Here is a 72,089-nt window from a genome sequence, read left to right as displayed (position 1 = left end):
TTTCCATCGCCAGTCTACATTTTATATCCTCTCTACTTCTACCATCATCATTTATTTTGCTGCCCAAATAGCAGCACTCGTCTACTACGCTAAGTGTCTCATTTCCTAATCTAATTCCCTCAGCATCTCCTTTTGTTTATGTTCGTCTTATATCCTCCTTTCAAGACACTGTGCATTCCATTCAACTCATCTACCAAGTCCTTTGCTGTCTCTGATAGAATTACAATGTCATCGGCAAACCTCAAAGTTTTTATTTCTTCTGCCTGATCTTTAATTCCGACTCCTAATTTTTCTTTTGTTTGCTCTACTGCTTGCTCAATATACATACAGAATAACATCACGGATAGGCTACAGCCTGCCCCACTCCCTTCTCAACCACTGCTTCTCTACAAATTCTCTACAAATTGTAAACTACAAACTTCTCTACAAACTGTTAATAGCCATTCGCTTCCTGTATTTTACCCCTACCACCTTCAGAATTTGAAAGAGAATATTCCAATCAACATTGTCAAAAGCTTTCTCTAAGTCTACAAATGCTAAAAACGTAGGTTTGCCTTTAATTAACCTATCTTCTAAGATAAGTCATAGGGTCAGTATTGCCTTGCATGTTTCTAAATCTCTACAGAATCCAAATTGATCTTTCCCGAGGTCAGTTTCTACGATTTTTTCATTCGTCTGTAAAGAATTCGCAATAGTATTTTCAGCCGTGACTTATTAAATTGATAGTTCGGTAATTTTCACAACTGTCAACACCTGCTTTCTTTGGAATTGGAATTATTTTATTCTACTTGAAGTCTGAGGGTATTTCACCTGTCTCGTGCATCTTGCTCACGAGATGGAAGAGTTTAGTCATGGCTGGGTCTCCGAAGCCTATCAGTAGTTCTAATGGAATGTTGTCGAGTGCCAGGGCCTTGTTTTTACTTAGGTCTTTCAGTGCTCTGTCAAATTCATCATGCAGTATCATGTCTCCAACTCATCTTCATCTACATCCTCTTCCATTTCTATACTATTGCCCTCAAGCCCATCGCCCTTGAAATGAAATGGCTCTGAGCACTATGGGACTTAACATCTGAGGTCATCATTCCCCTAGAACTTAGAATTACTTAAACCTAACTACCCTAAGGACATAACACACGTCCATGCCCGAGGCAGGATTCGAACCTGCGACCGTAGGGGTCGCGCGGTTCCAGACTAAAGCGCTTAGAGCCGCTCGGCCATACCGGCCGGCCCATCGTCCTTGAACTCCTTCCACCTTTCTGCTTTCCCTTCTTTGCGCGCCATGTATCTCTTTTGAAATTTCTGGGCTATGAGCGCTGACACAGTCGAGTGGGACGAAAACGTGCCGACGGCGACCTGGGTTGCACGGCGCTTGCAGACGCAAACCTTTTTCTCGTATACGGTCCTTTAGTGTCAGGCCCGGATGGGGGGGGGGGGGGGGGGAAGGAGGGGGAGGGGGGGCAACTGGGATATCTGAGGGTAGAAATCTCTGAAGGCATACATGGTGTACGTGATGTCTCTGCCAGGGGAATCCCCGTCGCATCTACAAATAAAAATCTTTCCCGCAGACAAAAGTGGATGGGGCTATATGAGCTGAGCCGAATACACCCGAACGGGTGAATGCTGTTTGTATATATGGTTGACTGGGTGTGCAAATGATCAGCGTTGTTATAATTATTAGAGGAATCCACAGATTCTGAATACCAGAGTGAAAATAAACGACTAACAGGAGTAATAAGTAAGAAAGATTACATATTATCTTCTTGTTCTATCCAAGAAAATGAAATTTTGTCAGAAAATTTTTACCAGATCGCTACACTATTAAGGGCCTGTTGCACACTTCCCAGTTAGCAGCCATTGAAGTTCTGTTCTCAGAATAGCACAGAAAACTTGTACGAAAACCAGAGAAATGGTTCAAATGGCTCTGAGCACTATGGGACTTAACTCCTGAGGTCATCAGTCCCCTAGAACTTAGGACTACTTAAACCTAACTAACCTAAGGACATCACACACATCCATGCCCGAGGCAGGATTCGAACGTGCGACCGTAGCGGTCGCGCGGTTCCAGACTGTAGCGTCTAGAACCGCTCGGCCACCTAGGTCGGCAAAACCAGCGAATAAACGCGGGATAACTAAACTGGTGATTCTAGCAAGGTTAGCGAAGTTAACTGCAGAATAAGTTTTGACAATGGTACGAATAGTTACAGAATTAGTAATGACAAGATTGTTTGTTAGACTGAGGAAGGAGAAGAAATTGGGACATCACGCAAATTATATGGAAGAATATGACGATGGCAACTTTATACAAAGATTTCATACTACTGCTTTTCGATCTCATGCTTGAGAAGCTGGAGCATATGAATGAAATGTGAAACTATTTCCTAACATAAAACTTTTTGCTTGCAGTAGGCGTAATAGGCATTTGATATTGATACTTCGTGAACCATATTCAGTCGCGTTATTTATGTAAATGATGTAGATAAAAATGACCATTTGTACCAAAACAGTGTCGCTTACTTGGCGTGTGCTACAACAGCTGAAATATTAGAAACGCGTACTTCGTTTTATCTAGCGACTAAACGAGTAGTTCGCGCCTGCAGTCTGCGACTCTATGGCGACTGCACTTTGCAGTCAGGTAGCATCCAAAGGTGTCAACACTAGCAGCTCTGATGAGGCTTTTGGCGGTTTCCATTGATAGTAAGGCGCTCTTTCCGAAGATATCCGGAACTATCAGATCTCCGAATTAAGCGGGATTTTCGCGTCTCCTGGCCATTTCCCGTGTAGCTGTGAGCATCTGTTTCCTTTGCTTTCTGCCCGTTACTTTACCATGTGCTACAGACAATTTTGAGGCAATAAGGGAACACGTGAAATAATGAATCAGGTAATGTCCTTGCTATATGAACCCATCAACATAATGCAAGTTTGAAGAACAACTATAAATCGGAAGGCTACGTACGCCGACTCCTGTTTTAACAATTCTGCAGACATTTGTAAAGAAAAGTTGTCAGTTCAATAGAATATTTAACTCCATACTGTACAGCAAACATGTGCGGCTGTGTGGTTGTGATTTGGAAAACGCCATATTTTGTTCTCCTTGTTTATTGCTTGGAAGACGGCTTACATGAACTAAACAAGGAGTCTGTGACATTCCACACCTCCATGACAAAATTAGGAAACACAAACTTTCTAGGTCCATGTGAATAATGCTTTGACTCTGGCAAGTCTAGGCGATGTAAATATAGCTACCCACTGAACTGTGTGTAGAGAGGACCTGTGTCATTACACAACCAAATCGTTACCGATAATATGTACATACTAAATCTAATATTATTAACTGTGTTCGATTTTGTGGTGCTTTGGAATTTGCCATCAGATGAAATATGAAACAGAATAATTTTACAATCCTGGCATTTTTCGTGCCTTTATAAATTTTGACACAAAATTACATTTAGTATTGGTATTTAAATTGCATTTAGTAAAAGGCTCCTCTAAAGCTATCCATAATGAAGACTTCCAATGCGTGCTTCAATGCTGCCAAGAGGAAATCAGAAAAGAAATTAAGAGTGCGGAGTTTTTGTCTGTAATAGCTGACGAAAACAATGATGTAGCCTTCGTTTTGCAGATGGCTGTAGTATATACGTACATCATTAACGGAAAATCAGTTTACAGATTTTAGGACATCATAGCTCCAGAAATGCATAATGCCCAGACTTTGGAATCGTACTCGTATAACGGATAAATCACCACGTGGAAAATTCACCACACAAATAAATAACAGAAACGTGTTATGCTGCCGCAGTCATGAGTGATTAGTCACACAGGATGCAGGCTCTTCTCAAAGAAAAGTTTTGCAGTCCACCATACATTCATTGTTATGCCCATCAGGTGAATCTGATAACACTCGGAGTGATTGATAAAAATGTGCGAATATTTTTCACCAAAGTTCAGGAACTATCTTGCTCCTTCTCAGCAACTCCACCAAGAGCAATAGTTTTCGAAGAAATAGTATGAAAACACGATCGTTGTTTTCGGATCTTATGTTGGTTTCTACAGAGGAGATTTTCGGTCACCAGAAATGTCATAATACGTGAGTATAAAACACGTTCCCAAATTGTACAACAGACCGTCGACAAAGATACAGGCCTATTGTGTTGTGCGTCTTCTTGAGAATGCTAATGCTCTGATATTTTTTTCCGCTCATTAGGAACTCTACGCTCCTCTAGGGACCTACGGTAGATGAAAGTGTAGCGAGCCCCATTTCTCAACTGTATGAAGACTATATTTCTTCTCGTTCATGATGGTGGGATAACAATTTCTTCAAACCCAATGAACTTTTATGCTATGCGTGCTTGTTAGAATAGCTTCGTTAGTTTGGAGCTCTGATCTTGCACAGTCTATGACTGCCTGTGATGCTTCAAGTCACATTCGAGAATAACATAATGGTGACATTCTGTTAAAACGATGAATTCGAAGGTCTGTGTTCTGTCATTGATAGTTATTCTTGGAATACGTGTCCCTGTTGGACGTATTTCCCATTTGTGACTTTTCATACAGTTGCTTTCGTATTACAGAAAATAGTCTTCTTCTTCAGCTGACGATGATAAGCATATAACATTACAGAAAAGAAAGCCCAATAGTCGATTAGCGACTGGACTGATTGGCCATCGATGATATCAGTAAGATGTGCTGGCATCTTTGTGACCGTTGTCAATGAGTTATTGTAGCTATAGCGGCCTCATCTCCACAGATGGTCGTCTCACTTAGTTTTCTGAAGACGGTGGTTAGGAGAACGTCTGATACCTCTGTACGGGGACGCGGATGGCTTCGGCGTGTTGGGGAGCGCCCTCGTCCGGGGTATGGTGAATGGCTTCGTCCATCAGGTCGACCGTTATTGTCTACAGCTGACTGGTGTGAATAGAACTACTGTGATGGTTAACGTTTGGCGACATAGCAGCAATCGAAACTCATCTTTTCGCCACAGTAGTGTACAACATGTCCATGGCATCCACAGCAGAAACACACTGGCCTATTGCCCTCTGTCCTCAAAATGTCTATTCACCCACAGGGCGTTATATTTGGAGTAGGCCTTGGTTGTGCCATTTTCAGTCGAGAGCTGGGTTGTCGTTTTTATGGCTGTAGCATTAGCTGGTGTCCATTCTTTCTGCAGCGAACGGCTGTTGGCAGAAATTCGTGTTGGGGGTCGATGCGCCTCTTTTTAAGGTTTCTCTATTACCTCTTGATATAATGGATTTATATGCATGACTGCTATATCTTGCTTACTCGTTTTGATATTTCTAGTTGCCGCAAAGTGCTCTTTTCTCTCTATACATGTCGTATGAGAGAGGCGAGGTCATTGTATGTGCGACAACTTTTATACTCACAGGGACTACATTTGAGAGTCAATCATACTTCTTTGGTCCGATTTATTTCTGATACATTTCCTTGTTGTGCTGGCACAAGGAGAAGATAATAGTTTTGCCTTGATAACATCTCTCTCTAGAATGTATTACAAGTATATGTAGTGTCATCCATCCCCTATATCTATCTAGAGGTCACATTAAAAGCCTCAGAGTTCGGTTATTCCCTCTGCATAAGTATAGAATATTCTGTACTCCCATTTCGTATTCACATTCTTCCACATTTTTAGCATTTTCCCATCTTTTCCATATTTTACTCATATTTTCCATATTTTTCTATATTATTACTATATTTCCCATATTTTCCATGTTTTCATGCATGTTCTATGTGGAAATGTACAAGAATATATTATTCTCTTATTGAGTACATTACCAATTTCCTTTAGCATCCAACACACAATGTTAACTACCAAAGCCATCCATTATATGTAAGCTAAAACAAAACTCACTCACACACACACACACACACACACAGAGAGAGAGAGAGAGAGAGAGAGAGAGAGAGAGAGAGAGAGAGATAGAGAGAGAGACACAAATGGACTGCTGACTGATAGTTTCATTGCCACTGATACTTACAAATCTATCACTCCATAACCACCGAACAAAGACAACATCCCTTTGTACTTTCTCATATATCAACAACGTAGAGTATTGTCCAATTATGGCTGGCAGAGTTTTGCATGTATACTCTAAATCCACACGATTTATGAAATGAATGGAAATAATAATGTTCGAAAAATTGACTTTATCCTATTGTAAACAATCATAGCTTAATTATTCTATTCTGTTTGTTGATTGCTCAAGGAGGCCCCACATTTCAGGGTACGTTCAGGATAGGGCTAAGGTTCAGGAGTGGATCCACCACCATTAAGCCCAGGTTGGGAACTGAAGATGAATTCACCCATTTAAAACGTTGTGGTACAATCTGAAGGTAGCTCGACTTGTAAGTAAGAGAAGGAAGAGAGGGAACCCCCCCGACACAAAAAATAATGTAATTCACTTATGTTTCTTTACCATAACATAAAATCTGTTGAATGTCGATATTTCCACCTGTTATCATAAATCATGTAGATTTAATAATATATATGTTCTGCCATAATTGTCGTAAAGTAGTGTGACTGTAATATAAGTTAAATGTTTATTTGGCACTACAACAGTGAAGTCATAGTCACAGTAAATAAAATTTTTCTTTAAAAAGAGGGTTACACTACCGGTTTCAACGAACTGCGTCATCATATTCAAATGTAAAACATCAGTCGGAGAATATATAATGGGAATTGTGACCATACATGTGACAACAGTTACGAAAAATAATGAAACCAGGCAACCGAGACAGGCGTGGAACAATCAAGTCACTACAAGTTATGTCCATGCTTGCCCAACCGTTCATTCCATGTACTAATGTAGAACAGATTAAAACTACACCAGGGTAAAAAAAATGCCAAGCATTCTTGCAATGTGTCCTGCTGAGACACAACGATCGTATGGCTGATAGAAATTAGCAAGTCCTAAGAGTATCAAGCATAGCAAGCTCCCATATGGAATAGAGCACATAATTTTACTGTATTCTGTGTATATAACACACAAGAAAGCGGAAATGGGGGATGCCGTCGTTGTTAGATGGTCGTAGAGTGATATTTTTGTAAGAATCATTAGGCATAAAGCTGTATTTAAAATATCTAAAATCAGCAATCTATGTGTGTGTTTTAGCTTAGGTTGGCATTGATACCTACTAATTTGCCATTTTTACGGTCTGTCCCACCAATTAGCCAATGTTATGTCCTATCATATGAGTTTGGCAATTTTACAGCTACTTGGCAATTTCCAGATTCGGGATCATACTACACTCTTCAAAAAAGCTTTGCATTACCCCGGTTCCCAGAACTCCTGAAGACAGACGTTGACTGTGGGTATTGCATCGCAGACACAGTCCCTTTGACTTCAGAGATGTCACTAAACCCGCCCAAAGATGTAATCAACCATGCATGAGCAGTGCCTATTAGATGGAGGGGTCCGACAGCAGATCAGTTCCAGTCATTCCACAAGGAAGGAGGGACACGGCTCGTGTTGTCTGTAGTTCAACCATGCCTAGACGGTCAATACCGCGATTCGATCGCGTCCACATTGTTACTTAGTGCCAGGAAGGGCTCTCAACAAGGCAAGTGTCTGGACGACTCTGAGTGAACCAAAGCGATGTTGCTAGGACATGGAGGAAAGACAGAGAGACAGGAACTGTCGATGACATGCTTCGCTCAGGCTGCCCAAGGGTTACTGCTGCAGTGGATGACCGCTACCTACGGATTATGGCTAGGAGGAACCCTGACAGCAACGCCACCATGTTGAATAATGCAGCCACAGGACGTCGTATTACGACTCATACTGTGCACAATTGGCTGCATGATGAGCAACTTCACTTCCGACGTCCATGACGAGGTCCATCTTTGCAACCACGACACCATGCAGCGCGGTACAGATGGGCCCAACAACATGCCGAATGGACCGCTCAGGATTGGCAGCACGTTCTTTTCAACGATGAGTGTCGCATATGCCTTTAACCAGACAATCTTCGGAGACATGTTTGGGGGCAACCCTGTCAGGAAGAAAGCCTTAGACACACTGTCCAGCGAGTGTAGCAAGTGAAGGTTCCCTACTGTTTTGGGGTGGCATTATGTGGGGCCGACGTACGTTGCTGGTGGTCACAGAAAGCGCCGTAACGGCTGTACGATACGTGAACGCCATCCTGCGACCGATAGTGCAACCATATCGGCAGCATTTGGCGAGCCATTCGTCTTTATGGACAGGAATTCGCGCCCCCATCGTGCACATCTTGTGAATGACTTCCTTCCGGATAACGACATCGCTCGACTAGAGTGGCCAGCATGTTCTCCAGACATGAACCCTATCAAACATGCCTGGGATAGATTGAAAAGCGCTGTTTATGGACGACTTGATCCACCAACCACTCTGAGGGATCTACGCAGAATCGCCGTTGAGGAGTGGGACAATCTGGACCAACAATGCATTGATGAACTTGTGGATAGTATGCCACGACGAATAGGAGGAGCAATGCAAGAGGACGTGCTACTGGGTAATAGAGGTACCAGTGTGTACAGCAATCTGGATCACCACCGCTAAAGATCTCGTTGCATGGTGGTGCCGGCCGTGGTGGTCTAGCGGTTCTAGGCGCTACAGTCGAATCCTACGGTTCGAATCCTGCCTCGGGAATGGATGTGTGTGATGTCCTTAGGTTAGTCCCATAGTGCTCAGAGCCATTTGAACCTTGTCCGGTTCTCAGCTACGCTACAGATCAGTTTATTTGTGAAAATACAAAGTACAGTCACCAACAAATTTTACATATTCACATAGACCTTTTCCTTTAATCCAAATAAATACAGACTCATTTACAGATATTTTCCTTCTGTTACGGGTATACAATGTTAGTGCAGACGTTGACATATATGCTGATTTTCCAAAGTCTTTATTAGGCAATTCAGCCATATGATAGATACGGTAGGCAATAATGTCTCTGTCTACAAAACTTTCAAGTCCAGGTACATTAGGAACTCCAGTACCACCTCGTACAATAGCTACAGTAAGCCAACCATTACCATGGCTGAATGTATCATTAAGGTTTTTTTTTTGCATGGTGGTACAATATGCAATGCGTGGCTTTCATGAGCAATAAAAAGGGCAGAAATGATGCTTATGTTGATCTCTACTCCAATTTTCTGTACTGGTTCCGGAACTCTCGAAACCGAGGTGATGCAAAACATTTTTGCTGTGTGTAGTTTGCAAATATGTTTGGTTTATCCTACTAAATAGCCAATTTTTATGGGCTAGAATTTGAAAAACAATCAAATATTTGGTAACTAACAATAAGCAAATTATAAGCAGTGTTATTCTTTGTAATGCATATGTTGGCGTCTACCATTTTAGTGGATAGATTTCTCAAAATTTCCGCCGTTTTTCAGAATATGCCATGACTTCATTAATTTATACACACTGTAATGTCAAAGTATCTTACATTAATATTTACCACTAATTTGCCGTTTTTACTGTTAATTTATACACTCTATAATATCCACCCAGGTGGGATTCACAGAGGATGTAACCGTATGAAACTACGGCCGGCCGGTGTGGCCGAGCGGTTCTAGGCGCTACAGTCGAATCCTACGGTTCGAATCCTGCCTCGGGCATGGATGTGTGTGATGTCCTTAGGTTAGTTATGTTTAAGTAGTTGTAAGTTCTAGGGGACTGATGACCTCAGATGATATGTCCGATAGTGCTTAGAGCCATTTGAACCTTTTTTTTATCTTCGATGCATGTGTTGCCAAACAGAGTTGCATATATTATTCATATGTGCTTGCAGATGCTTTGTTTGGTGTTGGTACTGTGATACGTTTTTGAAGTCTGCTGGGAAATCCCCAGTTTCGGATATGACTTGTATAAGATGGGACAGTTCTCCTGTAGCTGTCCTCCAGCAGCCTTGATGAGTTCTGATGGCATATCATCAACACCAGTGGCTTTACCAGGTTTTATCTGCCTGACTGCAAGGTGGATCCATCGTGGATGATAAAGTCTCTCTGTTCTTCCGGATCGACTTCCTTACCGTTCTGCAGTTCCTGATCTTCATTATTTCCTGCATAACGTTTTTAAAGAGATTGTGTTCACCCTTCTACTATGTATTCCTGCTCATATAGTCCTGTTCTTTCATCATTTTGGACTCCAATGCATTTTATTTATCTGTTTCCAAGGACCTGTGTAATTGACTTATAAGCACATTCCAGGTTTCCTACACTGATCATTTCATTTGCCACCTTGCTTTACTCCTCCAAGAATAGCTGTTTAGCCTTTTTTGATACTCGGTTGATTTCATTCCTCAGTGCTCTATATTGCCCTTGTCCTTCCTCAGTGTTGCCTTGTTTCAGCATACGTCTTAAATTTATTTTTGTTGTGCTTTCAGATCTATGTTTGTTTTTTCCCTGCAAGTCGACATAGCAACATCCTCCCTTATTCTATTCAAATGTCTCGTATTTATGTATGCGTTTTGGAACTGTGACGACATCATGAAATTATAATACTTCTGCCGATAAAACAAGTCTACATTGCCCATATTATTTTTGTCAAAATTCCCGTCCCAGTTCTATTTAAAACGAAATTAATGTCATCTACACCTGTGATACCCATGATAGGGTAACTTCCAACGTAGGTGTTTTTACTTCTGCTGTTCTACACTGCTTCCGGGTAGCGATATACTGTTCACTTCGGAATGATATCTCGTCTCATTTGTAGCTCTAGTAAGGGCATATGAGCAAAATTTTCTGTGAAATCCTGAATTAATAGCAATAAAAACTGCCTCATTGGGCGAGATAGAGTCATTGTGCCAAAGTGAAGAATTAAAAAAATCAAACATATGTAGTACTCGTATTATCCACTAAGAACATCTGTCGAGTGAGCTTAGTGTCTGCAGTTGCCGACAACATTGAAATAATACCATCAATTAAGTTTTCTGAAACGCTGTTTGTTGTGTGAAAAGCTGAAGTCTAAAACTACATCAGTAACAGAAATGATGAAAATCGGAAGACGTCGAAGCTGCTCTCCATTCATAATTAACACTAAGATCTAATTATTGAATAACATCACACGTAGGATTTACATACTTCGTCACCTCTTGAAGCCACACTATCAACTGCATGAACGGATTTTAAGACGTGTTGAGAAACTCTTTAGGAAGCAAACAGATCCAGATATATCTTGTTAATGACTACCTACTTGGAATAAGTTTCATCCCAACACTCATACACTGTGTTCAATAGTTAGTATGTTCCATTTACACTCTAATCAAGCAGATTCTATATCGACAATAATTTGTATCTCTGCTCCGCCGTTTAAAATCTAAACTCGCTTGTACATTAACGGCATCGACAGTTTCCCGTCGACAATAAGCAGTTTTTATTAACTGAAATTAGTACAGATGTAAATATTTTAAAAATCATTTTAAACGCTAATATTTATCTACATTCGTAACAAATACACTGAAGCCTCAAAGAAACTGGTGTAGGCATGCATATTCAAATACAGAGAAATGTAAACAGGCAGAATACGGCGTTGTGGTCGGCAACGCCAATATAAGACAACAAGTGTCTGGCGCTGTTGTTAGATCGGTTACTGCTGCTACAATGGCAGGTTATCAAGATTTAAGTGAGTTTGAATGTGGTGTTATAATCCGCGCACGAGCGATGGGACACAGCATCTCAAAGGTAGCGATGAAGTGGGGATTTTCCCATGAGAGCATTACACGAGCGTATCAAAAAAAATCAGGAATCCGGTAAACCATCAAATCTCCGACATCGCTGCGGCCGGAAAAAGACCCTGGGACCAACAACGACTGAAGAGAATCGTTCAACGTGACAGAAGTGCAACACTTCCGCAAATTGCTGCAGATTTCAATGCTAGGCCATCAACAAGTGCCAGCGTGTCAACTATTCAACGAAAATTCATCGATATGGGCTTTCGGAGCCGAAGGCCCACTCGCGTACCCTTGATAACTGCACGACATAAAGCTTTACGCCTCACCTGGGTCCGTCAGCACCGACATTGGGCTGTTCATGACTGGAAACATATTGCCTAATCGGACGAGTCTCGTTTCAAATTGTATCGAGCGGATGGACATTTACGGGTATGGAGACACCCTCATGAATCCATGGGCCTTGCCTGTCAGCAGGGGACTGTTCAAGCTGGTGGAGGCTGTGTAATGGTGTGGGGCGTGTGTAGTTGGAGTGATATGGGACGCCTGATACGTCTAGATACGATTCTGACAGGTGACACGCACGTAAACATCCTGTCTGATCACCTGCATCCATTCCTGTCCGTTGTGCATTCCGACGGACTTGGGCAATTCCAGCAGGACAATGCGACACCCCACACGTCCAGAATTGCTACAGAGTGGCTCCAAGAACACCCTTCTGAGTTTAAACTCTTCCGGTGGCCACCAAACTCCCCAGACATGAACATTATTGGGAGTTCTTGCAAAGTGCTGTTCAGACGTTTTCCGTACCGGTTTACGGACAGCTTTGCAGGATTCATGATGTCAATTCCCTCCAGCACTACTGCAGACATTAGTCGAGTCCTTTCCACGTCGTGCTGTGGCACTTCAGTGTGCTCGCGGGGGGCCTGCACGATATTAGGCAGGTGTACCAGTTTCTTTGGCTTTTCAGTGTAATATCGAGTACAGGCAGTAACTCCTCACTTCAAAATTATCAGCTCAACAAGGCAGTGCCAAGGATTCTCTCTCGTCTCCACAAAGTCTAATCTGCTTATTCGTTCAAAACTTCTATGCCATATGTCTTTGGTATTCAGACGATTGCTCATTTGATCGAGAGTATTCTGAACTGCATCGCAGGACAGATACAGTAGGAGACGCGTTTGACTAGGCTTTACTACTGCTAGTGCAGAGTGTGTATGTGATCACACTGCAAGTTACTTGAGGTATCTGCTGACAGCTGTCTTTTAAAAGCCTAAAGCCAGCACATGGCGTATGTTGAGGCGTGACAGCTTAGAAACACAGCTGTCTGGAGACAGCGCTTCGTGGAAATCATGCAAACTCATTCTACCTACATCCATAAAATGACCACCTATTTGCGCTCATGGTTAACTGACAAGGTGCTACAAAGACCATTCATCTTTCTAAATATCATCGCTGAAATTGAATTCATAACGTCCACCTTCTATAAAGCCCTTTCCAATTTCGCTACTACAAAATCTATTGACATGGAGACCTGAAAACACAATAAAGTCTATTATAACACTGGAAAACTCGCTTTTCTTCTCCGGTAAGATAAAACTGTATAAATATCCTTACGTTCAGTACAGTTCGCCCATCATTACACCTCTTTTCATAGCTCTCATTACTTCGTATGAATGAGAATTCAGAAGAACGATATTTTCTGAATCCGTTCTGACTACGTGTCGTTTTCTTCGAGGTATTTCGTGGTGCTAGAACACAGTATATGTTCCGAAATTTTAGTTTAAATCGCTGTCAGTGATACAGGTACTAGTGTATGGGTGTGACCCAGACGATTCTCTCGCTTTTAGGTACATATTTTATGTTTAGTGAACGGCTGTACATGATTATTAAATATGAACGCATTTCATTACTATACGACGTAAACAAGTACTTCATTCACCATGCTTGTGTCAGCATGTGGAAAAATTATAATAATTACTTCAGTATTTCTTCTTAGATTTCGTTAATAAAAACGTACATATCCCTCTATACATGTTTACTGCATTCAAGCCTCGGTCCCATTCAATTACCAACTGTGCTTTCTAGAGTGTATTTTACACAGTCCAGTCACATTAATGTGACCACCTGTCAAACATCTGAATAACCATATTTTGGAGCGTGAGCCGCTGCGAGACTTGCAGGAAGAGATTCAGTGAGGTTCTGAAAGGTACCGACAGGAGTGTGGAGCCATGACGACTACATTTCCATGGACATGTGCGCTATGTTTCTCCATTGAGGATCCACGACGCGAACACCCCGATCGAGGTGGTCCCACAGGTTTTAGATTGGGTTTAAATCTGGGCAATTTGGTGCCCAGGAAGTATGGTAAATTCATCCTGGTGCTCTTCAAGCCACGCACGTACACATCAAGCTGTGTGACACGTTGCATTTTCCTGCTGGTAGATGTCATGGTGCCAAGATAAAACAAACTGCATGTAGGTGTGGACATCGTCCCCAAGTAGAGATGCATACTTGAGTTTATCCGTTGTACCTTCCAAAATGACGAGATCACCGAGGGAATACCTCTAAAACATCCCATGGACCACAACGTTCCCTCTTGGTTACAGGATGTTTGCTTTCAGATGTTTCACGTCTTGAACGTCAACTGCTATCTGGCCAATGGGCATAAAACGCGATTCATCTGAAAAAACAACCTATCGCCATTTAGTGGAAGTCCAGCTGTAGAACTGGCATGCAAATTCCAGCCTTTGTCGCTTATGAGCAGCAGCCAGCGTGGGTGTATGAAAAAGGCTCCTATACGCAACAACGTCCGCTGAACGTTCGTTTGGGAGACACACTAATGGTAGCCCCTTGGCTCATCTGGGCGATCAGTTGCCTCACAGTTGCTGATATATCCGCCCGTACACATCTCCACAGTTGTCTTTCACCACTATCATCTATGGCTTGCAGTGCACCACTGTCATTTCGGCACACAGTATACTTTAACCTCGGTAACACATAAACTTGTTACAAACGTAGGCATTCTGGAAATGCTTCCAGCCTTGTTTTGAAAGCCATTTATCTAGCCCTTGTGGACGTCAGATAAATCGCTACGTTTACGTGTTATGACAATTACTGCACGGTTTTCTGCATCCTACTGACCCACTTTATATACACTGTTTTGCAAAATTAAAGGAACAAACAGAAATTTTGCAAGTTTGTTTTTATTTTGCCTCGAAACATTATAAACAGATGATAGTAAAGTAGAAAAATGCAAAAAATTCAGAACTTAAACAACTACACCATGCATAACGGTAGATAACACTGTTCTTTGTTGTTTCTAACTGAACAGATTTGCACACGAATTTCGAAAAAATGGTTCAAATGGCTCTGAGCACTATGGGACTTAACTTCTGAGGTCATCAGTCCCCTAGAACTTAGAACTACTTAAACCTAACTAACTTAAGGACATCACACACATCCATGCCCGAGGCAGAATTCGAACCTGCGACCGTAGCGGTCGCTCGGCTCCAGACTGTAGCGCCTAGAACCGCACGGCCACTCCAGCCGGCGCCAGCATATGGCATTAAGATAAAAATTATAAGGAATCTCCATGTTGCGTTCGCCGGAAAGCGGGTGGCTCCGTATCATGGAGCTATTTCTCTAATGATAATAGGACGATATTTCCTTACAATTTTTATCTGAATGCCATATACTGGCGTTAAAGGATGTTGGCGCACCACATGGGGCATGCTGTGAATGATGTCATCAGTCTTATGTTGAGGCAATAATGCCCATTCTTCCTTCAGAGTCCAGTGGACGTTGCGAGCTCACACGCCAGTTACCACGCAGTACTAAGGTGGTACTGTCGTGCCCTTACAGCCAAATGACGGTCTTCTCTTCTGAAGTCACACGTGGTCGGCCCTGCCCTGCTCTTCAGGATACCGTTTTCGACTCTATAAATAGTCACCACATCCGAGAAACAGTAGAACGATTCACAGTAAGCCATGGAGCCACCATGTTTGCGACTGTCCTGCTTCCTTTTTTTCTATGGCCCTCCACCGCAGAGAGCCTGGTAGGCATCTTCTCTGTGCCATACTGCACCGTCTGTGATTGTGTACACAGGGACTGTGGATGTGGGACTACCCAGCAAGCACTACCTCGTTTCATTTGTGTCCTGGCGTCACCGTTTGCACGGTTGTCCGTTGACGGGAATGCCTTCTTCCATGCCGAACAAGATCGTTGACAGTTTGTATGATTATATCGTGAATTAGACACAGGACAGGGAAATAACGGTCTGCTGCTTTAATTTTGAGCACCAGTGTACCTTCTGCTGCTAGTGCTGCCACCTGCCTTCTGTGAGTGCTTATTGAACGTTGACATCGAAAACAGGCGGTGGTCACATCTATGTAACTAGATTGCGTAGTTGCAAAATTGTGGAGGAAAATATCACAGACTGCATTTTTCATGAATGATATCCAACAAATATGTAGATTCAGTCTTCCTAGATTTCTGAGTGTTTACACAGAGGAATTTCATATTTCACCGTCTCGGCATGTCCTGACAAGTTGGAGCTTGCAAAAGTACTTAGTCAGCAAGTACATACTTTTGCGATCGCCCATACATCACCGACTCAGCAGAAATATGTGTATGCTTTTCTCAGGTCAGGCTGAGGTTTGCAAAAATGTTTAGTTCAGGCTTGCTGCTAACGAACAAGTGTGTTGCATTAGGCCAAACGAATACTCTACAGAGTCATAGTATGAACCTTTAACATACGGACAAAAGCGAATGACTCCGTCTGTCGTGGTCGTTAACACATTGTATAGATCATGAATATTCACTGTAACCAAGTGTTTAATGTAAATGAGCACAGAAGGATGAATGGAGGAAGTGCAGGAACTCAGGGGACATGTTTCCTCGTAGCAATGGTTTATTTGTTGCACACTCTTGTACTAAGAGCATGTATTTGTGCAAGACAACAACTGCAGTTGTAGCAAGTCACAGAGAATGCCCAATACTTTGCTACTAAAAGGTAGTCATTAATTGCATTTACATTAACTAGCATTTTTAGACGGGATAGCAACCTGTCACTCACACACTGCTCACCTACAGGAGTGGATGGACCAACATTTTTTTCCATCCTTTTTAAGAATTTACCATGACATCATTAAATTGTACACGCACTGTAATATCAAAGTTTCTTACAATAATATTTATCATTAATACTTATCCACATTTTGCAGAACATGCTGCAATGTAATTAATGCTGTCAAAGCGCCTTACCTCATCAATTATGGTAATACTTTATATAGGATAACCCTGCTTCTGACGGTCTTCGCACTACGGCGTGCAGATTTCGAATAAAATTACGCCTTATCGTTTCACTACAGGACACAGACCTTGAATGGAGAGCAAATTTCCTGAGAGCAGAGGGGTCTGCAGTCATTGGCTGAGAGCAACAGTCCTTTATGACATCGACATTATGCAGTTGGCCTAGAGCAAAACACAGATGTAAAGCAGGAAGGGGATGGGTACTCATTGACCTTGAGTTCAAGTAGAACAACAGTATTCCGATACCAGAAGTGCAATTCCTGACATCTGAAAGTGATGATGTTGCATTTTTTGAGCTCATATGCTCACCACCATCTTACTGATGATGAATAGACATTTATCTTTTCTAAAGCTACTGTAAAATGCGTAACAGTCTTAAACTTACGTATCATCATATGAAAATAAGCCGACAAAAGTAGATATTCTAGGACAGTTCTGACTGAAAGTGTGTCACCACTGACATCTCCACTTACATCCTAATTTAAACAGACACCAGTGAGGGAAAGGGAAGAGCTCTCGTCCCCAACACAAACCTCACACCGCCCCCATGCTACCTGAACCACTGCTGCCTCTGGCAGCACTTCATCTGCAGTGCTCCAACACCCCAACCGTCCGCAAGTAACCGCACCGCTCCACATCACACTTGGCCCGCTTCCCCAAATCCATTTGTGCTATGCTTCAACAGCCTCCACTCCTTTTTCTGGCACCATATTTTAAACAAATCATCCCTCCATATCTTCTACTATAAGTTCAAAATGTTGAAAAATTCCACTTCCCCCAAGTTTAAAACGACAGGAAGTCTACTGACTGTCACAACTGTAGAGAACTAGACCTATCTTTAAAACTAATTAACCAAGTGATGAGGCCAGTGTAGTTACCACTGTCGTATTAGAAGGAGAAATAATGACTTGCATCTTTTTTCAAACAAACACCACACTGTGGATAGTCTCTTCCACTAAGCTCACCACTTGTAAACAGTGCACTACTATCCGAAAACATGCATGGGGACTGCAACACCCACGTGCTGCACTGAGAGCAGGTCATGTGAGGTACACTGCTACACCTGCTGCTGTTACCATCAGGTTCCTCACCACATTATGTGACATTACACAGCTATTGCGAAACTGTTGACAACCTATCGCACCACAATGCTGCAAAGCGCACAATGCAGGGCTGTGGTGTGAGCTGCTTTCACCTACAAGAATGGAGAACCAGGTGCCGCATCATAAAGTGATGAATGCAATAGAGAATCTCTCGCCTTTCGTCCAATACAAAGTGGGTGCCCCGCCACAGTTGGCGCAACAGGTGAACATAGTTTTCAGATGTACTCCTAAAACTACACGATTTTACACCTAAACATATCCTATTTTAGAACACTGTGTTAGAGGAAGGTGATGTAATGGTTCTGACGTTATGAAGCAGGCATAGCCTACATGACCTTGCAGTCTGCTCACTCAGAGCCCACTGCATTCCGCATGATGTCACATGGTTCCACATAAGTAACAAACCACGTTGCTGCGACCATTTCTGGCCATGAGTGTCCGCTTTGTCCTGCACAATGAGGATCCGAACTTCCCAGCCCTATGACATACAGCCGTGTAACCCGCCATCTTCAGTGCACTGTATAGAAGGAGGATATCCATTTCCAGCACCAGACGTACATTCACCTAGCAAGTTTCTTTCTTACAGAGCTCGGAAACACAATGATCACAGACTGTAAGAGAATGAAGCTAATACTTTGTACACAGAATACAACATCGATTCAGTCTGGCACAAACCATATACAGGTTTTGCGTTATGTTCACACCCTTCCTATACCGGGTGAAAATACTTTCTTGTAAACGAAATACAACATTGTTTCTCATTGACCAAACCATTCATAGGTTCCTCAAGGAGTATAGCAGTAACCGTTTGCAAAATTCACGTCTGATTACGGTTCTGACATTATGGTATATTCGCAACATCCCCTATAAAATAGTCAGCGTAAACGTAAGTAATGAAACAGCGATGTCTTACAAGGGTAATAGTCTGTCCCCTTCTTATCCATGACATTTCAACACGAAAAACGGGTACCATTGTCAGATATCATACCACAGCACACCATTTATTTGACATTTACCATACGCAGCGGAATAGCAAAAGAGTTCGGCAAGCAGCGATATAATATGCACTGCCAATCAAAAATATACTGGAGCAAGGCAGCATCAAGTATTTATCACCACACACAACATACACAAAAAACAACAGTACCTTTGTGTTCCAACACACAATTGACAACATAATCGACGAGCAGTTTAAGATACGTCCACCATACATTGGGTCTCTCCATAGCGATCCATATTGAAGAGTACAAGTCACACAGGTTCACCACACTCAAACGCTTAAAGTTATTCGTCAGAGACATGCCAGACACAGTCTCCCACTGGTCCATGTGCAGGTGGAATAGCAAAAGAGATCGACTAGTAGTGATATACGATATTTTCCACAACGTGTGTAGGGTCTCTCCATAGTGGTCCACATCACAGCGTACGAGTCGTGCAAGTTCACACTTACAGTTCCCCCATTGTTCCATATTCAGGTGGAATAGCAAAAGGGGCCTATCAACAGTGATATAAGATTTATAGGGAGGATGGTTAGGTCTTAACGTTTTCTCTACCTTAGTATCAGTTTTCCACCACATCAAAGCATGTCTACAGCGAAACTCGGTGTCAAATAAGAAGTTACAGTGCCAACCAGCATAAGCGACTGGTGGACACTGTGGTAGGCTGAGAATCCTACAGCTAGTTGGGAAACTACAGGAATCTGAATTCGCTCTGGAACCCACTCTTTGAATTTATTGAATCTGCTACTAATACTACTAGTGAAACTCGAGACTTTCGAACAATCCTTTCATTCTTAACTCTGGGAAACTATGATCACAGCCATAGGTGGATGCGTAAGAGGCCGAAGACACTGCTAGCTACGGCTTAACCACCTATGGCGAGCTAACATACACTCACAGGCGACAACTTCGGCAAGCCCCTGCACATCAGCAACACGGACTGGATACGCCAGCTGCTATCACAGCCGACCAACAGACTACAGCAAGAATGCCGACAAACTCGTACACTAGCGCAAAAAAAAAAAAAAAAAAAAAAAAACAACGCGAACACTAACCTACACTGTGAATCTGATATATGACCTATCGGGCACTAACTGATGATGAACCAAACTGTTACAAGTATGCTGATGCTGACCGAGAAGCCAACATGGGTACCCATTTGCAGCCGCCGAGTAACAATGCTCCACAGTGTCAAAGGTATCCGCCTGCGCTATAACCAATACTAACAAAACCTACCGTTGCATGGCCTATTGCAGGCAGGAAAAAAACCGCTACTGTTCTTATCTTACAGCCCGACCCAACTATCGCAGAGCCTTTTTTCTCTTGGCGACCCACGCATCTGTATGAACTGTCATAGCGCATTCTCCTCTCCAGACATCCTTACATTTCAATACAAATGAGACATGTGTGTTGTGTGTCGTGTTAATGATTTTGATGCTGCTTCAGCTAAGCCTCTAACCATATAAAGGCGACTATGTCTACCTGTCTTCTGGAAGCCTGCATACAACACAATGTGCAGAATATCTTATATCACTGCTAGTACTCCCCTTTGCTATTCCACCTGCATATATAGCAATGGGAGAAGGAATATGTATCACTGACAAATAACGTTAAGTGCTTGAATGTGGTGTACCTGTGCAACTTGTACTCTGCAATATGGATCGCTCTGGAGAGACTAAATCTGTGCTAGACATTTCTTAAAATACTCTTCGATTACGTTGTCAAGAATGTGTTGGAATATACAGGAGGTGTTTCTGAATTGTGGTCGATGTTATACACACGGTGTGCTTTGGTCTGGTATCTGACACTGATGACTGTTTCTCCAGTTGAAATGTCACGAATAAGAAGAGAACAAATTATTATCACCACAAGAAGTCGCTGTTTCGTCACATAGTTTGCCACCGCTGACGATCATTTTATAGGGGGTGATGTGAACATACCATAATTTCTGAACCGTTATTGTACTTGAGTTTTGTAATCAGTTGCTGTTATACACCTCTGGAAAAGTACAAATGGTTTGTGACAGATCGAATCGATGTTGTATTTGAACTACAATGTAGTAGCTTCATTCTTTTACAGTTTGCGACCATTGTGTTTGGAGCTCTGTAAGAAAGAAACTTGCTAGATGAATGTACGTCAGGTGCTGGAAATGGATTTCCTCCTCCTACTGAGCACGGCTGTTGTGGTGGGCCACACGTCCTGTATATCATAGCCCCTGGCAGTTCAGACCTGCATCATTCAGGATAAAGTGGACGGTTATGGCTGGAGATGATAGCAGCTACATGGTTTGTTGCCGATGTGGAATCGTGTGCTTTCATACGGAGTGCGTTAAGCTCCATGCAAGCAGTCTGCTGGAGCATTTAGGTTATGCCTGCTATGTAATATCAGAAGCGTTACATCAACTTCCCACCACACAGTCTTCTAAAATTAGGTTATGTATGTATATAGGCTGCATCAGTGACCAATCAGCTTTAAGGATAGGTTGAGTGCTCTATGGTTTTGTCAGCCAGAAGAGCCCTATCATTTAAGACTTGGCATCAGTGGATTTTCTCAACATTTTGGGGTTATGATGGTTGGTATGGATGGGTGGTTTGTTTAAAATGTAATGTCAGAGGGGTTGTGGAGGTTGCTCAAGCATAGCACAAGCAGACTTGGGGGAAAGTGGGTCCAGCTTGTTGTGGAACAGCACAGACACTGGCAGATGCTGTGGGTGGTAGGGCAACATGGTTGGTGAGTGCGGCGTGTGAGCAGTGGCTGTGCTGGTGGTGTTGGTGCACGCAGTTTGTGGTTAGTGCATGGGCAGAGCACGGGTGGAGAGCTCTTCCACTTCCCTCACCAGTGTTTGTTTCAATAAAGACAGAATTGAAGAGTTCCATAGCTAGAGCATGCAGTGACTATGCACCTGTGAGTGAATGGTAGCTTGAAGGGAAAAACCTGTCAAGCAGGCCAGCAGACAGGCCTGTACCTGCTCAAACATCCTTTGTTTCAGGTGTCATAGCGCCAGTGTTGCAGAACTATGATTCTGATGTCATAGGGCCCGTCCCAGTATATCAACCCTGGACCACTATGTCAGAATTCCACAGTGCCATAAATAGCCCAACAGCTCTGAGCTGCATTGTGATGTCAGAGCTAGGGCCAGTATTCCAGCTCTGGGGCAATATACAAGAAGTCCACACTGTTATAAACAGCGCAACAGGTCTTACCTGGATTGCGATACCGTAGAGCCACAGCAAGTACTCCGGGCTAGCGAGTATGACAATGTGCCATCTTGGATTTCTGGCCAGCTCATATTTAGGACAACAACGCTACTTCCACAGCAGTGTGTGAAAACACACTAGCACAAACGGGTTATTTGCTTTAATTTCCTACCAAAATTTGAATTTCTCGCCAAAATTTGTATTATCTGCCATTTTATACGTATTGGCCTTCGCTAGATGGGAGAAGGGTGGTGGTGGGAAAGTCCCATGACTCATTGATGACATCAATGAAGCCATCGGTGACACCATTGGTGACATACTTTGGGCCAGAACTGTCCTAGAATATTTCTACAGTTAGTAAAATGAATACAAATTCTTATTGGCAAATCGTAAATTTTCTTAAAACTACTGTATCACTGAACACTGACGAAAGTAAAATACTACCCCAACTATTGACATCAGTCAGCGGAAACAGTTTCGGTACTAATACCATAAAAGTGATTGCAGTCGTATTATGTCTGCGTTTCTCTGATTACATGAAAGCAGTCAGGGAAATTGAACTACAATTACAGCTGCTCTCTCTGGTTTTCTATAATGTCGTTAAAGGGCTTACCGTGCTGCAGCCTCCTCCAGCAATAATACAGTCTTGCCCACTGTACTACTTCTGATGATGGCATCATAATAGGATTCATCATTTTGACCAGCTGATTCTGTCGTATCCCTTGAGTCTCCGCCTGGAACACTAAAAGTGTAAAGTCGCATGAGGTGATCTGGTCATAATTTTGCAACAGCGTACAGATATGAATATTGTGTGTTTCGTCTTTTGCTATTTGTGTATGTTCTGAATCTACAGAAGTGTCCTGCACGTGTAATTTAAAATTTTGTGTAACTGAAGACATACAAATCTTAAATAGAGTAAAAAAAGCTCGGAAAATCTCTACTGCAACAACAAAGCACTTAGTGTGTTCTATAGATACCCCTAACTGAAGCAGCCGTCCGGTGTGGCCGTGCGGTTCTAGGCGCTTCAGTCTGGAACCACGTGACCGCTACGGTCGCAGGTTCGAATCCTGCCTCGGGCATGGATGTGTGTGATGTCCTTAGGTTACTTAGGTTTAAGTAGTTCTAAGTTCTAGGGGACTGATGACCACAGATGTTAAGTTCCATATGGCTCAGAGCCATTTGAACTTCTTTTTTTTTTTTTAACCTAACTGAAGCACAAATTTGGCGGCGACTTTGGATGTTCTCTCTGGGCTGACGCTAGAGATTTATGGATAAAGAAACATATTCACTATGAAGACCTGTGCCGAAGTTAGAAAAGACATTCATGGTGGCCAACAGGTTTCTCGCTATGCGATTACATCAGTCTCCCTAGAAGTGAACTAAATCATTCATATCCGGAAATGCGACTTGTAAGTCCAGGTCGCGATTATCATTTACTGAGAAAAACTATAATACCAGAGAACCTCGTAGTGAACTGATATCATAAAATGAACAGTATGTTTTTTTAATATAAAATTACTGTGTGCATAAATTAGAACTTTTCCAAAATTATTTCATTTTCAATTAAGACAAAAGTGTGATATTATTTTGTAAGTAATATATGGATGAATAAACAGCTAACTAATTAAAGAGAATCTGCTATAATTTATTTGTGAAATCACTAGCCTAATGGTTCAACCTTGACGATGTGGGTTCCGCAGTAAACTGATCTCTCTCTACTCTGCCACAACCAAAACACACACTAGAGAAGGTCTAGAATTCATATAAATTACTGGTATCCTTCGATACACAACTAAATTCCTGAAGCAGCTGTTTTTTCTGCATGCAATTTTCTTGGTGACGTATCTGGATTTCGTCATGGTGGTAAGGCCAGATATCGGTGATGTTAAAGGCTATTTACTAGTGGCCAACCTTGTTTGGGAGTCAGATGTGTTATACATGTCACTAGGAACTGCCACCAAAGCCGTAAATGGATCTACATGGAACACTGACACTCGCACAGAGATGAAATGTGCTGACATTTCTGCGGAGTACAAGACACTTTAGATAGTATTTTCTTTCCCCGTTAGCTGACTTCGCTAACTCAAAACAAAACTGTCACACTATACCATAATCTAGACCCATCTGGTAAAGGCAAAATTAATTATCATAGACTTACTTTACTTTTTCGTGTCCGGAAACTACAATTTGTTCGCCCAATATTGGGCAATGTCCAATGCTTCTTCTTTAGCCAGCCATAGATCGTCGAGGGTTCATCTGTGCGGGCAGGCAGGGCATTGTAGGAGATGTTCCATCTCCTGTCGAGTGCCGCAGTCGCATTTGTCGTCATTTTCGTCCAACAAACCCCATTTGATCAGATTAGATTTCACAGGAGCCACCCCAGTTCTGATGCGGTTAAGCATTCTCCAGGTTTTCCAATCACCAGAAACGCCGCTTGGTGGGTCCTCTCTTAGTGGATAGTAGATGGGGGGCTCATCTAAGGCGCAACTTAGGAAACGGCGTCTGGATTTGAGTCTGCTGGGGCCACACTCTAGGCCAAATATTGAGTGACGAGCATCAAAGTTTTGTTTTAGCTTCTCGGTATGTTCGTGGGCTTTCCTACGTGAGTCAGGGTTTGTGAAACCTACGGCCCTGTAAAGATTTTCTATGGGGGTAGGTTTCATGCAGCCTGTCACTATCCTGCATGTTTCATTCAAGCTAATATCTACCTTTTTTGCGTGGGCGGATCTGCACCATACCGGGCAGGCATATTCGGCAGTTGAGAAGCACAAAGCTTGGGCTGAAGTTCTGACGACGGTAGGTTTGGCACCCCATTTGCTGTTGGACAGCTTTCTTATTAGGGAATTTCGTACTTCTACTTTTTTGCGTGTTTTTTCGCAATGATACTTGTATGTCAATGTTCCGTCCAGCACGACGCCAATCCCGTCTCCGGCCATCCTGATTTAGGTTTTCCGTGATTTCCCTAAATCGCTTCAGGCAAATGCCGGGATGGTTCCTTTGAAAGGGCACGGCCGATTTCCTTCCCCATCCTTCCCTCACCCGAGCTTGCGCTCCGTCTCTAATGACCTCGTTGTCGACGGGACGTTAAACACTAATCTCCTCCTCCCTCCTCCACGACGCCAAGGTAGGTGGGAGCATCTGTGTGTTCTAGTAATGTCCCATCCCAGGTAACACTGAGCCTGTACTTTGCCTGCCTCGAGTTCAGATGGAATGCACTCACTTGAGTTTTGGAGGGATTGGGTTTTAGAGCATTCTTTTTGTAGTAGGTTGACATTATAGAAAGGGCGGTTTCTAGTTTCTCCTCGATGGCTTCAAACCTGTTGCCTTGAACTGTTATTGCCAGGTCGTCTGCATATACAAAAGTTTTGGTTTTGTCTGGAGTTGGTTGGTCATTTGTATATATGTTGAATAGGATTGGCGCCAACACGCTCCCTTGGGCGAGCCCATTTTTCTGATTCCGCCATCGACTCTTTTTCCCCTCAAGCATTACGAAGAACTGTCTATTTTGGAGCATGGATTCGATTATCTTGACTAGGTGGTAGTCTTTCAGGGTCTCGTAGATTTTATGCAGTAGTGTCCGGTGATCTACTGTATCATAGGCGGAACTTAGGTCGACTAGTGCCAGCCCGGTGATTAGTTTATTCTCAAACCCATCCTCGATATTTTCCGTCAATGCTAGAATTTGACTGGTACAGGACTTTCCAGGTCTAAAACCTGCTTGGTGTGGAATTAGCTTCGAGTCAACGATCTTCTCTATTCTGTTGAGGATCAATCTTTCATAGAGCTTAAACAGGTGGCAGAGAAGGGTTATGGGTCGATAGCTCTCGGAGACTCTGGGTCCTTCCCGGATTTAAGGAGAGCCACCACTTTTGACTTCCTCCACAGTCTCGGGATTTGAAAAGTTTCACGGCACATGTTAAAAAGTCCAAGTATCCAGTCCCTGGCGCCAAGGCCGAAGTTTTTAACCTGTTCCACGCAAATATCATCAAACCCAGCGGCTTTCCCATTCTTCATGGTATTTATGCCATTGTTCAACTCTCTCATGCTAAATGGCTTCTGGAAGTTGGTGTTTCCCGTTGGCAGTAGGCGTGTGATTTTAGTTTTCTGACGTTTGGAATTGAACTTGCCGTTTAGAAGGAGTTGGTTGGCCACCTGGTTTGGAGTTACGTTGGCCGGGGCCTTGCTTAGCCTTGGGTCACCATCCAGTTTCTTAATCAGGTTCCAGGCTATTTTGCTACTGTGGGACATATCCATTCTTTCTAGGGTTGCTATCCACTTCTTCTCGCGTGCCTCGCTGAGGGCTGACATTAAAGCTGTGCCACAGGTGATGGTTTCGTCGCTGAATGGGTCTTCCGCGAACAATACTTGATACTTCTCCAGGATGTCCTTTGAGGCATTTGAGAGCCCTGGGATATAGTGTTGTCTGCAGCCCCTAGGAATATAGCGTCTAGATACCTTTCGCAAAGTCTCAACAAAGATAAGATAATTATTTGGTGTTGGGGTCAGACTGGCTAATTCCTCATCCAGCGCTTGGGAATATTCTGACCACCTAGCCTTTTTAAATTTGAATCTCCTACGGAAAGGTATTTTGGTTGTTTTGATTGTTGAGTAGACTTGGATTCCAATAGGTCGATGTTGTGTCTTCGGGGTTGCATCATTTACTCTTTTGCAGCAGGTGTCGTAGATGTTCCGGCTGACGAAGCAAATATCGGGATTGTAACCTCACTTCCAAATTTTGCTGTAGAAGTGGAGAAGTGAGAGGTTATTTGCCTCAGCCCATTGTTCTAGCTGCTGACCATTGGCGTCTATCTCGTCGTAGCCCCAGGTGGTGCTGTGGCTGTTAAAGTCGCCCACAACGAAGTGTGTCCTTTGGTTGTTGAAGCTTTCTGGCGTTGAAGTGTGTAAGTTCTGGCCGGGGCGTTTATATACGGAGCATATTGTAAATGATCCACTCTCTATCGCTAACACTTCAATGTTGTTGGTGGTTGTCTTACTCGTGGAAGAGAGCAGCATCTCGGGTCTGGTAAATATTGCGCTCCCATACCTTCTGTGAGGTGCTTCTACTGCCAAGCGCATTCCTTTGATATTGGGTCTGTTTGCTGTTTCATCTCTATGCGTTTCCTGCAGGCACAGTACGTCCCACTTTTCTGATTGGCATAGTATTATCATAGAACAATGACTGATCGCAGTTTCTCAACCTTTCAATATATATTAAAACTGATTCATAGTAACACATGTCGTAGACTATATCCAGCTGTGCTAAACTGCTAGACAGGAAATCAACTGCTCGTGTGCCTGTATAGTACCTGCGAAAAGACGCTTACCTCAGACAGAGCCCCAGGCTCCGCAGAAATGGCTGTCTGGACAAATGTTGTAACCCCTTGAACGAAGTTGAGAGTTCTCCCTTTGCATTACCTTCATCTATGGGTTCGAAGTTTATAGTCTTCAAAACTGGGTTCAAGCGATGTCTTTCCAATATTAGGCCCTGAATTTCGCCTAGAGAGTACGCTCTATTGTGTGTAAAAGCCCAAACATGACAGAAAAATTTTGAGACTTCAGCACAACATCCTGTTATCTACTAATCACGGCCCTATTCACAATACGAAGTACGCCTCTCCTATGTTGCATTGTTCTGTTTTTGGAAATACCCCAGATTTTGGCCACAGCGGATCTAGTGCTATGACTTATTGTACATGTAATTTGATGTGGTGGAAGTTACAAATCATCAACCCCAACATGTAACAAACTTACTCATACTCCTAACATTGTTATTCAGATGTGTAGTGCATCATCGACATAGTTTCGCGTTAGGACTTTTCAGGATGTTAACAGCAACGCATACGTGGGTTCACCCTTAAGCAACGAGGTCTCCCCAGTACGATTCTAACATCAATTACGCAGACAATACGAGCTGTCCATCTTCCATATTTACAAACGCTAATATAGACGACAACTGGTCTGGATGTGGCCCTCATTTTTCAAGTTTGACCTTTTTTCTTTCTGAAAAATTGAATTGCGTGTAATTTGAGCTCGATAGGAAATGGGAAGCGGTGCCCCTACGCTCTCCAACACATGAGAAAAAAATGAAAGATCATAAAGAAGTTTCATTTATTATTGTCTCAAAAAATATTCCACTGAAGTAGCAATTCATCCAATTACATTCAACTTAATTATTAAATTTATTGCTTAAGAGTTAATCATCCGATTTATATTACTACTAAGTACTATGTTTGTGGGGACAATAGTATGAGAAAATAATTTTTTTTTGTAAATATTTCGATGAAGTCCCTTTTCTATACCCTGGAAACTCAGATACTCGAACACAGCCTGAAAAATATAATCCTTTAGTTTGTCGTCTTTTTTTAACTAATTTACTACACTCATCCATGAGCTTCACGCGTCTTTTTGCCGGATCACTTACAACTTCCAGTTTATCTGTTGATGAAATCTTCATTTTCATGCTGCTGCGAACGATCCATGTTAAAACTTATCACTCAAGTTAATCTGGTAAAAACAATTTTGTTTCATGAGCAACAAGTTTACAGTTTTGGTGATTTCTGGGATTTGATGGATTCCTATTCCAGCACTTTTCGTCTAGATATTCTGCCTCGTAAACTAAAGCATTGACTATTTTTATTACTTTTCAATCATAAGATAAAGTAGAATCAAAGAATGCAAAAGCTACATTTTTATGAGACAGGTACCATAAATGATTTTTCAGTTTATGTAAAGCGAACATGAGAGATATCACAGTCTGCCACGGGATATCTCTAGAGGTTAGAACAGAGTTCTTCAGTCCGTCTATGGCACTTTGGCTCTGTAAGGGATAGAGAACCAAGCTTCGACATGCACGTTGAGAAGGAAAATACTAATGTCACAAACTGTAATCTCTTCTAGTGATTATGATTCAGATTCATCATGGAACATAAACATTTTCAAGCGATAAATGGATTTCACCATTCCCCTTTCATGTTTCGATAGCCCCAGGAGAACAGAAACATAGAAGGAAGGTAGTAAACACAAAAATTTTCCTCTCATTTTCTCTAGGTTTTTATTCTGTTAAAGTATATCCAAAATACAAAATTCGAGACAGATTGACTTCATCCAGCTGTTCGCTGACTGTTACATCCTGAATTCCCATTTTTTTAAAATTTTATGATCCGATCTATGCTTCTAAATCCCACCTTTTCCTCAAAAAAATGGCTCTGAGCACTATGGGACTCAACTGCTGAGGGTATTAGTCCCCTAGAACTTAGAACTAGTTAAACCTAACTAACCTAAGGACATCACGAACATCCATGCCCGAGGCAGGATTCGAACCTGCGACCGTAGCGGTCTTGCGGTTCCAGACTGCAGCGCCTTTAACCGCACGGCCACTTCGGCCGGCACCTTTTCCTCAAAGCCAATTCATATATGTGATGCCTGAAAGGTATTTTATAAAATATTTTAAATCAAAACATGCGCAACTCTAAAAATATTTATGTTGTTGTTGTTTCAAAGACTAATGCTTTAACATAGGAACTCTTTTACCCTCCGCAGATCGAAATGCTGGCACTCGAAGAAATTGCTCAGTGCCACAATTTCAAAGATTCACAGAGTGTCTTTTATCGTATAGTTACGTATTAATGCCGATGCGTAGGCACTTCAGAAGGTAAGTTACACATTACGTGCCACACTAAGACCATTGCGCAACAAGATTGGCACATAGTGAGAAGTAATTATATGTTCATGGTTTCTTGCAGACACATTTCAGACATATTGCTGCTGCTGTGTGTACGACAAGAGCATTGAGGTGTGCAGTGAAGCCCCGCCGCAAATGGAAACGTACTTCAACTGGAAACGTAAATAGGCAGGACAGAACGATTCTTGTGACCAAAAGTCTAAATTGTACAGACATTTACCATCAAATTTTGGTAGTATATGGAGCAAATGCAATTTAGCGTTCAGCCGTAATGAAATGGTGCTTGCAATTTGACCACAGCCACACAGACTTGCGTAATGCTGATTGGGAAGTCCAGAGCTTGCACCATGAGATTTTCATCTTGTTGGCAAGCTGAAAGAAAATCCGTGGGAAAAGAGATTTACCAACAATGAAAAAGTCCGCACAGTAGTTGTCGAATGGCTCCATGACCGAGGGATCGGTTTCCATTGTCTAGGAATTGAACGACTGGTAGAACGTTCGGACAGTTTTTTTTTACAAAGACTTGGTGACAGTGTCGAAAAACAGTGTATGTATCTGTGTTATTTTGAAATGTAGTGCAACATTCAATAAAAATTAATTGGCAGCCACAACAATATGCAACTTACTTTTTGAAGTCCCCTGGCAGTAAATTACCATCCGAGTGGACCGTAGCAGCCTGTGATGGCTCATCCTTAAATTGGTGAATTTCAGCAGTTTTACTCGTGAAGTTTCTCTCGGAACCTGTGGATAGACTCCTGTTGTCCGCAAAATCGTCGGTATTTTGACCTAATTTTTCGAATAGTGCTACCCACCGAGCGAAACAGAGCAATGCGTAGAACATTGGACTTGCCTTCAGGTGGACGATGGTGCAAGTCCGCGTTCAACAAACCTAATTTAGGTTTTCAGTGATTTCCCTAAATCACTCCAGGGAGATACCGGGATGGTTCCTTTGATAAGTCACGGCCGATTTCCTTCCCCACCCTTGAAACACTCCGAGCTTTTCCTCAGTCTCTAGTAACCTCGTTGCTGACGGGACGTTAAATCATAATGTTCCTTCCTCTTTTCTATTGTAGCTATCAAGATGTGAACTACTTCCCTGTCACTCATCCTATTTTCATCGTAGACCACAGGAAGCTACTGAATCATTACTGCTTTACATACATTCTCAATTTTACTTGTGGCGATGGCGTTTTTGAGACTGTTATCAGTCGACGTCTAAGGGCCTTCCTTGAAATCAAGTAACTCTAAGACAACACTACTTGCACTTAACGTCACCAAATCAGCAAATTCGTCTCAGGAAAAAATAATACAGAATCGAACGAGAGCATGTTAAGTGACCGAAATACATGTAAGATTATCAACACTGAATGAGTAGTAGGTTTTTCTTTTCTTTTATCTTCATATGTATACATGTATAAAATTTACTTTCTATAAATAATCTGTTGCGATTCATATTTACTTCGCTGTCGCCATTATGAAACCGCTTCTTCTAGCTCAGATACTGTTCTCTCATTCACAAATAGCAGGTAATCGATTCCATGCATGAACCCTACGCATGTTTTTGTACTTGACTGAATTATTAATTCAAACCTACTAATTTGGGTACACATTATTGCAGCTTCTCTGTCGGAATTCGTGCTTTTTATCAGTAAACCATCAATTCCCACATGCCTAGGGAGGCACTTTGATGCACAATTAATTTACACATCCGTACATTGTGAAGGAAAACCTTTGACATTTGTCTGGCACATGGCTGTTTGCTCCAATTTATTTCATAATAACAACAGCCGAGTAAATAATTTTCTCTCATACACTAACTGAAGATGAAGACATTCTCCTTGCTGTGACTACCCTCCCTCGATAATGGAAGACTATTGGGATGGTTCAAGTAGGGTCGTAAAAGTGAACGGTTCGGCTTGCCTGTGTGCTCTTTGCCTGACTTATGTTCACAAATCCGTCACGTCACCCAACCAATGTGATCTACGACATGAGAAAACATTCAGTTAAGGAGATAGAAGCAAGCAAACTGCTTGCATTGGATAATGAATGAATTCGTCATGCAGAATAAGTATTTTGGATTTTCCGATTGTGAAGGCCCAGCAACAGTCTTCTCTTTACCCTACTGAGCCCAAATTTCACACAGTAGGGAGAAGGGGGGGTGAGGGGGGAGGGAGATGGAATGACTCAAGAAATACAAAAAAATTGCTTAAAAAGAACCAAATAAGAGACACTGTAGCATGGAGTTATTAACAATGGACATTATAAGTGGAGCACGAGGAAGTCATCAGTACTGCGTTTGATACCTAACAAGTCTTGAATGATAAAATGTTATGTAGAAATTGAGTACTCACAGCGTCACCACTGACTACATGTGGTTCATTCATAATAATAATCAGCTACTTTGGCCATCTTGTTTTGCTTTGGTATTAACAAGCAGAACTCCATCAGTGTATGTTTACATATAAATATCTTTGTAGGAAAGCTCAAATGTAAATACTTTAGGAGCAAAGGTACCACTCACTGATAAGCAGAAGCGTTGAGTCATCGAGAATTACATATAAAAAAGAATGAAAACTTGCTAGCTTTCGGAGTTATGCTGGATGAACAATGCCAGAGCTGCATTTCGAGAGATGGACTTCGGAGCGAACTGGAAGTGGGTGACTGAACGAAGGAAGAGGAAACTGCCGGTTGGAGGTTGTGGTGACAGTGGGTTACCGGAGACTGAGGCCAGAATGATTACCAGAGCGAAGTATATGTTGCAGGGATCTACATCTACGGCTACACACTGCAAACCACCATGAGATGCATGGCAGAGATTACGTTCCATTGTACCAGTTATTAGGGTTTCTTCCTGTTCTATTCACGTATGGAGCGCGGGAAGAACGATTGTTTGACTGCCTCTGAGCATGCAGTAATTATTCTAATCTTATCCTCATGATCCCTATGTGAGCGATACGTAGGGAGTATCTTAGAGTCATCATTTAAAGCCTGTTCCTGAAACTTTGTTAGTAGACTTTCTCAGCATAGTTTACATCTATCTTCAAGAATCTTCGATTTCAGTTTCTTCAGTATCTCTATGACACTTTCCCACAGATCAAACAAACATGTGACAATTCGTGCTGCCTTTTTCTGCATATGTTCAATATCCCCTGTTGGTCCTTTTTGGTATGGGTGCCTCACACTTGAGCAATATTCTCGAACTGGCCGCACAAGTGATTTGTAAGCAATTCCTTTGTAGACTAACTGCACTTTCCCAGTACTCTACCAATAAACCGAAGTCTGCCACTTGCTTTACACGCGAACGAGCCCATGTGATAATCCAATCTCATTTCCCTATTGAGTGTTACACCCAGGTATTTGCATGAGTTGTCCAATTCCATCAGTGACTCACTGATGTTTTAGTCATAGGATACTACATTTTTTCGTTTTGTGAAGTGCAAAATTTTACGTTTCTGCACATTTAAAGCAAGTTGTCAATTTTTGCGCCAATTTGAAATCTTATTAAGATCTGATCGAAAATTTATGCAACTTCTTTCAGATAGTATTTCATTATCAATAACTGAATCATCTGCAAACAGTCTGAGGTTGCTATTAATGTTGTCTGCAAGGTCATTAATATGCAAGATGAACAGTAAGGGTCCCATCTGCTGATGCCTCTCCATCCAAGATAACATCCTGCATCCAACCTAGGAAAAATTACTCAGTCCAGTCACAGGGGTCATATCCCTACGGAAAACCAAGGTACAAGACCTGCCCAATCCATCATTCAGGCACCTCCTACTCCACTGCTGTCACAGACTTATCCTACCTCATCAGAGGCCAGGCCACCTGTTAATGCAGCCACGTAATACATCAACTCTTCTACAAGCACTGCACAACTTTTTATATCAGCATTACCGCCAACCAGTTGTGCATCATGATGAATGGCCACCCCCAAACTGCTGCCAAGAACAAAGTTGACCACCCAGTGGCACAACATTCAGCTGAGCATAACTCATTTATAGGTGGCTGCTCCACAACCTGGATCATATGAGTCCTCTCGTCCACTACCAGTTCCTCTGAACTTTGCAGGAGGGAAGAGAAGGATAGTAGTGTTTAACGTCCCATCGACAATACAGTCATTAGAGACACAGCACAAGCCAGATTAGGGGATGATGAAGAAGCAAATTGAATGCGCCCTGTCAAAGGAACCATCTCTGCGTTTGCCTTAGGTGATTTCGGGAAATAACATGAAACCTACATCTGGATGGCCAGACACAGGTCTGAACAGTCGTCCTCCTGAATGTGAGTCCAGTATGCTAATCACTGTGGTACCTCCCTCAGTCTGAACTTTGCAGATGGGAGTTATCCTTGCAACACATCCTTCACTGCCATAATCGTGCTGGCCACAATTTCCGTTAATCAACTGTTCCCACACCCTCCACCCAACAGTTTGCACTTCTTCCATCATGTCATCTCTTCCCAATTTGCTTCCCCATATCAGCTTGTGCCGATCCCCACCGACTCCCACGACTGTACATTACATACCCAGCCAGTGCATCTGCCACAGTTCCTTCCCACATTCCTCACTGACAAAATGGCTGCCGCCCTCTGAGCCATTAGACACCACCCCAGCTCCTCCCCCTGCCTCCCACCACTCTCTTCCTCTACTCGCCCCACCCCTTCCTAGTTCATCTACCGAAATGCAGCTCTGGTATTGCTCACCCATCCAGTTTCATATATTTTTATGAGTGCATATATATATATGATCAAAATTATCTGGACACTTGGCTGAAAAGGACTTACAAGTTCGTGGCGCCCTCCATCGATAACGCTGGAATTCAATATGGTGTTGGCCCACCCTTAGCCTTGATGACGGCTTCCACTCTCGCAAGCATACGTTCAATTCAAGTGCTGGAAGGTTTCTTGGGGAATGGCAGCCCATTGTTCACGGAGTGCTCCACTGAGGCGAGATATTGATATCGGCCGGTGAGGCCGGGCACGAAGTCGGCGTTCCAAAGCATCCTAAAGATCTTCTATAGGATTCAGGTCAAGACTTTGTGCAGGCCAGACTATTACAGGAATGTTACTGTCGGGTAACCACTCCGCCACAGGCCGAGTATTATGAACAGGTGCGTGATCATGATGAAAGATGATATCACCACCTCCGAATTGCTCTTTAATAGTGGAAAGCAAGAAGGTGTTTAAAACATCAATGTAGACCTGTGCTGTGATAGTGCCACGCAAAACAACAAGGGGCGCAAGCCGCCTCCATCAAAAACATGACCACACCATAACACCACCGCCCCCGAATTTTACTGTTGGCACTACATACGCTGGCAGATGACGTTCACCAGGCATTCGCCATGCCCACACCCTCCCATCGGATCGCCACATTGTGTACCGTGATTCGTCATTCCACACAACGTTTCTCCACTTTACGCTCCTTACACCAAGCGAGGCGTTGCTCGACATTTATCTGTGTGATGTGTTGCTTATGAATGAATATGGCACTTAGGCCTCAGCTAGCGAGGCGAGCGCATCGCTGCCGTTGCGCGCTACGCTTACTCGGCCGTTGAGAGCTCGTGAAGAGGTTTCTGTGCTGTGGGCGCCGCGGGAAGCAAATTTTCGTCTGTTGTTTTCACAACGCCTGCAGATTGTCGTGTTCTGCGCCCCGCAACATGGGAAAGAAGTATGCGCAGAGGAAACCTGCCGCTACGAAGGGAGCCGGCCGCGGTGGTCGAGCGGTTCTAGGCGCTTCAGTCCGGAACCGCGCGACTGCTACGGTCGCAGGTCCGAATCCTGCCTCGGGCATGGATGTGTGTGATGTCTTTAGGTTAGTTAGGTTTAGGTAGTTCTAAGTTCTAGGGGACTGATGACCTCAGATGTTAAGTCCCGTAGTGCTCAGAGCCAACCAGCTATGAAGGGTCTTTGGTTGTGCAACTCACTCAGTCTGCAGACTCACTGATCTGCGTTCGAGCTGCAAACGTGGCCGATCACAGGCCGATCAAAGTCGCAGTGGCCGACCACATTGTCGAAGCGCCGCCGGCGCGTGAGAAAGCGCCTTCCGTAGGAAGGAAGAAGACGACCGAGGCACTCCTCAGGGGGTTACCTTGGTGCTGTGACGAGGCAGCGGTCCGGGAAGGTCTGCTGCGAGCCGGGCTTGGTAATGCAACCGCAAGGTTGCACAACCGGACAAACAAGAAGAGGGCACCGCTCTATGCCGTGACCGTGCAAACGGCCGACGGCGGGAGCGACATCTTCGACTTGTGGAAGTTGCTGGGCTTCCCGGTTACGACGGAAGCTCTCCCGACCGCCATGGACCCCTGGTCCTAGTGCTTCAGGTGCCAGGTCGAGGGCCATGTCGCGAAGTGTTGCCGCAACGCGGCGCGGTGCGTCAAGAGCTCAGGCGAGCACGACAGGCGCGCCTGCGACCGCGGCAGTAACGTTCTGCCGACTTGCGTCCGGTGTGGCGGCCCGCACGTCGCCAGCTGGCGCGGTTGCCCGGCTTTCTCAATCCGCAACCGTGCCGAAGGCGGCGAGGCGACCGCGGCCGCACCGACGCAGCGGAAGAAGAGAAGACGACGTCGGCAACGACGTAGGGCGCAGACAAGTCCGGCGCAGCTGAAGGACAGCGCAGAAGCAGCTCCACCTGCCAGTAGAGGGGATGACCGCCCGGAGGCGGGCAGTCGGGAATGCAGCTCGCGCCCCCGAGAAGAACTGTGGCCTCGAACTCGGCACCGCCGTGAAGGAGGCCACTGCAGCCCTCAAAACTGTCAGGGCGGCAGAGAGGGCTGCCTTCGCAGCCGCCGTGGCTGCAGAGAAGGAAGAGGCCTTGAGGAACTGCGTGCAGTCTTCGCCCGAGGCCTCCGTGCAGCAGTACCTGTGAACACTCCTGCGACCTCGCAGAAGGACGTTCGCGTGCCTGTCCCAGCGGCTGCCCCAGCAGCACCGCAGGTGAAAAGTGCAAAGAAGACAACCCCCGTCCCAGTGGTGAGAAGGGGCCGAGAAGTCAAAGAGGCAGCGTTCATCACGCAAGCGCGAGCGAACGGCGTGCATTTCACCGAAGCAGAAGCGGCGCAGCTCACCGAACAAGCGGAGCAGCTCGAGGCTATAATACAGCAGAGCTGCGCCGTGCAGTAGAGGAGGATGCCGTTCTGCACCAGCCTGATGAAGCTGTGCCAAGTCACTGACGACACGGCGCAGCAGAGGGCGTAATGGCACTGAATTCGTCTGTTACAGGGACGAAGCCACCGCAGCAGGCCAAGGAGACACCACACGAGCCCAGCACACGCATACTACAGCACACCGAGCTGCAGCACCGTCTAGGACTGATCTCTTATGACGAAACTTGGCATGACACGCTAACCGATCGCACGGTACACGCTTCTAACATAACCTACCCTTGCATGACCTATCGCAGTCAACAAGACATCCGCTACTGCTCTTACTACCCTACCTAAATATCGCAGAGGTTTATTTCCCTTGGCGCTTGCCTTGGCACTTTTTTCCCTCTACCCTTAAAACCGCTACCCTTCGTTCGACTTTCGACCTAATCTATCTCCAGATGAGCGCGTATTAATGGCTAAACTAAGCCAGACGTACGCAAACATCGCAGTACACACATCCTGCGACATCTCACTTTTAGTGAACACTAACCCTTATGCAGAGATGGCAGTAGACCTTTTGTGTTGGCCATCATGCCGGTGTGGGCGTGGAGGGGCTCCGCCTCTTTAAAAAAAATTTGCTTATGAGTAGCCGCTAGACCTTGAAATTAAAGTTTTCTCACCTCCCGCCTAACTGTCATGGTACTTGCAGTGGATGCTGATGCAGCTTGGAATTCCTGTGTGATTGTCTGGATAGATGTCTGCATATTACACATCATGACCCTCTTCAACTGTCAGTAGTCTCATCCAGTCAATAGACGGGGTCGACCTGTACGCTTTTATGCTGTACGTGTCCCTTCACGTGTCCACTTCATTATCACATCGGAAACAGTGGACCAAGGGATGTTTACGAATGTGGAAATCTCGCGTACAGACATATGACACAAGTGACACTCAATCACCTGACCACATTCGAAGCCCGTGAGTTCCGCGGAGCACCCCATTCCGCTCTCTCGCGATGTCTAATGACTACTGAGGTCGCTGATATGGGGTGTCTGGCAGTATGTGGCAGCACAATGCACCTAATATGAACAACGTATGTTTTTGGGGGTGTCCGGATACTTTTGATCACATATAGTACGTGTGTGTGTGTGTGTGTGTGTGTGTGTGTGTGTTTGCACTCTAGCTTGGAAAAGGATAACTCCTAAAATTAGCAAGTTTCCTTTCTTTTTTTGTGTGTGCCTCTCGACTACTCAACGCTTCTGCTTCTCAGTGAGTGGTCTTCTATACTCCTAAATTACACCACGAGGAAAAAATTTAGCACACCTGGAAAGGCAACATAGATTTTGATCCGATGATGGCATATTTCCACCTGGGGTATAGTAGGTGTACTGATAACGATTTCAACGTCGTCTGCCAACAGATAGCTTAATCACATAGCTACCAGAGCGCCATTGTGTTTATCCTTTAGTAGGGAATGTTCACAGCCAGAACTCTCAGTGTGGTGCAAACTCGTGAAGCAAGCAGGCAACCATGCCAAAGAGACACACCCATTCTTTCTACAACCAACTGAGCGAGTCTCAAAGAGGTCAAACTGTGGCCTTCCGAGTGGCAGGATGGTCCTTTATGAGAATTTCCACACAAATTGGACGTGCTGTGTTAGTTGTGCAACGATGTTGGTATCAGTCGTCACTTGAACATTTTCAAACCTGTAGACGAGGTTCTGGACGTCCACGCAGCACAGATGCCCGCCAGGTTAGTCGTACTGTCAGGTCAGGAGAGGCGGAGGCACAGGCAGAGGCAGAGATAAGAGGGCTTGTGACCCCAGGCGTGTCAACATGAACTGTTTCCAACCAGTTATTAGCAGTCGAACCACTGGTACACACATCTCTAGTCTGTTATCTAGTCACGCCACACCAACACTCACGCCACAGTACTGATGTGCACAGCTCGGCTGGTGGCGTCAGAGGATCACTTGGAATGGCGCGCCGTGGCCTTCAGCAATTAAAGCAGATTTGGCCTGCACGCAAGTGATGGTCATTTGCTTGTGTAATGTACACCGGGTGATCGCTGTTTGGTAGAGTGCATTCGTCCAACTCATACTGGCCCCATCCAAGACCTTATGGTCTGGCGTGTGATAAGCTACAACTCTCGTTCACCTTTGGTGCTTCTCAAGGGTATGCTAACCAGAGCTCGGTATGTGCAGAATGTTGTTATACCCATTCCCTTGCTGTTCTTGCAATATTAAGGTGATGTGTTTCTGAAATAGAATAATTCTTCCCCGTACACTGACCATGTAACTCAACGTGCTCTGCAAGACACGCAGCAACAAGCCTAGCCAGAACGATCTCCAGCGTTGTCCCCAGTCGAGCACTTGAGGGATATGAAAGGATGAGAAATGACTGGTGCTACTCGACAACCAACTCTTACACAACTGCATGAACAGGTCGAGCAGGCGTGGCTTAATGTATCCCAGAACGGTATTCATCACCTGTACGATCGACTGGAAGCCAGAGTCAGCACCTCCATTGCTGCTGTGGAGGCTACACTATGTACTAATATGGGTGATTCAGTATGGATCGATACCTAGGACCTCAGGAGCACTTGTGCTATTGATCTGTAAATGTAATCATTTCATGTCTCCATATGCACTGTTGCAACAATAAATCCTGAGTGAAATAGAAACCTCTAAAAGAGTGTACTAATTTTTTCTGGCAGTTTGTTTAAATAGCAATTTCTTCAATGTAAGGTCCACAGCCACAGTAAATTCTGTAAAATATAAAGCAATTTTTCCCTTGTGCGATTATTTTGCGATATCATTATTTTTTAAGTCACATTTTATCTCACAATAGTAGCCACTTGAAAACTTCAGCTGTTTTCTACTCCTATGTGTGTACAGGCAAATGTGCATCAACACATGTTAAACGAGTTTGAAAATAAAGGTGATCTAAAAATGTACTGTTATGGCAGTAATATAGGTAAATTAATAAAAGTTGACAGTAATAAATAAAATGTAATTACAGACAATTAATAATGTGACTAATTCGAAAATAAATAGCTCAGGGGGTAAACAGTTTCATCTCCTGCTGCATTCTCAGATAGTCAGAATAGTCCTATGTTCTTGAATTTCGCAACACTGAGCCTTAACATCTCTACTATTTCCTTCTCTGCTTTTATTCCATCTTTGGGCATTTTTAATATTTCCCTCTACACAAACGTAATATGAAATACGACACTGAAGCATCATAAACGAATTCCTATCTAAAAATTATACAAGTAGGCGGTTGCTTTCGTTGATTTAATAGGTTTCTTAATTATTGTTACTTGGTATTTGGTGTGCATTTCACTACTTTCCTTCATAACTTAATATATTTTATTTTATTCAATAAAAAGATCAGCGAGATTCTAAAGATTTAACGTGATATCTGATCTATCAAAAACAGCACTGTAGGTGTTATTCTGGTATGAAGAACGATATTTATACTAACTAATTCATTGTACAGTTAGTTATTGCAGTTGTATTTGTTATTTTGTATTGTATATATAAAATAATCTGGGAGTACATGAACTGTGCATGATATATATTATGATAAACGTAATCTGATGCCAGACCAGAAGTCGACCCTACATCTCTTTCTAACCGTGAGCCATCACTTAAGCTAGTTTGGCCATTCTAGCACACTTTCCTTACAGACTCACACTTCCAATGTTACTGATGTTTCCACCTATAACTTATGAATAATGCAACTGTTATTCCAAAGCGCTAACGGGTCTTCAGCAAATCTTTACCTTACTACAGCCAGTTCCACATACCTGCGGGGAATGGGGGGGAGGGACCTCTAGTTGTAGTAACAACATGGAACCACCACTGACAATGAAAGTCGAATCGGTCATTAATGCGTTCCAGCATGATAAAATTGATTAAAATGATTGCTCGTGATATACACGGGAACTACGTTCAATTTCGGTCTGGGCCAATGTTTCATTTATCACGACAAGTTTACTGCGTGACGTTCTGACTTCACTTGTAGCATTTTATTTATTTCACCGATCTCTTACTCAGTGATCCTATTCGTTTCGTTTTAGTCAGTTTAGTTAAAGTGGAATGAGTTCGTTTGATACTGTTCTAGAAAATTAGTGATCCTTTGTCGCCTCTTTCGCTAACATTATCGACAATGTCAGTAAATACCACTTGCTTTGTCTGTCTTTACAAGGACGTCACAAGATATCTCACTTTCCTACATTAATTTATTAAAATAGTTTCAGATTTAATAACACGAAACCTAAAGTATGAGCTGCCAGAAAGAACTTACGAAACACAAAACTTGATTAAAAGTATGACACATATTCTGTAGAGGTTTGAATAAAACTTACCGTTTTTCTTTGTCATTCTCAGCATATTCATGCGACAGCCCTTCAAAGAATGTGTCAAAGAAACTTGGCGTTATCACTGGACTGTCTTCTTCTCCCATTTCTCTGGCTTCCTCAATCCTGAAAGTATGAACCATGCTGAGACGAAATGGCCCTATGTGCCCACTACAGACTTCACTATTTCTGCTTAATGATATGACGACGTTGAGGAGCTTGTGAGGATATTCTATTATTTTTATAGTTTTTTGATCTCATGCAATGTTAGACGGAATTCAGTTAACTTTTTTGTTTGTTCTGAATTACAGTGTTACCATATATAAATTAATTCTTCCTTTTATTCAACCATTAAGGTATGACTTCCGGCATCCTATGGACGAAGGTATGCAAACTAACACCACAAATGAAAGGATACTGGTGTAGCAGCTGTAGCTAACAGTTCAAAGAATATATCTACGTTTAATGCAATACCATCCTAGGAGTGGACGAAATAATATGAGCATCATACCACAACTATCTCATCTCCAGAGGTTATTTTAGACAGTCTTTATATTTTCCCGAGTGCTAAACACTTGTCGATGTGCTCTGAGCCACTCGTACTTCCGCTTTCTTTGCAATGTAATGTGCTGCATCATCTTAATCGATCTGTAGAAAACGCTAATAAGGGCAACTTTTCGGTGTACGCTCTGTCGGTGAACCAGCCTGCAAAGTTAATATGGATTGTAGACCTGTATATTGAGACGGTAACAGCGTGATCACGTTACCTAGAGTATTGTGACCATTCACACATGTCATCCCGAAGAAAATTTATAGCGCTCAAAATGTATTAAGGTAGATGTCATTGAAGACTGTAGCGTATGTGGAGGGAGGAAGCTGAAATGTAATTTGCAGAAAGAATACAAGCTGGGCAACCGGTATAATGGTCAGACGAAGCAGGAAGGTATTGCAGATACACCGCGCAAATATCAAGTATCAAGGCGTTCAACAAAGAAACATGTCGCTTGGGGAAAGCCGAATGTGCAACGACGTAGGTGAATGGAATCAAATGAAATGTCAGAATGTTTGACATTATGTAGGAACTCACCCATGGTACACTGCGCAAAGAATTGGAAGGTCACTTCCTTGAAACCCAGTCATTTCCCCCACTGCGACATAGAAGAGTGAAATTTTTCCCAAAAGCCAAAGCGAACCTTTCTCTATAATAATACAAAATCGTGGTGTCCGGCCAAGTCTCTCACAGGCTTGGAGACGCTTCAAACAGTAAGGTGTCCGTCCATACATGCGAAGGAAAGTACAGGATTCAGAAGTTCATATGAAATGTGAGGTGGGTTAATAAAGTAAAGTTGGCACTAAATATTACCACAATTCTGTCACACGCCACTGTGGACGCGTCGCCCGATGGGAAGCTTCCCCCCTCCCCCCCCCCCCCCCCGCCTCTTACCCACATCTCACGCATTCACTTCACGTCTCTGCGATGGTCAGATCCACGATGCCCAACGTTTCAATCAAGCCATTTTCTTATGGGTGGCAGAGGAAAACATTTCAGACACACCACTGCTCAGAATCGACACGGAAAGACCTCAGGAAATGGCATAGAGGGCATCAATGAAACCACTCCTTCCCTTGTGGCGTTCGTTTACACACATTTCGCCGTAGAAAACGATAGTTTACAGTGATTTCTGCTTTGAACGATTTTCTTGATAGCTTTTTCCATTGCTGGCACCTTACAGACGATTCAGCCCTTCTCTAGAGGACACTGTGGGACTATGTCCTACAGAAAGTCATCTGATCCCTGAGGGCGGGCGAGCGAATTTCAGTCAGGTGTGAGAAATCGTCCCTAAAAGTAAATGAACCAGCGCATCTTGGTCAGCGGCACAGAATGGAGAAGGTAACGGGAAATCACCGAATTAAAGATCTTAAGGATATCCCAAGTAGGCCGCAACCATGGAAGCTAACGAGAAATTAACGACTGATCATGTATCTTGGAATGTGGCAGGAGAGGTAAGATGGCTTGTCAAGTCATAAACAAGGAAATCCCACTTAAACTACGGTAGATATGAGGACATAGAATTAAGAACGTTACTGAAAGCGGGAAAACTGGATGAAGTGAGACCAGATAAGGAAGAATGAGGTAGTTGTATTAGATCCTTGTGAGGCAAGTGAGGTGAATGGACATTTCTACAGCGATGAGTATAGTGTAGTGTATAGTACTGGTGAGAAAAGAGGAGAGCAAGGATTGGCAGCTGTAATAAGAGAAAACTGGTAAAATAAAGTTTACAATAGTTACCACGCCAGCAACCGGTTAATGACGATAAAAATAAATAGTACAAACGTGGAATTGCTAATAATTCAAGCATACTTCCCAACATCGGCTCATGACATGGAAGACGTGGAGAATAGGGATGCAGGTATCAAAGAACTATTAAAATGGATTGAAAAAATGTATTGTTGCAATAATGGGTGACTTTAGTGCCGTAGTAGGATCCCATATAGGCTTGCTAAACGGATAGGAGAGGAGAAAATTTGATAGTTACCTGCAATCAAATTGTTATGGTTATCACAAATACCTTATTTGAAGTTCCTCTCAGAAGTAGGTACACATCGGAGGCACCAGCCAAAAGAAAATTTTAGTCAGATTATGTACTAATGAAGTAAAGGTAAAGGAATCAGTTAAAACCATGCCTCACCTGTCCCGGTACAGGCATATACAATGATTATCTTGTGTTATCCAAGTGCAACATTGGATTTAAAAGAACTAAGAAATCGATCAAAAAGAAATGGAGAGTAGAAGGCTCGAAAGAAGAAGCAATAAAGATGGATTTTGAGAAAAGACTACTAAAATGCTACTGGAAGTGATGAAAAATCCAGTAGAATAATATTAACATGGCTATGAGCAAAGTAACAAATGAAGTTTTAGGAAAAATGAAACTGGAACTCAGAGAACCTTGGATGACAGAAGAAATACTAAACGTAATTCAGGAAAGGAACAAGCTCAAGAAAGGAAAAAATGCAGATGACTACAAAAGAATTAAAAATAACATCACAATCAGATGCAGAGAAGAGAAAGAGAAGTTGGTCAAAAGCAAAATGTAGGAGATGATAGAGAAAAGGGAAAACTGGACCAAGTTTAAAAGGAAAACAGATCTCTTCATTACAAACCTAGAACGAAATTTGTAGTAGTTAAAAAAAAAGGTGGAATATTACTGATAGATAATGATGAGATGTATGCTTGTAGGAAAGAATACATAGAACTGTAAGATGATAAAGACTTGAAGAATAAGAGTAATCTAATTGAAAAAGTCGATAAGTGAAAAAAATGAAAGTTATTGCAGTAATGAGACATAAGCATGAATAAGCCCTTCGGAGTATCAAAGGAGGGAAAAACAACTGGTGATGATGACATTCCTGCAGAATTTAGGTAAAAACATGAAAGGCCAGTCATTCAGAACAACAAATCATATCAATGAAAAATCATACCAGAATACTTTACAAACTGCAGATCAATTACCACGCCTAAGATACGAAAGGCAGTTGACTGCACCAACTACAGAACAGAATCAATGTTATCACATACCTCCAAATTACCAATTAATATACACTACTGTCCATTAAAATTGGTACAGCAAGACGAAATGCAGATGATAAACGGGTATTCATTCGACAAATATATTACACTAGAACTGACATGTGATTACATTTTCACACAATTTGGGTGCATAGATCCTGAGAAATCAGTACCCAGAACAACCACCTCTGGCCGTAATAACGGCCTTGACACGCCTGGGCATTGAGTCAAACAAAGCTTGGATGGCGTGTACAGGTACAGCTGCCTATGCAACACACCACAGTTCATCAAGAGTAGTGACTGGCGTATTGTGACGAGCCAGTTGCTCGGCCACCACTGACCAGACATTTTCAGTTGGTGAGAGATTTGGAGAATGTGTTGGCCAGGGCAGCAGTCGAACATTTTCTGTATGTAGAACGGCCCGATCAGGACCTGAAACATGCGGTCGTGCATTATCCTGCTGAAATGTAGGGTTTCGCAGGGATCGAATGAAGGGTAGAGACACGGGTCGTAACACATCTGAAATGTAACGTCCACTGTTCAAAGTGCCGTCAATGCGAACAAGAGGTGACCGAGACGTCTAACCAATGGCACCCCATACTATCACGCCGGGTGATACGCCAGTATGGCGATGACGAATACACGCTTCCAATGTGCGTTCACCGTGATGTCGCCAAACACGGATGCGACCATCGTGATGCTGTAAACAGAACCTGGATTCATCCTAAAGAATGACGTTTTGCCATTCGTGCACCCAGGTTCGTCGTTGAATACACCATCGCAGGCGCTCCTGTCTGTGATGCAGCGTCAATGGTAACCGTAGCCATGGTCTCCGATAGTCCATGCTGCTGCAAACGTCGTCGAACTGTTCGTGCAGATGGTTATTGTCTTGCAAACGTCCCCATCTGTTGACTCAGGGATCGAGACGTGGCTGCACGATCCGTTACAGCCATGCGGATAAGATGCCTGTCATCTCGACTGCTAGTGATACGAGGCCGTTGGGATCCAGCACGGCGTTCCGTATTACCCTCCTGAACCCACCGATTCCATATTCTGCTAACAGTCATTGGATCTCGACCAACGCGAGCAGCAATGTCGCGATACGATAAACCGCAATCGCGATAGGCTACAATTCGACCTTTATCAAAGTCGGAAACGTGATGGTACGCATTTCTCCTCCTCACACGAGGCATCACAACAACGTTTTACCAGGCAACGGCGGTCAACTGCTGTTTGTGTATGAGAAATCGGTTGGAAACTTTCCTCATGTCAGCACGTTGTAGGTGTCGCCACCGGCGTCGACCTTGTGTGAATGCTCTGAAAAGTTAATCATTTGCATATTTCAGCATCTTCTTCCTGTCGCTTAAATTTCGTGTCTGTAGCACGTCAGCTTCGTGGTGTAGTAATTTCAATGGCCAGTAGTGTAGTTAAGGGTTGCAATAAAATGAACAGCCTATAAGTACTTTCTACGACAAAAAGAACGACGCACCGTGAGGCAATTTTCAGAATGCGACGGATATCGGTAGACATAATGTATATGTATGGACAAACAAATGGTTACAATTTCAGAAAAAAATGAATGATTTATTCGAGAGAAAGAGCTTCACCAATTCAGCAAGTCAATAACGCATTGGCCCACTTCTGGTCCTTATGCAAGCAGGTAGTCAGCTTGGCACTGTCCGCAGCTCTTGGTCTAGTGGCTGGCGTTGCTGCCTCTGGATCACGGGGTCCTGGTTCCGATTCCCAGCCGGGTTGGGGATTTTCTGAGCCCGGGGACTGGGTGTTTGTGTTGCCCTCATCATTTCTTCATCAGCATCACCAATATCATCAACCGTAACAGTGGATAGATTGGATTGTGAAAAAATTGGAACTTTGTACAGGCGCTGATGACTGCCTAGTGGAGCGCTCCACAAAACAGACATCATCATCATTATCATCATCAGCTTGGCATTGATTGAAAGTTTTTGGATGTCCTCCTGGGTGACACTGTGCCAAATTGTGTCCATATGGCGCGTTGGGTCTTTAAAATCCCGAACTGGTTGGAGGGCCCTGCCCACAATGATCCAAACGTTCTCGATTGGGGAGAGAGCCTGCGACCTTTCTGAACAAGCTAGTGTTTGGAAAGCAGGAAAACAAGCAGTAGAAACTCTCGCCGAATTCGGGTGGGCATTATCCTGCTGAAACGTAAGCCCATGATGGCTTGCCATAAAGGGCAACAAAACGGGGCATAGAAATTCGTCGACGTATCCTTATGCTGTAAGGGTGCCGCGGATTTTAACGATCTAACGCGCCGGTTGGACAGAATTTGGCACAGTATCCCTCACAAGGACATCCAAGAACTCTTTCAATAAACGTCAAGCTGAATACCTGTTTGCATATGGGCCGGAAGTGGGCCAATGCGTTATTGACTTGCTGAATTTGTGAAGCTATTTCTCTTGAATAAATCATCCTATTTTTCTGAAATTGTAATATTTTGTTTTTCTGTACATATAAATCATATCTACCAATATCCTTTCCATTTGGACAGTTCCTTCGTGGTGCATCACTTTTTTGTTTTAGTGTATGTTGGAGAAGACCAGTTTGGATTTAGAAAGGGCAGAGGAATAAGAGAAGTAATATTGGCCTTGCACGTGGAGAGAAAAAAGGATAGAAGAACTTATCTTCCCTTTATTGACTTACAAGAGGTTTTGACAATAAGAACTGGGAGCTACTCTTTAGAACTCTGAAAAAAGAAGATTTGACTGAAAGGCTAGAAGAATTATTAATTAACTGTATCAAAACTGCACCACACAGACAAACATCAATACGGTAGAGGAAGTGGCCAGTATCAGAAAAGGAGTTCGACAAGGATGTCACCTAGCCTCATATTTATTTAATATGTCCATTGAGAAAGCGAGTCAGATCGTGAAAGAGAAGACAAAGGGAATAAAAGACAACGGTGAAAGGATATATTGTATTATATTTGCTGTTGACGTCGTGATAGTTGCAGACTCTGAAAAAGAATTGAACAGAATGTTGCAAGTGGTATGAGACACACTTAAACTGTGGAAATTAAAAGTGAACATTACAAAACTAATAGTAATGAGGAAAAATATGGGAGAAATTAAACCCACTATGAAAATTGATGACATCTTAACTGATCAGGTGAAACAATCCTTCTATCTCTGTAGTATCGTCACAGAGGGCAACAAATGCTTAATGGAAATGAAGAGGGGGACTGCACGGGTAAAACAGGCATTTATGACTAAAAAAGCATTTTATCCAGCAAACAGAGGAATACAGACGCCAGAAAATCGTTTGCAAAATCACTTGTATGGAGTGCACTCCTCTACGGAAGTGAAACTACGGCTCTTGATGAATTGGAAAAGAACCAGATTAAAGCTGCTGAATTGTGGATATGGCAGACAATGACAAGAATGTGTTGGATGGAAAGAAAAACCAACCTGGAAGTCTTGAGGGAAGTCAACAAAGAGCGAACATTATTGAAAGAAATGGAAAAGTGGAAAATAATACTTACTGGACATGTCATCAGACACAACACCTTTATCATTAATACTCTCGAAGGGAAATCGCTGGGAAAGAAAGGAAGAATACAGTCTAAGACGAGTAATTTGGAAGACATTGGTAAGAGGATAGAATGTGATAACAACATGTAACTGAAACTAATAATCAGTGACAGAAGAGAGTGGTTGTATCAACAAAGCATTAGACTTAAGATTATGTGTGTGTGCATATACAAAATAGAGCCAGTAGGGATCGTTTAAAACCATTTGATGAAATTTGAATGTGATCCAAAACAGCAAAAAAAGCTTACATTTTTGCTTCCCTCCAATTTCACTCCCTGCTGTGGTGAAATCATATTAGTGTGTGACATTGACATATGCATAAATGAAATAGCAAAGTGTATCTCTAAAACCTCAGTTTGGCAACACCTTCGGTACCATCTGTGTACCTTTGTTGAGCATATTGAAAATGTTCGTGTACAAAGACAATCTTAGACTGATTCCTAGCTGACTACGGGAACGCAATCCTTGACACCCTCTAGCTCAGTGGCACTACGTTGTTGTTCTAATACCTGCTCGTGGGCATGCGGAATTTGAGTGGTCTCGATGGGATTGTCTGTCTGCAGACACCTAGGATCCGATCAAGGGTTGTCTCTATACAGGTACATTTTTAAAGTTCTCAACCAAGGTGCATAGGTGGCACCGACACTGTTGCCGAACTGGTGGATCTAACAAAGACATTTTGTCATTTCATTTACGCATGTGTGAATGTCGCAACCCTCCACCCCCTCCTCCATCACTCACGCCACAGGAGGGCTAAAAAACACGCTTTACTTCTTCGGATGACGTTGAAATTTCGTCGGATGATTTTGCGTGGTCCGTTATGGTTCCACTTTGCTAAGCAGAGCAGAAATTACAGCCGCGCTGTACTACAAAGGATAAGATGTCCTTACAGAATGGTTGAATTGTCTGTATGCTGTCACCAGTAGAAAACGTTGTCAAGGACGTCGTTCTGATGCACATGAATTCGCAATCTGTCGTTTTCTAAACACATGTAAATGAAGGTCCCAAAGGGAGGATTGGTTTCATTGACGCCCTTTATGCCACCTCCTGAGGACTTTTCAAGTCTATTCTTAGCGGCGATGTGTCTGTTTTCCTCGGCCACCCACAAGAATATCGAGTTGTTTTAATGCTGGGCGTCGCAGTTCCGATCTCCTTCGCAGAGGTGTCAAGAGAAGGGGTGAGATGTGGATAAGGTTGGCAAGCGTGACGACCTTCCCATGGAGTCAGATGTCCATGGTGGCATTGGGCAGATTATGGGTGAAATTTAGTGCGAATGTTCCATCGCTAACCCACCTTACACCTCATACGAACTTCTGAGCTCGGGCCTTTTTTCGCCTGTATCGACACCTTGTTGTTTGAAGCGTCGCAGAGACCTAGGGTGAGGTCACAAGCCACCACGCTTTTGCTTCATTACAGAGGAAGGTTGTAGACACCTTTGAGTGATATTTCTAACTTCCGCTTCGCAGTGGGGGAAAATAACGGGGTTTCAGAAAAGCGACCCTTTAATTGTTTTCCGCAGTGAGTTTAATACAGAGAAAGTGGTAACAGAGGTGTGACGTCACAAGCAGTGGACAATACTCTTAAACTGATCAAGGTGGGGGGGATTTATTTGAGCAGTATACAGGGTGTTACAAAAAGGTACGGCCAAACTTTCAGGAAACATTCCTCACACACAAAGAAAGAAAATATGTTATGTGGACATGTGTCCGGAAACGCTTACTTTCCATGTTAGAGCTCATTTTATTACTTCTCTTCAAATCACATTAATCATGGAATGGAAACACACAGCAACAGAACGTACCAGCGTGACTTCAAACACTTTGTTACAGGAAATGTTCATAATTTGCTCCGTTAACGAGGATACATGCATCCACCCTCCGTCGCATTGAATCCCTGATGCGCTGATGCAGCCCTGGAGAATGGCGTATTGTATCACAGCCGTCCACAATACGAGCACGAAGAGTCTCTACATTTGGTACCGGGGTTGCGTAGACAAGAGCTTTCAAACGCCCCCATAAATGAAAGTCAAGAGGGTTGAGGTCAGGAGAGCGTGGAGGCCATGGAATTGGTCCGCCTCTACCAATCCATCGGTCACCGAATCTGTCGTTGAGAAGCGTACGAACACTTCGACTGAAATGTGCAGGAGCTCCATCGTGCATGAACCACATGTTGTGTCGTACTTGTAAAGGCACATGTTCTAGCAGCACAGGTAGAGTATCCCGTATGAAATCATGATAACGTGCTCCATTGAGCGTAGTTGGAAGAACGAAACTAAAATGAGCTCTAACACGGAAATTAAGCGTTTCCAGACACATGTCCACATAACATCTTTTCATTATTTGTGTGTGAGGAATGTTTCCTGAAAGTTTAGCCGTACCTTTTTGTAACACCCTGTATATCTAGCACGTTTAGAGGTGATGGCTCGGCCAGGTAAGAGGAGAGGGGTAGAACTAAGGTACTGTGTGGCGTGGACACTACTGCTAGTGAGGTTCTGGCTATATTTGAAACTAAGATACATCTGTTACCCAAAACACTAAATTGCTCCCAAAAGAGCTACACACAAAGGAAGACCGTGTTGAAATCGGAATAAAAAGACTACTTCTATAAAACTGTCACCATGTTTATACCGTTTTATCAAATAAATTATTAACAATAATTGTACATTAACTCATTCAGAATAACAACTGCTACAAACGCGCTACCAGTGCACACGATACGCGGTCTGTTAGTGTATGAAATCCTTCACATGATGAATCATTTACATATGAGTAGATGAGAAGATTGTACATTAATATTTATAGGGAACATGTTTTGACTAACGTATGCGGAGATGGTAAGTTCAATAAAAGGAGGTCATTTGACTAGCGACTACTGTTTCGTGTCGTGCCGAATATAATATGCAATCAGTGTCGTGTTAGTAATTTAGAAATCGGTAAACAAAAAAATAATCGTAAATGTTACAAGTCAAACATGAGTGTTTGCATGGTCACAATATTTAAAAACTCATACAGAATTAGGTTCTGAATGGTGGTCAGGCACTTAGTAACTATTTTGACTAAAGAGGTACGTTACGTGATACAGCAGTGGAGGAAGCATAATCTTTCGGTGGCTGTCCATGGTCAGGTACGGTGGTTAGCTCTTATCCGGCCTATGAGTGGCGTCTGAGATAAATTGTTATCTGGGGGGGGGGGGGGGGGGGGGTGTAGCAAGAGGGGGAATAATCAGTTCAGTTCTTCAGTTTATAATTTGATGAGAATTTATATAGAGTTTTGAAACTGAACGACGTTATCAACAAAATGATATTCAGATGAACATGAGTGAACTATTTAATGTGAGGAATTTGTCCAGGTAACGTTCTAGTAAATCGCACGATGCCATTGGCACATGTTACAAGTGGCTTTAGTAAGTTCTACTCGCTCTGAACGCGCTGCCGTTCAAATCGTGTTTCCTTCTAACATGTTTACTTGGGGTAAATAACACTGAGTTTGAATTTCACGCCGTTGTCTAGGTACAGCACTGCCAAAACAGACTGCTCCTATCGTAGTACGTAATTTATTATTTACATTTAACTGTGTTACGATGCCTATGAAACCTTTAGGATTCAGATGGATTTGGGCACAATGCAGTTACGCACAATCAGCCTCTTAGATTAGCTTGGAACCATTTAATCAGTTCATCGTTGTGTGTTTGCCCTCCGACGGTCCGACAGCAACAAAAAAAAAATTGTTCAAATGGCTCTGAGCACTATGGGACTCAACTTCTGAGGTCATTAGTCCCCTAGAACTTAGAACTAGTTAAACCTAACTAACCTAAGGACATTACAAACACCCACGCCCGAGGCAGGATTCGAACCTGCGGCCGTAGCGGCCTTGCGGTTCCAGACTGCAGCGCCTTCAACCGCACGGCCACTTCGGCCGGCCGATAGCAACAGATCAGTTTTGTTTGAAGATGAATTTCGCTTTATAGTTTTGTTAGCATAAATCTCCCTTGTACGTGGCAACTTTCGGCATTTATGCCCAGTTTCAGCTCACTTTTTGTTACATTTCTTCATACTGTGTATGAAGGCCCACGCTGCTGGGGCAAGATCGGTAGAATAGCACACCCACAACTGACAGATGGCAAGAGAGCGTGAGAACGAAACCGAGTCGTGCCGAAAAGTGTATAGAAAAAGCTGTGATTCGCATGTTAGCATTGGTGCCAAATGGATGACTTTGATTATTTACATTTACTGCTTAAATGTTTGTACAGTATTGCAACTATGCTGAGGATGTTATCTGCAGCGATAGCTTTCTCATTATCATTTCAATAAATCTAAATTAACACTCAAAGATTAGTTAAAGATTCAATTTTGTGTTATTTATCATTGTTAGTCTGAACCGACCAGTCATATGCTCGGCACTCAGGACGGGCATGAAACAGTCACGCTAGCTCATCAAGCAGTCTAGGAAAAATAATTTCACGCAGTCTAGAATTATCTTTCACACTAGCAACATTTTTGTGACACGTGTGGATATTGTGTTATTCAAATAACGTTAAAGTTTAAGCCAGCCTCTGGAAACGTTTGTAAACACAATCTGTGACTAGTTTTTTGAGAGGCAATACTTATGTGCGGAGAAAATTGTTAATTAAAATTGCCCCAGAAACATTTATACAGTAGAGCGTCGATTATACGAAGTAATTGGGGGACATGGGTGTTTGGAAAACTGGTTTGTTCGGATAATCGAAAAGTACATGTTTATTTGCCAAATAGAAGTACTGTACAGTAAATTTATTCATAAAAACAGGGATCTCTTTTAGTATTACAAAGTGACATACAAAGGCAATTTCAGTAGGAATTTATAGTAATAATCTCGTACTTGTCCCTCATAGAAAGGACAACACGTTTATGTTTAAGCATTTTGTATCGTCAAGTTCACTTCTTCACGCAGCAGCACACAAGTGGTCGTAACAGAGAACAGAAGGCGACTGTTTGCACCGTGAGGAGCTCTTCTTGGGGAAGCGCAATCCTTCGAACTGCGCGGAGCGGCACGCCTCAACTCTAAGCTGGCGCAGCTGTTGCTGTGAACAGCTTTGATACTGCCGCTACTTCTACTGCCAGTGCGAGGCCGACAGAAGTGTGCTGATTGTTGAAACACAGCGACTGGCGGCTTGGCCTGTCGGCAGCGCCTTGTGAAGTCCCCATTAGAAGCAATGTTCAGCCAGCGGTGGCCCAGTGCGGCGACTACTGTGGGAAACTTGGCTTGGGAGTGAGGGGGATGATGGACGGTAGGGTGGGAGTGTAACAGTTGCGAGCGACTACACAGTTATGTTAAGCGGTCGTTCGGTTGACCAACGTTCGGATAATCGACGCTCTACTGTATGTGGTTTCTGTATGTCAACAATTTCGCGTGATGGCAGTTGTCACGTATTATTATGGTGCGCAATAAATAATTATCACCTCCCATGATTTTGATGCAAGCCTTAATACTAGGCTTGCTCGTAGAAAATGTACGTTGTAATATTTCGTTCCCTGATATCGAGATTTAAGTAATAAAAGGCAGGCGGCATCCGAATATTCTGAACTTTGATTATTGTAGCCTCGAAATATTCCCACTCGCTACTTCAAAGACTCACTATTTAATGCATTCATGTTGGGATCAAGGACAACGAGACAAACACAGAAGACACGACGTAAACATACATCTCCCAAGTCGTACTATGAGACGATCTAGTGAAAATGTTGAAGCGTTTTCTTGGAAAAACCACGTGCAACAGTTCGCAAAAAATATGCGTTGCTAGCATATCCGTCACAGTAACGTGTCACAGCAGGGACATTCCATTTCTCATTCTAATTAGTTAATTAGTTAAGGGAGGATAGGAACCACTACACTTGGTATTTGGTATCCATGATGGGAAAACAACCTTTATACTGCGTGTACTTGGTGCAGTAGAAAATATCCCAAACATTGGATGTCGCGTGTGAACATTGGAAACAGCTATTAAATAGTTCGTATTTGGTGTAATGGAAAGTATTCTGAACAATGGATGCTCTAAATGAACTTTGAAAACAGCCAATAGTGCGTCTCTGGCGCGATAGAAAGTACACACCTTAAAAATAGGTTACTACGCAAAAAATTTGGAAACTGATATTAGCCGATGCATAACTGATACTATAGAACACATTTGGAATAATTAATAATACGTGTGCCAAAGATTAAGTTAAATCTAGCACGTAAGGACAGAACCTTTCTTGAAGTAAGAGAGTCTTGGTTGCAAATTGTTTTATCTATTTATTGGCGATGAGGCTTTTTACCCTTGTAGCGGATCTTCCATTTAACGTAAGAAGTAATGTGGTGATCCAGCATCTGTCCTTTAAAGCCAGCATATGGTTCAAAATGGCTCTGAGCACTATGCGACTTAACTTCTGAGGTCATCAGTCGCCCAGAACTTAGAACTAATTAAACCTAACTAACCTAAGGACATCACACACATCCATGCCCGAGGCAGTATTCGATACTGCGACCGTAGCGGTCGCTCTGCTCCAGACTGTAGCGCCTAGAACCGCACGGCCACTCCAGCCGGCGCCAGCATATGGCATTAAGATAAAAATTATAAGGAATCTACATGTGTTCGCCGGAAAGAGTGTGGCTTCGTGTCATGGAGCTATTTCTCTAATGATAATAGGACGATATTTCCTTACAATTTTTATCTTAATACCATATCCTGGCGTTAAAGGATGTTGGCGCACCACATTACTTCTTACGTTAATCTGGAGATGCCGCACAAGAGCGAAACACGTCATTGGCAATAAATAGATAAAACAGTTTGCAAACAAGACAGTCTTATTTCCAGAAATTCATAATCGGTTTCTCTACCCGGCGTCCAACATGGAATGGAACCAATTTTGTATACGGAGAGAACTTTGATTTTGAATTTTCGTTGTGGAATACATTATTACGTTTAGGATAAAATTAAAACCATATGGTCAGTCGTAAAGGAAGTGGCTGGTCTGCAGAGACAGGTAAAGGATATAGAATCAGTGCGTAGTGGGAATGTCCGTGTTACTGATAAGTCGCATATATGTAAAGTATTTAATAATCACTTTCTGAATATAGCAGGTGAACTAAATAGAAACCTAGTCCCAACAGGGAATCATATAGCGCTCGTAAAAAAAAGTGTTCCGAGACTGTTACCTGAAATGCTCCTCCATGATACTGACAAGAGGGAGATTGAGTTAATAATTAAATCACTAAAGACCAAGAACTCTCATGGATATGACGGGGTATCTAGAAGAATACTGAAGTATTGTTCCATGTATGTTAGCCCAGTACTTAGCCATATCTGTAACTTTTCCTTTAGGAGTGGTTGGTTTCCTGACTGATTAAAGTACTCGGTAGTGAAGCCACTTTATAAAAAGGGAGACAGGGATAATGTTGATAATTATAGACCTATTTCTATTCTATCGGTGTTTGCTAAAGTTATGGAGAGGGTTGTATATACAAGGTTACTGCAGCATTTAAATTCACATAATTTGCTGTCAAATGTACAGTTTGGTTTTAGAAATGGCTTAACAACTGAAAATGCTATAGTCTCTTTTCTCTGTGAGGTTTTGGACGGATTAAATAAAAGGTTGCGAACGTTAGGTGTTTTCTTTGATTTAACGAAGGCTTTTGACTGTGTTGACCACAAAATATTACTGCAGAAGTTGGAACATTATGGAGTAAGGGGAGTAGCTTAATTTGGTTCGCCTCTTACTTTAAGAACAGCAAGCAGAAGGTAATTCTCCGCAATATTGAGAGTGGTAATGATGTTCAGTCCCAATGGGGCACTGTTAAATGGGGCGTTCCCCAAGGATCGGTGCTGGGGCCACTGCTGTTTCTTATTTATATAAATGATATGCCTTCTAGTATTACAGGTGATTCAAAAATATTTCTGTTTGCTGATGACACCAGCTTGGTAGTGAAGGATCTTGTGTGTAATATTGAAACATTATCAAATAATGTAGTTCATGAAATAAGTTCGTGGCTTGTGGAAAATAATTTGATACTAAATCACAGTAAGACTCAGTTTTTACAGTTTCTAACTCACAATTCAACAAGAACTGATATTTTAATCAGACAGAATGGGCATGTTATAAGCGAGACGGAACAGTTCAAGTTCCTAGGCGTACGGATAGATAGTAAGCTGTTGTGGAAAGCCCATGTTCAGGATCTTGTTCAGAAACTAAATGCTGCTTTATTTACCATTAGAACAGTATCTGAAATAAGTGACATTTCAACACGAAAAGTAGTCTACTTCGCATATTTTCATACGCTTATGTCATATGGTATTATTTTTTGGGGTAATTCTTCTGATTCAAAAAGGGTATTTTTGGCTCAAAAACGGGCTGTTCGAGCTATGTGTGGTGTAAGTTCAAGAACCTCTTGTCGACCCCTATTCAATAGTCTGGGAATTCTGACATTGCCCTCACAGTATATATTTTCTTTTATGTCGTTTGCTGTTAGCAATATTAGCCTATTCCCAAGAGTTAGCAGCTTTCACTCAGTTAATACTAGGCAGAAATCAAACCTGCATGTGGAATGCACTTCCTTGACTCTTGTGCAGAAAGGAGTGCAGTATTCTGCTGCATCCATTTTCAATAAGCTACCACAAGAACTCAAAAATCTTAGCAGTAGCCCAAACTCTTTTAAGTTTAAACTGAAGAGTTTCCTCATGGCTCACTCCTTCTATTCTGTCGAGGAGCTCCTGGAAGAGCTAAAAAATTAAGCAAATTCCAGTGTTACATTCTTGATTTTCTTTATTTAAACTAATGACGTGTCGCCTGAATATGTTTCTTATATTTCATTTTATCTGTTTCTACAATCGTGTTATAATTTCATGTATTGACTCGTTCCATGACCATGGAGACTTCTCCTTAATGTGGTCCCACGGAACAATAAATAACTAAATAAATAAATAAGTGACTGTGGTGACTTTTGTAAGATAATAGACATTACGTGTGTCAATGTTTATTATGTCAAGTGAACATAGTAAGTTTTGGACTGTTACTGTGGAACATTTTATGAACACCGACTGTATAGATTTCCATAAACAACAGATGTAAAAATTATTCTGAAAGCAGAGTAGTAATTGTGTGATGAACTGAAGTGGAACATCACATTAACGTTTTATGGGACGACGTATTAGCACTACAGACAGCTTATGTGTTTGAGTAGCGTTTGTGGCTCATTGGAACTTGTGATGAACTGTGAGTAGCTATTACTTGTCACATCTTTGATGTCGTGACAGAGTATAAAATGGAACTGAGCGAGCGCAGGCGGACTGTGCTTTGGATAGCAGGCGAGCGACATCGAGTATGGCGACTGGAAGAACTACATTACTGGAAGACGACAAGGGTGCGGCCAATAATGCTTTCTGGCGTACTTCGCTTCAACGTCGGCGGCAGTAGCAGAGCGCGCGGCTTGACTGCGTGGACTACAGGGTGGTAATAATTAAACTTTTTAAATGCTGTAGAAATAACACCACTGGTCAGAATGACGTCAAATTGCTACGGAATATTATCGGATGAGGGGGAAAACGTATGGCATCGGAAAAAAATAGCATGAAAATTGATCAATATGTGTCAAAATGGTTCAAATGGCTCTGAGCACTATGGGACTTAACATCTCTGGTCATCAGTCCCCTAGAACTTAGAACTACTTAAACCTAACTAACCTAAGGACATCACACACATCCATGCCCGAGGCAGGATTCGAACCTGCGACCGTAGCAGTCGCGCGGTTCCGGATTGAGCGCCTAGAACCGCGAGACCACCGCGGCCGGCCAATATGTGTCATAATACGTAAATGAAAACACCTGTCATGCGCACGACCCATTGAAGTTGGTATAAACACGCCGGGTACACGACTTTTCCTCCTTTCGCGTCTGCGACGTTCGCCAAGACTGTCTCAATGCAGGATCGCGCTCTGCTTGTAAGCTGCATCACAAGAATGATGACCGCGCACACGTCGCTCTGCTGAAGTTGCGGACACTGAAGGGTTTGAAAAAAGGCGTTGGTCCTATGACTGCCATGGGTCTGGAGAAAATGATTCGTAAACTCGAAAAGACGGGTTCTTCTGGTGTGCAACCTGGTAGAGTGAGGAAACGAACTGATTCGACGTCAGTGGAAGCAGTGGCCGCAGAAATGCAGGAGGAGACGAGTGGTATAGTGCAAACGTGTAGTGCACGGAGAATTCCGCAACATTGGACATACTTGTCAGCACGGTGCGTAAAATCCTACGGAACATACTTCTTTGCTATCCATTCAAAGTTACCCATGAGCACGAGTTGCCTCCTGTTGACCTGCCAGCAAGAGAGACCTTTGCTTTAGAATTTCTTGCTTACATGGAAGTGGACAATGATTGGCCGTGGGAGATTTTGTGGACAGACGAATCCTTCTTCCATCTGCCAGGACATGTCAATACACAGAATTGTCGAATATGGACAACGGAAAATTCACACGTAAATCAGCCAGTACCACTACATCCTGGAAAGGTCACTGTGTGTTGAGGGTTAACGGTATCATTTATCATAGGGCCATATTTCTTCGAAGAGACAGATGCTTCCGATCATGTTACCTGTACCGTCACTGCTAAGCGCTATGAATGTCTTTTGCGCAACCACATCATTGAGCTCTCCAACAGCGTCGATGTGTGGATGGGACCATTTTTATGCAAGATGGCGCACCTCTGCACTTCGCAAATCCAGTCAAGCAGCTGCTCAAGCGCAATTTCGGAAATGCTAGAATTATCAGCCGCCATTTCCCTACAGCCTGGCCATCCCGATCACCTGATCTTAATCTGTGTGACTTCTGGCTGTGGGGGCTATCTGAAAGATGTTGTGTTCAGTGTTCCGATTGCAAACTTAGCTGCATTGAAGGCACGCTTTCCGGGGTCCCGATTCTTGCGCAGTTTGTCTGCTACTGATGTGCGGATTAGCCGCGACAACAGTTAAAACACCTACTTGGGTTTCATCATTTGTTGCAAGTCGTGGTTGACGTTTCACGTGTGGCTGAACACTTCCTGTTTCCTTAAATAACGGAACTATCCGGCGAACGGTCCGGACACTTAGATGATGTCGTCCAGGATACCGAGCAGCATACATAGCACACGCCCGTCAGGCATTTTGATCACAATAGCCATACATCAACACGATATCGACCTTTTCCGCAATTGGTAAAAGGTCCATTTTAACACGGGTAATGTATCACGAAGCAAATACCGTCCGCACTGGCGGAATGTTACGTGATAGCACGTACTTATACGTTTGTGACTATTACAGCGCCATCTATCAAAAAGTGAAAAAAGCTATCCAACTAAAAGATTCATATTTCTTTACGTACTACACAAATATGTAATTAAAAAGGGGGTTCCTATTTTAAAAAAAACGCAGTTTATATCCGTTTGACCTATGGCAGCGCCATCTAGCGGGCCAACCATAGCGCCATCTGGTTTCCCTCTTCAAGGTAGACGAGTTTCGTTCTTTGTAGTTTTTTCGTTTGATGCTTATTTCGTGAGATATTTGGCCCGGTCACTATCAATGGGCCACCCTTTATATGTCGATAAACACGTGTAATGACAGTTGTTATTTATTATTATGGTGTTCCGTAAGTGATAATTAGATTCCATGATTTTGATGCAAAACCTTAATACTTGACTGGTTCGTAGAAATTACCGGGCAACAGAAGCGGGTGCTCGACATAAAAGCCATTCACGCTGTACGTAGTACGGCGATAACGTGTCTCCGCCTGATTTACAGACTCTTTTAAGAAATCTAATTTAAATTAATATATTATGATTCTGTGATCTATTGGCAGTACATGGAATTGCTATTTTTTACTTTCATTTTGGGAGCCGAAAATGTCTTAAACACTTGTCCTATCAAAAGAAAAAACTGTATAAAGAATCAAAGGGTACGAGTTTCTCATTCTTCTCTTTATTTGTGCTTCAGAACAAACATGAAGTCCAAAAGTAAGTTTCTGTACTTACTGAAATGACCACATCTTTTCTAATAATTCCGCTAACGAAAAATGTTTGATTTGCTACATCAACTAGTGGCGTCAGTAAGCGAAGACAGTCTCAGCACTAATATCATAAAGACGATCACAGGCGTATTACGTCTACGATTTCATAATTACATGAAAACAATTACACGAAGTAAACAATAATTACAGTTACTCTCTTTAGTTTTCTATAACACCGTCAATGGACTTACGGTGCTGCAGCCTGCTCCTGAAATAACGCAGTTGTGTCCACCGTACTTCCTCTGTAGCTGGCATCATAACGGGATTCAGCCTCTTGAGCAGCTGCTTCTGTCGTATAGTATGGGTCCCACTCTGGAAAGCTAGAAGGATAAAACAGCATGAGACGACCTGGTCATAACTGTGTTATAATGTACGAATATCAGTAAGGTGTGTGTGTTTAGTCTTTTGTTATTTCTTAAAGAATCGTTAACTGGAAACATCAGGAACGCTTTGAGGACACATTCATTTAATTGTGCAACATAAACAACAGTGTGGGACACTCACAAAAACGGCGCTGTACTCCAAATATTTAACATAATCAAGAAATGAGAGCATATATACAGAGCTTATATCAGTTTCCTAAACAAGTGATTTCAAATTTTGTGAAACGAAGACACACATTTCTAAAACGAAGAAAGCACCTCGTAAAACTCTTTCGCGCCGGCCGAAGTGGCCGTGCGGTTAAAGGCGCTGTAGTCTGGAACCGCAAGACCGCTACGGTCGCAGGTTCGAATCCTGCCTCGGGCATGGATGTTTGTGATGTCCTTAGGTTAGTTAGGTTTAACTAGTTCTAAGTTCTAGGGGACTAATGACCTCAACAGTTGAGTCCCATAGTGCTCAGAGCCATTTGAACCATTTTGAAACTATCGCAACAACAAAACGGTTAATGCAAGGTGTGGCGAACACCGCTGATGTGCTTGTTTGGCAGCTTCCTTGAGGTGATACAAGAGTCCACTGACGGAATACCACATTCACGAGGCAGAAATGTGCAAAAGTCTGCAGGAGTCCTTGCTGACGGTTGACGATCTGCTATGCGACTCCAAAAATCTTACTAGACGTACACTTGCGGACTTTCAGATATAAAAAATGAATGTGTGGTGTGGCCCTCATCTACGTACCCACAGACTCAGAGTTGAAATATTAAAAGGTTTTGGCTAGTTTCGTTGTCTAGGGGCTGGGATACGTAGTTGCTGCATTAAAAGCCAAATACTGCTGAGTTTACAGTATACAATATGAATATACGCATGAATTGAAGGGTCGAAGGTTCCTATCACTCGGCATTTGCGAATTTTGAATGTTACATAGAAATTTATAAATGAAAGATTGCAGTTAAGTAAATTCCGCAGGTATTGTTTTAACGACTTTTAATGATGGGTATGATATCAGAAGTACCTTTAAAAATGCCTTTTATTACTGTAAAACACTCTCTAAGTCTTTCCCGCGACCGTGCGTCCGTCGCGCCATATTGTCCAAGACTCTCCGGTGTCCTCTCCCTTACTGTCCGGAACTCTTCATGTCCTGTGCGACTGTCCATCGCGCCACCCTGTTCAGAACTCCCCCTCCATTCACTTCGGTAGTCGCCTCCCTTAGTAACGAGCGCTGTGGTTGGCGATAGCGCTCCTGTCATGTCTCCAAGCCAACGCAAACTCACTAACATTTTGAAACACGTTCGAAATACTGGATTTACATTTAAATAACTAGAAATTAAATAAATATTCCTACGGCTGGACCGTAAACACGCTCTAACATACATTATTAAATACAAAAACAAATTAAATACACATACACTCCTGGAAATTGAAATAAGAACACCGTGAATTCATTGTCCCAGGAAGGGGAAACTTTATTGACACATTCCTGGGGTCAGATACATCACATGATCACACTGACAGAACCACAGGCACATAGACACAGGCAACAGAGCATGCACAATGTCGGCACTAGTACAGTGTATATCCACCTTTCGCAGCAATGCAGGCTGCTATTCTCCCATGGAGACGATCGTAGAGATGCTGGATGTAGTCCTGTGGAACGGCTTGCCATGCCATTTCCACCTGGCGCCTCAGTTGGACCAGCGTTCGTGCTGGACGTGCAGACCGCGTGAGACGACACTTCATCCAGTCCCAAACATGCTCAATGGGGGACAGATCCGGAGATCTTGCTGGCCAGGGTAGTTGACTTACACCTTCTAGAGCACGTTGGGTGGCACGGGATACATGCGGACGTGCATTGTCCTGTTGGAACAGCAAGTTCCCTTGCCGGTCTAGGAATGGTAGAACGATGGGTTCGATGACGGTTTGGATGTACCGTGCACTATTCAGTGTCCCCTCGACGATCACCAGTGGTGTACGGCCAGTGTAGGAGATCGCTCCCCACACCATGATGCCGGGTGTTGGCCCTGTGTGCCTCGGTCGTATGCAGTCCTGATTGTGGCGCTCACCTGCACGGCGCCAAACACGCATACGACCATCATTGGCACCAAGGCAGAAGCGACTCTCATCGCTGAAGACGACACGTCTCCATTCGTCCCTCCATTCACGCCTGTCGCGACACCACTGGAGGCGGGCTGCACGATGTTGGGGCGTGAGCGGAAGACGGCCTAACGGTGTGCGGGACCGTAGCCCAGCTTCATGGAGACGGTTGCGAATGGTCCTCGCCGATACCCCAGGAGCAACAGTGTCCCTAATTTGCTGGGAAGTGGCGGTGCGGTCCCCTACGGCACTGCGTAGGATCCTACGGTCTTGGCGTGCATCCGTGCGTCGCTGCGGTCCGGTCCCAGGTCGACGGGCACGTGCACCTTCCGCCGACCACTGGCGACAACATCGATGTACTGTGGAGACCTCACGCCCCACGTGTTGAGCAATTCGGCGGTACGTCCACCCGGCCTCCCGCATGCCCACTATACGCCCTCGCTCAAAGTCCGTCAACTGCACATACGGTTCACGTCCACGCTGTCGCGGCATGCTACCAGTGTTAAAGACTGCGATGGAGCTCCGTATGCCACGGTAAACTGGCTGACACTGACGGCGGCGGTGCACAAATGCTGCGCAGCTAGCGCCATTCGACGGCCAACACCGCGGTTCCTGGTGTGTCCGCTGTGCCGTGCGTGTGATCATTGCTTGTACAGCCCTCTCGCAGTGTCCGGAGCAAGTATGGTGGGTCTGACACACCGGTGTCAATGTGTTCTTTTTTCCATTTCCAGGAGTGTATATCAAAGGAATAGAACAGCAGTAAGCCAGTACCCTAATGTCTCTGTGCTTTCTAAAACACAGTAAACAATTGACCAATTTCTTCATGAATAGTATATATCGGATATAAACAAAGACATAGATGAATAAACATATTTATGAGCATGCTACTACAGTTTTATCGTGGAACTGTAGAGTGCTTATGGCCTGACGCGATCGTTAGTAATTGGCCACTTTGACCTCCAATAACTCATGTACTTTTCAAGTTAGAAGCCTGCAATTTATACTAATTTAGGTTTACACTAATAGCTTTCTAAAGACTCTCCGATCGACAAAATCGGATGAACCGTTTAGATTTTGGAAATTCGTTGCTGGGTGTTACTTGTATAATTTACAGTCAGATACTGAACTTTAAACTAATAAAGATATTGAAAATATGATTACACCATCAGAATCGTCGTGCAAATAATAGTAATGTACATTTTTCTTTTTAAAGTATCATGATTCATCTAGCTACTATTAATTTCTATATGAACTGTCTGGAACCGCGCGACCGCTACGGTCGCAGGTTCCAATCCTGCCTCGGGCATGGATGTGTGTGATGTCCTTAGGTTAGTTAGGTTTAAGTAGTTCTAAGTTCTAGGGGACTCATGACCTCAGCAGTTAAGTCCCATAGTGCACAGAGCCATTTGAACCATATATGAACTGTGAAATATCTGCCATTAACGTTTCACAAAGTCCGCCATCTTTGGCACTCCCTGCATGTCTCCTTCACCGACACAGCGTCACCATGGAATTCCCAACCACGCGATCGATGGACCATGTGGTCCGGCCATTGTGCGGCATCACGCGGTTGCTAAAGAGCCGCGGCCCACCGAGAGGCCCCAGCGCCGCCACGCCAACTCCGAACTTACATTATTTTCAGGACGCCACAACTCGCCCGTTACCTCACACACTAAAGAATTTAAACTGGTCAAACAAATTTCTCACCATCCTCGTAACTTGCATAGTTTGTATTTTTTATCAAATGTTTCTTTCTCAGCACCCTATTGACCACAGGAAGACAAGTAAAAGTAGGCTGCCATTTTCAGTGCCCATTCAAGCTAAGAACGGTCGCACATTGTCACTTTACAGCACAAACGTTTATCAGCATTGAACGTTGCCCGCCGAATCGGTGGACACTACAATGATGCCATCCGAATGTACGACAAGAATCATGAGACATAAAACACTAACAATCGGCCTCATACTGATTGTCCATTGTCAACACCAACTGATAATAGCTATCTAAAACTTATGGCAATCTCAGTAGGAAATTACAAGAGAACTACATTTTTGGAGGCAACTAGGAAAGCTGCGTTGTCCAAGAGAATATGGAACCAGCTTCGCATAATTTATTTGGCCTCTAAATTTCCATTACGAACAGCAACACATTCCCCAGATTTTTGTGGGTTGTACTCCACAGCTTTCATAAACTTCAGAAATGACATCACGTAACACTGTAAGATGGTTCAAATGATTCAAATGGCTCTAATCACTATGGGACTTAGCATCTGAGGTCATCAGTCCCCTAGACTTAGAGCTACTTAAACCTAACTAACCTAAGGACATCACACACATCCATGTCCAAGGCAGGATTCGAACCTGCGACAGTAGCAGCAGCGTGGTTCGGACTGATGCGCCTAGAACCGCTCGGCCACAGCACCAGGCTACTGTGAGATGTTGTAAGAAATATTCTTTAATACGCGCCACAGTGGTAACACCGGTTCCCATCAGATGACCGAAGTTACGAGCCGTCGGGCTGGGCTAGCACTTGGATGGGTGACCATCCGGTCTGGCGAGCGCTGTTCGCAAGCAGTGTGTATTCAGCCCTTGTGAGGCAAACAGAGGAGCTGCTTGATTGAAAAGTAGCGGCTCCGGTCTCGTAAACTGCCATATGGCCGGAAGAGCGATGTGCTGACCACATGCCCGTCCATATCCACATCCAGTGACGCTTGTGGGCTGAGGATGACACGGCGGCCGGTCGGTCCCATTGGGCCTTCATGAACTGCTCGGGTAGAGCTTTTTTTTTTTTTTTTTTTTTTTTTTTTTTTTTTTTTTTTTTTTTAACATGCGCCCAATTTGTATGTGGAGGTTTAAAGTAATTTGTCACTCTAATATACATACAACACAGTTTTACGAAATTTTGTTTTATTTGCTACATACAGTAACAGTTGTTACTGACTCATGCTAGGTTTTGTTGTTACATCTACGTTATCAACTACATATCGTTTTCCATTCAGTAGTATTTGCTAGATTTCCCATAAGTGCTTGTTAGTTTATATTTTTCCTTGCTTGGAGGTTGTGTATACCTCTAAGCATTTAGGTTAATATCTCTGACAGTTAAAATTGGCACCCCCTGTGTTTGTTTCTGCATGTATGTTTAGGATCTTAAGTTGCCTCTCAGCTTTGGCACTCACATCAGCCATATTCAGTGCTATTCGAGCAGTGTAACTTTGTATTTGCTTATGCCTTCGTCATCCTATGATACTATGTGCGTTGCATTAACCTACACGTATAGCTCTCCGAAACGTTTCAAACTACGCCTGCTGTAAAATTATGTAATCATGTATGGATTACATACCGTGTAATGACGTTTATTCCCTATTCAGATGATGTAAAATGTAACTACTTTTGTATATGTAATCTTCTGGCTCCTACTTCCTGTTTTCAATTTTCAATTTCCAGACGACGTTTTGACTTTTTGCACATTTTTGGTGTTAATGTATTCCACTGTAACTCTTCCCGTTGACAAAAACTAGCCGGCCGCTGTGGCAGAGCGGTTCTAGGCGCTTGAATCTGGCAACCTGCTCCACCGCTACGGTCGCAGGTTCGAATCCTGCCTCGGGCATGGATGTGTGTGATGTCCTTAGGTTAGTTAGGTTTAAGTAGCTCTAAGTTCTAGGGGACTGATGACCTCAGATGTTAAGTCCCATAGTGCTCAGAGCCATTTGAACCATTTGGAAAGAACTGGAATTTTTGCTGCAGTTTTGTAAGAAACTTTTTCATCTAAATTCTTTCTATTAAAGACGTTTGTATTAGCGGCAGTCAAATGGAAACAAGAGAGATGATAAAAAGAATACGTGAACTGTTTATGTTTTCTAAAGTAATACCTGTAATTGTTAGCACATTTTTCCCGCGGTGAGACAAGACGGTCAGTGCCTTCACGAAGTGACCTTAGCAAGAAACAAATGTGATATATGTGGAATACAGTCTGTCACATAACAGGATAGTTATTTCTCATCTTCTTCCTGTTGTGTAGCAATTTTAATGGCTAGTAGTGTATACACATATATATCACCCAGGTCTCAAAATGAATTCTAGATTATTGGAGTGATGCTGGTCCCGGTAAAACTTGAATCACACCACCCTCTCTGACAGTTTCAGTTGTCAAGATAAAAGGTTCTGCTTTCGTGAGACTGTCAACTCGAGTCGCGACGTATCACAAGAGTTGCCAGGTGTTTTGTTATATGCTTCACAACATGACCGAAAAGTATGAGCTATGGTCAGAGACAAAATTCGGAAGACCCCTCCCCTTATCGTTATGCTAATCTGCACTTCTCTCCTTTCTGTTATTTACGTAGTGTGGGAGACTATTTTGCTGCTGATTCATTTATCTCATGTGTTTATCTATTGCGTTCAATAAACTAACGGAAAAACGCTATTTAGTATGCACTGTACTGATATACAGGGTGAACACAAAGTCTTGCCCTGATTATAACAATTTACTACACAATAACCGTTTGACATAATAATTTACATTTGTTGCCGTTACATAGGTTATTGTTACTAGCTTTTTTTTTTCAGACCACTTACGTTAGTAAACCTCAACGTGTGCTCCCTTGGTAGCTCGGAGAATGTCGAGTCGGTATTCCAGTTCCCGCCAGGTGTTTCGTAACATGTGTTCTGTCATCAGTACCCACAACAGCTTATATATTTGCCTACAGTTCGTCGACGTCAGCAACTGGTGTGACGAAGACTCTGTCATTGATATAGCCCCAGAAAAAAAAGTCAAGTGGGCGTAATGTCTGGAGAGCGGGGTGACCAGGGTGCTGGACCGTTCCTTCCAATCCACCGATCCGTAAATGTTTCATCCAGGAAATCACGCACTATCAAAGCCCAGAAGGGGGGGGGGTGGAGAGGAGGGGGAGAGGGTGCTCCATCTTGCTGGAAAATTATCCATGGTTGATATTCTTCTAACTATGGGGCAATGAATTGTTGCAAAACGTCTAAATAAATGTTAGCGGTAATGTATTTCTCCGCGAAGAGAAACGGTCCAAAAACCTTGTTATGCATGAGGCCGCACCAAACATTCACTTTTTCGCTGTCTCGCTGTAACTGTACAGTAGCATGTGGAGACTCTGAACCCCATATACGGACATTATGCCTATTTACCATTCCACTGGCATGAAACGTGGATTCATCGGTAAGGCATATGCGATTTAAGTAATCGCTAGCGCCATCAATCCTGTTGAGAATCTCAGTTGCAAATTCAGCAAATGTCAGAAAATCATTCGGTTGCAAGGCCTGCACGATTTGCAATTCGTAAGCATGCAACCTAAGCCTTTGATGAAGCACCTTCACCACACTTGCTTTCGGTATTTGAAGTTTACGTGATGCTTGACGAGTTGATTTACACGGACTCCGGCGAAACGATTGCCGAATACAATCAACAGTTGCATCACTCACACGATAACAATCTTCAACGCTGCCTGTTTCGTTAAACTTTGCATACCATCGCTTTTATTGATTTAGCGTCAGAAGGGCTGCGTCCATAAGAAGCCCAAAATTTACGCTGAACACTGGTGGACGTTTTCGTTTCGTGAAACCAAAGCACACATTGCGCTTTCTCCTGCTTCGACGCCATTTCGCCAGCAACTAAAGTGACCTAACAGACAGCGTCGGTGTTGTGGAGCACTAGCGCCATCTGTTGGTCACAACAACTAGTAGCACTAACCTATGTAACGGCATGAGATGTAACTTATTATGTCAAATGGTTATTCTGTTATACATTTTTATAATCAGGGCAAGACTTTGTGCTCACCCTGTTTAGGAATTAAAACTTATCATGATAATGATGCTAATATGTTTTTAATTAAACAAAGTATCCCAAATGGCTCTGAGCACTATGGGACTTAACATCTGTGGTCATCAGTCGCCTAGAACTTAGAACTAATTAAACCTAACTAACCTAAGGACACCACACACATCCATGCCCGAGGCAGGATTCGAACCTGCGACTGTAGCGGCCACGCGGTTCCAGACTGAAGCGCCTTTAACCGCATGGCCACACCGGCCGGCAAAGTATCCCAAATTGTAACGAATTACATAGATAATACGCACGTTCAGCTTGTAAACGATCTGTTCAGTTCACTGTCATAATGAAGTAGCTTTACAGGACTATCACGAAAGTATGTAAATATGGCAGTAGGAGTAGATACATAACGAAACCCAGTTATCAAATCATTCAGTTTCACAATTAAGTCAATATATTTGACAGGAGGAAAAGCAGGCACTAACAAATGTGCAATTCTGCAAGTTTTTCACCTTTGGATCTACTGAGTACAGAATAAAGATCACGAAAGACTTATGGGAGAAAAGATGTCTTAGAACTTTTTGCTGTCTATCGATCTGCCAGCTAGTGACTCTTTCACAGAAGAGGCAAAAATCTTGTCTCCACCGAGCGAGGTGGCGCAGTGGTTAGCACACTGGATTCGCGTTCGGGAGGACGACGGTTTAATCCCCCGTCCGGCCATCCTGAGTTAGGTTTGCCATCATTTCCCTAAATCGCTACAGGTAAATGCCGGGATGGTTCCTTTGAAGGGGCACGGCAGACTACCTTCCCTAATCCGATGAGACCTATGACTTCTACGTTTGGTCTCCTCCCCCCAAACAACCCAACCCAATCGTGTCTCCAGCGGGATGAGAACCGAAAACTAATGCCGACTTCTGCCTGAAGGGTTAACACCTTGCCGCTAAGCTAGCGTACAACTACGTCAACCAGTGCTCTCTGGTTGTTCCAGTACTGTTAAGACGGAGAATTTGCAACGTAAATGTCAAAGTTTCTCTTGGAATGAGCTTCTAGGGCTCAAAAACATAAATTTGTAACCTCTATTTCATCCCTTAAGTAAGAAAAATTATGAGCACTTCCACTAAATGACATTGAATTTACCAGGATAATTCTAAATCACTCCACGAAGTAAATCGGTCACATACTTGCCTAACGTATTCTACGATGTTAGAAATTTAGTGCAGACGTCAGTGCGAAAAATTTTTAATAGTTTCAAAAACGAAACATTGTCTCAAAATATGGTAGAAAACCCAAAGAGATTCTGGTCGTATGTAAAGTACACCAGAGGAAAAAAAAAAAAAGAAACAGTCAATACCGTCACTGCGCGATAGCGATGGAAATGTTACCGATGATGGTGTCACTAAAGCGGAGTTACTAAATAATTCCGTAATTCCTCACGAAAGAAGACGAAGTAAATATTCCAGACTTCTAAACCAGACAGCTGTTAGCATTGGGTGTTGAGAAACAAATCATTTAAGAAATGCAAGTCTTCCGGTCCAGATGGTATATCAACCAGGTTCCTTTCAGAATATGCAGCCACAATAGCGCCTTTCTTAGCAATCGTAGTCAGCCGCTCACTTGACGAACGGTCTGTTCCTAAAGACTGGAAAGTAGCACAGGTCACACCAATATTCAAGAAAGGAAATAGGAGTAACCCATTGGATTACAGACCCATACCACTGACCTCAATTTACAGTAGGATTTTGGAGCATATACTGTACTCGAACATTATGAGTCACCTTGAAGAAAATGACTTACTGATACATAACCAACACGGATTCAGAAAATATCGTTCTTGTGCAACACAGGTCTTTATTCCCATGAAGTAATGAATGCTGTCGACACGGGATCTCAGATCGATTCCATTTTCCTAGATTTCCAGAAGGCTTTTGATACCGTTCCTCTCAAACGCCTATTAATCAAATTACGTGTATATGGAGTATCGTCTCAGTTGTGTGACTGGAGTCGCGATTTCCTCTCAGAGAGAACAGACGGTAAATCATCGAGTAGAACAGAAGTGGTATCTGGCGTTCCGCAACGTAGTGTCATAGGCCCTCTGCTGTTCCTGATTTACATAAACGATCTAGGTGATAATCTGAGCAGCCCCCTTAGATTGTTTGCAGATGACGCTGTAATTTACCGTCTAGTAAAATTAGACGATCAATTTCAATTACAAAATTATCTAGAGAGGATTTCTGTGTGGTGCAAAAAGTGGCAATTGGCACTAAACAAGGAAAAGTGCGAGGTCATCCACTTGGGTACTAAAAGAAATCCGATAAATTTTGATTATACGATAAATCGCACAAATCTAAGGACTGTCAGTTCGACTAAATACCTAGGAATTACAATTACGAGCAACTTAAATTGGAAAGATTACATAGATATATTGTGGGGAAGGCGAAACAAAGACTGCGCTTTGTTAGCAGATCAATTAGAAGATGCGACAAACCCACTAAAGAGACAGCCTACATTACACTTGTCCGTCCTCTGCTCGAATGTTGCTGCGCGGTATGGGATCCTTACCAGGTAGGAAGGGCAGTTCGTTTCGTGTTATCGCTCAATAGGGTTGACAGTGTCACTGATATGATACGCGAATTGGGGTGGCACTCACTGAAACAAAGGCGGTTTTCTCTGCGGCGAGATCTATTTACGAAATTTCAATCACCAACTTTCTCTTCTGAATGCGTAAATATTTTGTTGACACCCACCTACGTAGGGAGGAATGATCATCATCATAAAATAAGAGAAATCATAGCTCGAACGGAAAGATTTAGGTGTTCCTTTTTCCCACGCGCCATTCGAGAGTGGAATGGTAGAGAAATAGTATGAAAATGGTTCGATGAACCCTCTGCCAGGCATTTAAGTGTGAATTGCAGAGTAACCACGTAGATGTAGATTAGGCATTGTTCTATGTAAAAGGTGTGTGTTTGAACAAAAAATACAATTTATGAGTATTATTACAATCTGTTTAATGGCTAAAAGTACGAGGCCCTGACTACCAATCCACTCTGTGAGAACCGCACATCAATAGCGCTTTCCATTTCCGCAATATTTGCGATGCAAACTTTAGATGATTCACCCTGTATACTCCTTCCACCTGTCAGCCTTCCCTTCTCTGGTTTCCCACCTTAGCTCTTGATATTCAAACAGTTGCTTCTCTTATCTCCAAAGGCCTCTAATTGCCGTATAGGCGGTATCTATTTTTCCCTTAGCGATA

This window comes from Schistocerca piceifrons, chromosome X, assembly GCF_021461385.2.
Source record: "Schistocerca piceifrons isolate TAMUIC-IGC-003096 chromosome X, iqSchPice1.1, whole genome shotgun sequence".
In the NCBI taxonomy this organism is placed as follows: domain Eukaryota; kingdom Metazoa; phylum Arthropoda; class Insecta; order Orthoptera; family Acrididae; genus Schistocerca; species Schistocerca piceifrons.
The sequence above is the reverse complement of the archived record's forward strand: the minus strand, read 5'-3'. Positions refer to the sequence as shown.